This window comes from Glycine max, chromosome 14, assembly GCF_000004515.6.
Source record: "Glycine max cultivar Williams 82 chromosome 14, Glycine_max_v4.0, whole genome shotgun sequence".
Taxonomy (NCBI): domain Eukaryota; kingdom Viridiplantae; phylum Streptophyta; class Magnoliopsida; order Fabales; family Fabaceae; genus Glycine; species Glycine max.
The window spans coordinates 7,746,864-7,818,952 of NC_038250.2; the positions used below are offsets into that span (position 1 = coordinate 7,746,864).

At 31.4% G+C, this 72,089-nt stretch overlaps 5 protein-coding genes across 6 annotated transcripts in view; 2 read left to right on the plus strand and 3 right to left on the minus strand.

Moving 5' to 3' along the window:
- LOC100795389 (transcription initiation factor TFIID subunit 4b) overlaps positions 1-6,299 on the minus strand; it is a 10,124-nt gene extending 3,825 nt beyond the window's left edge. The window contains exons 1-6 of the mRNA XM_006595924.3: positions 6,193-6,299; positions 5,703-5,774; positions 5,488-5,593; positions 3,067-3,608; positions 2,795-2,896; positions 974-1,897 (exon numbers count right to left, since the gene is read on the minus strand). Coding sequence (XP_006595987.1) covers positions 974-1,897; positions 2,795-2,896; positions 3,067-3,608; positions 5,488-5,593; positions 5,703-5,741 — 1,713 coding nt within the window. The 5' untranslated portion in view covers positions 5,742-5,774; positions 6,193-6,299. The remainder of the gene's footprint in view (positions 1-973; positions 1,898-2,794; positions 2,897-3,066; positions 3,609-5,487; positions 5,594-5,702; positions 5,775-6,192) is intronic.
- Positions 6,300-17,932: 11,633 nt separating this feature from the next.
- LOC100527200 (uncharacterized) lies at positions 17,933-20,052 on the plus strand. Its single transcript, NM_001249393.2, has 3 exons — positions 17,933-18,249; positions 19,116-19,177; positions 19,419-20,052. The coding sequence occupies exons 1-3, from the start codon at positions 18,150-18,152 to the stop codon at positions 19,629-19,631; spliced, it is 375 nt and encodes a 124-aa protein (NP_001236322.2). The 5' UTR covers positions 17,933-18,149; the 3' UTR covers positions 19,632-20,052.
- A 7,459-nt stretch (positions 20,053-27,511) lies between these two features.
- LOC100795915 (QWRF motif-containing protein 2) lies at positions 27,512-33,847 on the plus strand. The gene is made up of 6 exons (XM_003545286.5): positions 27,512-29,347; positions 29,653-29,772; positions 30,366-30,482; positions 30,614-30,703; positions 33,435-33,542; positions 33,659-33,847. The coding sequence occupies exons 1-6, from the start codon at positions 27,989-27,991 to the stop codon at positions 33,710-33,712; spliced, it is 1,848 nt and encodes a 615-aa protein (XP_003545334.1). The 5' UTR covers positions 27,512-27,988; the 3' UTR covers positions 33,713-33,847.
- Positions 33,848-48,683: 14,836 nt separating this feature from the next.
- On the minus strand, positions 48,684-50,544 carry LOC100796966 (LOB domain-containing protein 39). 2 transcript variants are annotated; one of them, XM_006595926.4, is made up of 2 exons: positions 50,142-50,544; positions 48,684-49,197 (listed from the first exon to the last, which is right to left on the minus strand). In XM_006595926.4, exons 1-2 carry the CDS (start codon positions 50,323-50,325, stop codon positions 48,893-48,895), a joined length of 489 nt encoding a protein of 162 aa, XP_006595989.1. In that variant the 5' UTR covers positions 50,326-50,544; the 3' UTR covers positions 48,684-48,892. The 2 variants fall into 2 exon arrangements, with proteins under 2 accessions (XP_006595989.1, XP_003545336.1); XM_003545288.5 differs by having other exon boundaries at positions 48,684-49,224; positions 50,142-50,531.
- Positions 50,545-61,211: 10,667 nt separating this feature from the next.
- On the minus strand, positions 61,212-62,226 carry STF-3 (zinc finger protein ZAT10-like). Its single transcript, NM_001267693.2, has one exon. It carries the CDS (start codon positions 62,120-62,122, stop codon positions 61,421-61,423), a length of 702 nt encoding a protein of 233 aa, NP_001254622.1. The 5' UTR covers positions 62,123-62,226; the 3' UTR covers positions 61,212-61,420.
- Positions 62,227-72,089: the final 9,863 nt, after the last annotated feature.

Below are 72,089 nucleotides of genomic sequence, written 5' to 3' on the forward strand. Positions count from 1 at the left end.
CACCTATAGATGGAAAATTATAAAAACACACCTAGGATGGAACTAATGAAATTAACTAAGTTCCTAACAAATCTCAAAAATTAAGATCTGGTAATGATCAAAAGGAATATAAATCAGCCCCACAATTATAGTTAATTAAAACAGAGAAAACAAAAGCTAGGAAAAATTTTATCTTTGAAGTTGGCTTGCTTGGCACTTGTACATCCTGTGTCAAACTTACTATATATATATATATATATATATATATTGCATTATCTGTGAGCTAGTTACAAGTAAAATACAGAATAAAGATGATTTCGAACAGGGTTCTTTTTATATTCATTAATTGTGGTTTATGAATTGGGGATTTTCAGTTTTCCCAGTTAAGGATACTACTATCCCACCTTATTTCCAGTTTGGTTCCTGGTATTACATTTTTATGGGGATAAGTGGGGTGCATAAATTAGTGTGGAGGGATAAAATGTCTCTTTTCAGTTTTCATAACTTGGAAACTTTTTGCTTGATTATTATTGACAATCATGAATTTCAGAGTTGTTTTAATCATTTCTTGCATGCTTTGTTCTACCTAAAAGTACAGTAAATAAGCTATCCCAAATAAAAGACGGTGAGTACTATCTATGCTTACTCAAAACTTAATTACGAAAGGGTTTTCAGAACTATTAGTGAAAAAGATTCTTTGTTAAACAATTTAACAAAAAATGAAATTTCCTGAAAACATATCTGAGAGAACTAATGTTTCATATATACATTCAGCATCAAATAGTACTAAAGGATGCATTATGCCCATGAGAATAAAAACACATTTGGGCACTATCTATGCTTACTCAAAACTTAATTACAAAAGTGTTTTCAGAACTGTTAGCGAACATTATGCCCATGAGAACAAAGACACATTTAGGCACTACTTGACCTGCAAAAATTTACCATTCTCTCTTTAGACAAGATCACATACATCGGTCGGTCTCAAACTTACCGAGACACTGGGGTCTAGTTGGGTCATTACAGAAGGGGAAGCAGAACTTTGTGGCAGCAAGCCAGTAGATGTAGGAGGCATGCTTGGAGGTGCTTGACCTCTTGAAAACTCATCCTTTACAGTTCCTTGACTAGCACCACCCTGTTCAAGCTGAGCAGAATTAACAGGAGAATACCCATGCAATTTAGACAAACTATGCCTATTTTGCTGCTCAGTAGATAAGTCACTAGGTTCCTTTTTGACATAAGAAACAGATGACATTAAGCCCAGATTTTGTTCTTTGTTTGTTGATGGTTGCCAAGCATTTTTAGTTTGTTGAGACACTGTATTGTTTACAGCAGGAGACACAGATCCACCTGGCAGTCTCTTGGGATCATTAAAAGAATTCTGCTGTTCAAGTTTTGGCATACCAATTACATTCAAACCATGTGTTGACCCACTTAAGTGATGATTTGAACCAATACTTTGATGCAAAATTTGACTCATGTGTGAATCATGCGATTGTGATTTGATAGATGAAGTGGAACTACTGGTTGTCCCAGAAAAAGGGTTATAGTTAACACCACTATTTCCATATGCTGATGGGAAATGTAGATGTTGTTGCTGCTGCTTATTAAGCCCTTGTATGTGAACTGATGTTCTTTCGATTTCTTGGCCAACTGTGTTGGAACTGGAAGATGTCAATTGGCTTGGTTGCAATCCTTGAGATTCTAATTTAACATCCAGTTCCTGAGATTTTCTAGCATTGCTCTCCATAGTATGGCCAGCCGAAGAACCCATGCGAGATTGGTCAACGGCAGCATTCATACTTCTCTGGTGCATCTGTGCTAAAGCATGGGGATCATTCAATTGCCTTGCACCTGAACCAACAGTTGGCATCCTCATAGGGTGCTGCTGCCCAGCAGATGCTTGATTGGGCCTTATCTATAATAATATGAAAACATGAATCTTAGCATGACCATAACATCAGTACTACTTCGATTTCAAATATAAGCAAAAAATTCCATTGGGTGTTGGTTTTTAATATTAAGCAAATCTTAACTAATTTTACTTCATTTAACAAGACCATCTCCAAAAAAAACCCTTCATTTAACAGGGGCCTTAATTCCAATGATTCCTTATTCTTGATATCAAATTCTAATGAAGGCAGTTTAGGAAAATAACTTATTTTTTTAAGGCCAAATGACCTATTTGGTCCTTTATCTTATTTTTTTGATTCAATTTAGTCCTTTATCTTTTTAAAAGTTTATTTTGGTCATTTATCTTTTCTTTTTCTTCAGTTTAATCCTTTGATCCATTTAAGATTGACGTCATTAATCATTTAAGAATGATCTTTTTTTGTTAAAAATAAAGTGCAGGGGTAGGGGAGAAAACTGAACCAAAAAAGTTCATTTTTAAATGATTAACAGTGTCAATCTTAAATAGATTGAATGACCAAACTGAACAAATAAAATAAGATAAAAGACGAAACTAAAACAAAACAAAAAAAAAACAAGATAAAGGACCAAATAAACTTTTTAAAAAAATACAGGACTAAACTGAACCAAAAAAGTAAGATAAATGATCAAATTGAACTTTTTAAAAGATAAAGGACCAAACTGAATCAAAAAAATAAGATAAAGGACCAAACTGAATCAAAAAAATAAGATAAAGGACCAAATAGGTCATTTAGCCTTGTTTTTAATTGAGATTGGTGCAATGTTGTTAACCAACTTTCTTAGTTAGCGTGAAACAGGTTTTTTTGCTTATATTTAAATCTGGAGGGAGTATTTAAGTAGACCAATAAAAACCATCCACAACACAAATCATGTCTCTTACTACCTGTGGTTGCACTTGCACCTTTGCTAATGCTAATCTAAGCATCTGATCCCCTACGATACCTTTCATAAGCCGCACAAAACTGTCTTTCGGTATCTCCTCTTTCTAGAACAAAAAACAATAAAATAATGAAACACAAAATTAGTAGCATACTAGCATGGGATATCTGTTTATAAGCTGGTCTCCTAAACTATCATCACAAATACTAAAACTTAACACAGAAAGAGGGAGGGGGCCAAATGACCGGATAGCAAGATAGGATTTTGAAAACCCACCTTCAATTTAGCAAATAAAGTTTGAAGTTGCATGGCTCTGTCTTTGGCAAGTTGAGGAAGCAAGATGGGTAGCAACATGCCAAATGGTACTTGTTTACTAGTACTACGATTTCCTTGACTACTCGGCTGCTCAGAGACTGTAGCCTGTTGATTACTCATCTGCTGCAACTTTGCATACTGAGATTCACTGCTGGGGTTATGATTCTTTACTACCTCATTATTAAGGACTGGATCTTTTCCAGAATTCTGAATTCCGATAGCTTGAGAATTGGGGAGGGAAACTTGTACAGCTGGTGCTTGGTGGCATTCATCTTGAGATTGTTTCTGTGATAAATGAGGAGTATTTATGTCCTGAGAAGCAACATGCTGTAGTTGTTCCGCAAGAGATCCGTGCTGCTTCAGTTCCACCTCAGATGAAGGTTGCTCTTGCTGTTGTGCAGTTTTAGATTCTTGCTTTTGACAGTCAGTTTGGGTGTCATGGTTAGAAGTAGGCCACTGTGATAAAGATTGACTTGATATATTATTGCTTCCTTGAGACAACACTGCAGCAATTATAGCAGCATAAAGAATGAGCACTTGTCACTTGAGAAATCACTAAGCAAATATAAAAAATCACATGACCCAACACTGAATTAAATTTAGAACTAAAACTAATATTTTTCCTATTAAGGTTCAACTCCCACTATGCTTGTTCTTTCAAGGGATTCAAAGAAGAATTACTACTTCTTAGTCAATTATTTGGGGGAACAAAACCAGAAAGCTACATGCAGCTTTGTTTCAGAATCAGAGTGCTACAGTTATTATTCAGAAGCAAAAATGATGGTAGTAGTCGCAACTTGCAAGAAACAAAGAGGGGACTATTATTTATAATGCAATGGTCACACAATCAGCTCCTGAGGGTTGGTTGGTCTATGACTTATTATTGTTTGATCCAGGAGTTGCTAATGCCAATTCCAATAGCAAAGTGAGTTCCAAGGAATGGGACTCCTAGCCACCATATTTCTAGCAATGGGATCCAGGGGAGTTCTTTCAGAAGCTACCGGGCAATCACTCAAACCTCTAATGCCAACTCAAATAACAAAGAATTCAGAGGAATGGAACTCAGTCACCATACTCCAAGCAATGGGATCCAGGGTAGCTCTTTCAGCTACTACAGGGCAACCACTAGAACCTCCACCTTGACAAGGTGATTCTTTCAGCTACTACTGGTTATTGTTAGGCATTCCTATGCTAGACCACATGAGAAACATGAATAAGGGAAGAATAGGGATTTATTTAAGCTATTACAAACACATGACATGCCTACATGGGAACACACATGGGAACTGGGAAGCAATGAGGTGAAGTTAGAGGGTGTGTGGGATAAAAGGGAACAGGGGGAAATGAGATAGGTGGGCTATTATTTAGTGCGAATTTGTAGGTTTCAGGCCCTTCAAATGACCTGTGATAACTTTCCTTTTTCTGTTTTGTGGAATTCTAGAGACCCATCTCTACCTAAGGAGTTAGCCTCCATATTTCCATGAAGAAATTCGATATCCTATCACTGTGATTGGGGAACTATCCAGTTAGCTGTAGTCCAGCGCTTGGTCTCCTATCAATTGGTAATAGAGCTTCAGATCTAGAGAACCATCAATAACTGGTAATAGAGAATATAAGCTCTGGGCAATGAGGACAATGAAATAAAAGCACAGAGTGCATATTTGGGCTGCAACAGCTTTATGTGGTAAGGATGACGAAACACAAGGGAGGAAATGGGAAGAAAAGGGGTATTACATTGAATAAGGTATTGGTAGGGAGGGCCGGAGGAGATAGCCAAGTAGGCACCTCAACTAGCTTACAGCTCTATTTTCCTTTTCCTGTTTGAAAGAGATCTATGTTCCAGACTCACCCTGTTTATGAGGTCATTTTGTTTCAGCAACAGAGTGAATTTTAGTTCTGATTATCAGCTCTATCAACAATGCTGGCAAGAAAATTAGCAGTCCACAAAAAGCAACAAAAATCTAACCACACATATACTTTGTTGTAGTGGGGCATAATGATAATTTGATATTGAAGTAGAAATCCGTTTAGTCCATATATTAAATAGTAAAACATCTCTTGGACCTTTGTAACTAGTACTGGCCAAATTCCATTCAAAGAAACACAAGGCATAAATGGAGATATCAACTTGAGGCATAGTTAATTAACATTCATCAACAACCAAAATTCTTCAGTTTTCAAACATCGTGATCAAACATAAAGATTTTCTATATCATTTTTTATTTTTAATGTGTAAAAAGTAAACAATAAACTCAAACATGGGCTGAAGAAGCAGTGACTTTGAATAGAATAATAAAAAATAACAACAAAGAAATCAAGCATTACCAGAATGAGAGAGAGATTAATGTTGAACAGAAAATAATGAATAAAATTGAGAGATACCTGCATCTGAACCAGAAAACTGTGAAGTAGACCCAGCTCCACCTATATCTCTATTTAGGGCAGCCTGGAAAGCTTCCACATCCACCCCTGAATGCATTGTTTCATCCTGTGAACAATCAAACACAGTGGTAGGATAAGCAAAACCCCAATTCAGTAAAAGATAGGCCAAAGTTTTTCTCCTTGAAACAAAATAATGAAAGAAGAACGGAGTAAACCTCATCATCTTCTAGAAGCTTCATGATAGATGGGTCCATAGCAATTTCGCCGCACTTGTTATCTTTGTTGCTCTATTTAACCAAAATGAGATCAGAATTTTTCTTTACACCATATCAGTCTATAAGCATTTTGATCACGTGTTCTACTTCTACAGTTCTGCCTAAACATTTACAATCACATACTAATAGAATTCAATTAATTTCACTGTAAAAGGGGGGGGGGGGGGGGGGGGGGGGGGGATTTCATGGTGTCATGTTAGCTGGGATGGTGAATAGGGTTATTCACGAGCTTGCAAGCATGCTCTAAATTCTAAACATCTAAAATAAAATACACGTCAATTCATCAAACACATGGGGTGCGAGAACAAGACCTAGCAATTATGATATCCACTATGTATTCCAAAGTTACGCGCTAAAATAATATAAATTCTAATTACACAGAAAATTGAGAATAGATGTGAATGAAATAGGTTGAGTAATTGCAACTGACCCAACCAAGAGAGAGAGCAAAAGGAACCAAGACAATTGTCCTACCGAACACGATTCGCGAACAAGGGATGATCAAAGAGGGATTTTGTATTTGTAGGTTCGCTTTTACACAGGACAAACCCTTTATATATAAGTGTAAGTCTTCTATTTTTTTTTTCTTTCTTTAGCCTCTTTTTCATCATGATAAAAAAAAAAACAGATGCCAATTAATATAAAGTTCGATTGAAAAGATAAATAAAATTTAATCAAAAAAATTGAATTCAAGCACTGCAAAAATCACTTAACTTAATTTTGGCACATTAACTATTTATATACAATTATTTGCGATAATAACCAAAAAGAAAATCAATTATATGATTTACTTGTAACTAATATCAAAAAATCAATTTTCAATATATATAATTCTTCTTTAAAATTCAAATTATTTATCCTATTATGTCTTGATTCAGAATATATCTTTTTTTACACCAATTTCAGAATATATCCTATTATGCAATATCAATGACAAAATATCAAAAACTAATTTAAATATATATTTATTTTTAAAAAATTCAATTACGCTTTTAACATACATATTCTAGATTCTCTTATACTTTTAATATCAATCAATTATTAAATAATATATCAAAATATAAATTATTTAACAAAATTTAAATATAATTTATAAGTACAAAAATATTTATTTATTACAGATTTTAATTATAATATAATTTATACATTTAAAATATTTATTTATTATAAATTATAGCAGTATAAAATAAGCATTTATCATGCGTAAATGTGTAATGCATACGCTTTTTTTTTTTTCTTCTTCTTACTCTGGTGTAATGCATATCTTAGAAAAAAAAACTAGTGAAAATCAAGGCTTTTATATACGAAGCGAAGGAAGCATTGAGACTCGGACATCGCCATATCGGTTCGGCCATTTTATTGGGCTTGTTGTTTTGGTCTTCTTGGACAAAGTTCTCATTTTTAAACGGGAATTACTTTTTGTATATTTTTTCTAAGCAATTTTTTTTTTCTTCACGTCTGAAAAAATAATTTTAGAAGATCTTTAATACTCAAATTTAATTTTTGAATGGAAGATCGAAAATGATTTACTAATTTCTTTCAGTACTAAATTTGTATTTAATATATTCTAAAATTAAAATTTTTGAAGAAATTTTAAATATTTCTGAAATTAACTGAAATAAAAAAAACAACGTTTTATATGTTTAATTTTCTTAAATTAATGTAAGAAACTGTGGGGTAAACAATAAATCTCTTTCCAAACTTGTTTCAATTTTGCGCATAGTGAATTTAAGCAGTTTTATGTGAGACGAAAGGAATTGTGAAAAAGCTACACTTGGCTCCTTTCTTTGCCAATGAATCCGCAACAAAATTGTATTGTCTCAACGTATGCTTGAAGGAGAGATCCCAAGAGAATTGCATGAAGTATCGAATAGCATCCACAATGGAAGCATAAGGATAAACAACCATATATAACTCCTTTAGATATGAATTGTAGAGATATAGTTGAATCCGTCTCACAAATTACATGTATGCAATCAACTTCTTTAGCCACTTTAAGACCATATTGGATAAAGCTCTGCAATGGTGGTATTTGCTGAAAAATCACTAGTGTCCAAGTATCCTGAAATCCAATTTTCCAAAGTATCACGAAGCACGCCACCAAACCCAGATGGACTGTGATTACCAAAGGAACTTCCATCAGTTTTAATCTAAATAACTAATGACATTGAAAGGAGAGGAGGTTCCCATTTGATAAGAGCTATAGGCCTAATATGCTGCTAAACCAAATTTGCTTTATGAGATATATGCAGCAAATACCAAAACTGATTATAGACATGTACCATGAAAACCACTTGTTGTTGTTCAAAGCGATTTCATTTCGCGCTTTCCAAATCATCCACCAAGTTTTTGTGACCTCATTGTTATTTTTTAATATTGAAAAGGCAATATTTTATCACTATCTTTTTTAAAAAAAAATTAAAGAATTTTGGATCACTTTGTTTAAATTAAAAAATATTTTTTATTTAAATGTCTTTTAAAAAACGAATAGAATTTGTTTCTTAAAAAAAGTAAAAAATTATTTATTTTAAGTAAAAATAGTTTAGAGGAGCACATTAAAAAAATCATAACATTGCTTATTTTATTTATAAAAATATTTTTTTAAAAAAATAAAGCTTAAATAACTAGTCCCTTCATTTCGTTGAATTTTTATTTTTATTTGAGGTGGATATGTACACTACTAAAAAATATCATTTTAACATCAATTCTATAAAAATCAATGTTAAGAAAAACATGATGGCATAATTATAAATAATTTGAATTCATTAACATTAGTTTTTTTAAAAAATAATATTATTTATTTATATTAACATCGATTTTTATAAAAATTGTTATTTGAACAATTTATCAGGTTTTATAAAAATTGATGTTGTTTGATCAATTCTTAACATTTGTTTATATAAAAACCGATGTTAGTTCAATAACGTTGTGCTCTCTCTCTTCGCCACTCTACACTTCCCTCGCTTCTTTGTTCTCTCTTTCTCTTATCTAAGTGAAGACTTTGACCGGCAAGACCATCACCCTTGATCTGGAGAGCAACGACACCATCAACATTGTCAAGGCAAAGATCTAGGTTCTCTCTCGTGATTTGATTTGGGGCAAAATTGCGAGTTGGGGATCTTGATTTGGGAAAAAATTACAAGTTACAGATTTTGATTTGGGGGCAAAATCATTCTTGGGGTTTGATTTGGATGACTACCTCGACGTTGGGGGTTTTGATTTGCAGTGGTTCAAGGTCATGGTTCTCGAGTAGGTTTTGTAGTTGACTCCGATTCTAAATCTAGTTTCGCACCACCATGAGAATGTGTTCCTATCTGGCTTATGGTTCATTTTAAATATTTATACTAGACCTCGCCCCCTCTTATAAATAGTAATAACTTAAGGATTGAGGATTATTTGTTTGTTTCAATCTTCTTGCCATAGCTGAGGATCCTCGAACCTTCTAAACACCAATGCTCTTACTCTCAAAAAACAAATTTTTATAAGAGAAGGAAGAAAAAATTTTAGGGAGAAAGAAATCGGACTGTTGCTCTGCTTGTCTGTTTAGAGGAAGAAAGAGATATATAGGTATAGACCCCTTATACAACAACAAAAATTTGACCATTGGAATCTAACTTACACGTATCAAAATAAACGTAACAAATTGCATTAACCCATTAAAGCAAAATTTTAGAAAGATAGCAAATCTAATTTTACGTAACAGATTCTAAAATAAATATTTTATTTTATAAAATAGAATTAATATAAGTAATATATATTTATAAATTTTAAATTATAAAACAAATATTTACTAACATTCCCCCACATAATTTAAAATTTTAAAAAATATTTTTTTAAAAAAATAATTTGTATAAAAACGTAAGAGAAAGAGCATGTGATATTATATTTCGGTATAAGGAACCTTCAGGGTTTGAGTCTTATACCTAGTATTTATGAATTTCCACCTGAGAAAAATATAGTGGCTTAATTGTCTTGAACTATACATTCTTTAACCGGACTTTAGTACACAATCCCTACAATACTGGCGTTCAATTAGGTTCTAATCAGTGGTAGCGCGTTACACGACCTTGCACATGTATCTTGTTTCGTGAGTGTCACTTAAAAATTAACCCATATCTCACAGTGGCGGCCCCACCACCACACTCACAAGGTGAATCCTCAAAGAGTGGTTTGTGACCCCCCCACCCGTACAATAATTGTCATGGGATTCATTAAGAAGTATTTTTTTATACCAAAAATACACATATATAAATACCTCAACCTTAATATTGACACAATTTATAATACACCTCGTCATAAGAATGAGAAACGAAACAACTCTGCAAAATTTTTATTTTGGTGTACTTTAGCCAACAAACAATTTCGTTGTTACCCGTTGAACTCCATTCATGGGATCACCAATCACACAGAGACGGGTGTCCATTATTGTAACTAAATAATGGGCTCTAGTCCCATTCCCCTCGACGACTCAAGTACTTGTTGACGCGTCAACCCTTTTGTAAACGGATCCATAATATTATTTTCTAACCTGACAAAGTCAAGAGAAATGACACCATGAGAAATCAAATTTCTAATAGACTTATGTCTCACTCTTAAGTGTCTTCTTTTTTCATTAAATTTTTTTTGCCAATAACTTTAGATATAACAACTTGGCTATCATAATGCATTGGAATTGGAGGTATAGGCTTATTCAACAATGGTAAATCACACAACAAATTTTTAAGAAACTCAGCCTCACTAGTAGGAGTATCTAAAACAATAATTTCTACTTCCATGGTAGAACATGAAATAATAGTTTGTTTAGCAGATTTCCATGATATTGCGCCACCAGCTAAAGTAAAGACATAACCACAAATCTATAAGTAGTACTATGCAAAGAATATTCAATTTTCCTTTTCTTATTAATAGGGATGTTAACCTTTGCTAGACACCCCCACACTTTAAAATATTTTAAATTTGGTTCTCTTTTTCCCCACACTTTAAGAATATGACATGCAGAATATAAACCTTTACCCAAATATTCATTTTGTTGCTTTGTGTGTTGTATTTTCACATGTTTATTTATTTTTTTGCAAGGAACTACATATACAAAGGCAACTAGTCACCAACGTGTAACAACAAAATACTTGCAACAATGACGTTAAAAACAAAAAATAAAAATCAAACAACAAACTTCCTAATTTTAAAGACTTGTAACGTTCATAAAGGAATTTGACCAAATAAAAGATAGTTTCCTAACACAGTAATGAAAGTAGTGGGATGTTTTTAGTTTTGCATGGAAACTAATTCTAAAAGTATTTTATTTTAAAAAAACATAATTGATAAAGAAAAGATGTTTCAATTTTAAATTTCAAATTATAAGAAAATATTTTTCAACATTCTCCCACTAATTTAAAATTTAAGAAAATGAAATAATATAATAAAAACATTTTTAATGAAGCATAATGCATTGCGTTTTCACCCGTAAATTTTTCAGGCTTGCTAGAAAAGGACTTAATCATATCCATGGTGGGCATTTTGATAAAATAGAATGCTACTGCAAAAAATATCATGCAAGAAGAAAGTGAAACTTTTCTCTCTAAGACGGTTAGAAAATTAAAATAAAATAAAGAAATAAATAAAAAGAAAATGCAAAGCCTTGAATTAAATAACAAAATAACAGTAGTAAAATAACTTCATTTGGCAGAACATGAATCAACAACACACTATATCATACAATAAGCACAAAGAAAAAATAAATTAGGGGAAAAAATAATTAGCCTAGGTCGAAGTGCGCAACGCTATCCTTAAAGAGAAAATGCCCTCACTGCACTGGTAGGAAAATCTGATTGCGCTCCTGTCTCAAGATACGACAACTCGTTGGTTCTGATCATGTGCAGCGAAAGGATCCCCGAACCTTCTGAACACGAATGATCTTGCTCTCAAAAATAAGTTTTTATAAGAGAAGGAAGAGAAAATTATAGGGAGAAAGAAATCAGATTGTTGCTCTGCTTGTCTGTCTTTTATATATATATATATATATATATATATATATATATATATATATATATATATTGCTATTGTTATTATGTTAAAGTGTGGGGGTTGAGTTTATTGATTTAGATACTCCTACTAGTGAGGTTGAGTTTCTTAAAAATTTGTTATGTGATTTGCCATTGTTGAATAAGCCTATACCTCCAATTCCAATGCATTGTGATAGTCAAGTTGCTATATCTAAAGTTACTAGCAAAAATTTTAATGAAAAAAGAAGACATTTAAGAGTGAGACATAAGTCTATCAAAAATTTGATTTCTCATGGTGTCATTTCTCTTGACTTTGCCAGGTCAGAAAACAATATTACGGATCTACTTACAAAAGGTTTGACGCATCAACAAGTACTTAAGTCATCGAGGGGAATAGGACTAGAGCCCATTATTTAGTTACAACAATAGACACCCGTCTCTGTGTGGTTGGTGATCCCATGAATGAAATTCAACGGGTAACAACGAAATTATTTGTTGACTAAAGTACACCAAAATAAAATTTGGCAGAGTTGTTTTGTTTCTCATTCCTATGAGGTGTATTATAAATTGTGACAATATTAAGGTTGAGTTATTTATATATGTGTATTTTTGGTATAAAAAAATACCTCTTAATGAATCTGATGACAATTATTGTAAGGGTGGGGGTCACAAACCACTCTTTGAGGATTCACCTATTGAGTATGGTGGTGGAGCCGTCACCGTGAGATGGGCTACTCTCTAAGTGACACTCACGAAACAAGATACATGTGCAAGGTCCTGTAACGCGCTACCACTGATTAGAACCTAATTGAATGCCAATATTGTAGGGGTTGTGTACTAAAGTTCGGTTAAAAAAGGTGTAATCCAAGACAATTAAGTCACTACACTTTTCTCGGGTGGAAGTTCATAAACACTAAGGTATAAGGCTTAAACCCGGAAGGTTCCTTATATTGAAATACAATATCACATGTTCTTTTTCTTACGTTTCTATACAAATTATTTTTTTAAAAAAATATATTTTAAAATTTTAAATTATGTGGGGGAATGTTAGTAAATATTATTTTATAATTTACAATTTATAAATATATATTATTTATATTAATTTTATTTTATAAAATAAAATATTTATTTTAGAACCTGTTACATAAAATTAGATTTCTTATATTTTCTAAAATTTTGCTTTAACAAGTCAATGCAATTTGTTAGGGGTATATATATATATATATATAATTTAAGGAGAAAGAAATAAGACTGTTACTCTGCGTGCGTGTTCTCTAAAAAGGAGTGTATATATACACTCCTTTTTAGAGAACACGCACGCAGAGTAACAGTCTTATTTCTTTCTCCTTAAATTTTTTTCTTCCTTCTCTTATAAACATTTATTTTTGAGAGCAAGAATATTAGTGTTCAGAAGGTTCGGAGATCCTTTCGCTGCACACGATCTGAACTAACTGGGTGTCCTATTTTGAGAGAGGATCGCAATCAGATTTTCCTACCAGTGCATTGGGGGCGTTTTCTCTTTAAGGATAACATTTGCGCGTTTCATCTTAGGCTAATTATTTTTTCCTTGTGTTTATTGTATGATATAGTGCATTGTTGATTCACGTTCTGTCAATTAAAGTTATTTTGTTATTGTTATTTTGTTATTTAATTCAAGGCTTTACATTTTCTTCTTATTTATTTTATTTTATTTTAATTTTCTAACATGTTGTTGGCTCTGTGTTCCTTTATTCCCACCTTGATAAACAATGAAACTGGTTTTTTGAATTTGTGTTTGTTGCGTTTGTTTTTCAGGTTGTTGAGATACTAAAAGATTAACAATCGTGGTATGGTGACTGTTGATGCGTGGATGTGTTGAGTATAGTCCCCGCTGGGAATGGGGCACCATAGAGCTCCTGTACATGCAGGTATAGTGACTATTTTTTCTGCATTATGAATTGTTTTATGTTTGATACCCTAGTTGTTTTGTTGATGTGTACTTTTTTTTTATCAGACATATGCGCCCACAACTTTTGGTAGCAGCATGGGACTTCTAGACACTAAGATACACAAGTTTGGAAGATGGAAGTATTGTGGTATTGAGAAGAATTTAATCCTGTTGTGTTTTTTCTTAGCAAACAATTGTCATGGCTAAATGAAAGTTCATTTTTCATATGTTGAAAATGGTCATTTCTTGATGTGGTCTCAGTATATTCCCTCTCTTATTTTTATTAGAAAAGTAGAAAATAAATTTTTAAATATTTTAGTTTATCAACACAAGCAAGCTGCTGCCATTGGACGGGACTTAATTTCTTTTGGTTTAAGCTGCGCCTCCTTACTTTGCTTCCATTGTGAATTTTGGCTGTTTGGTTTTGGAACTGTTATGAAACATTTGAAGCTGTTGCTTATAGGGTGTGGCTTAAGAATGCGATAATAGTATATTTTGATGTGTTTTATGTCAATGTATTGGAGAATATTGAATGATTATTTCCTTTTGTGATTTTAAAATTAATTTGGCTAATTGAAATTGTCATGGTTGTAGATATGTGAGAGATCATTGACATCCTTAACTGGTGGCCCCACAGGGCCTCCTTCTACAACCTTTGTAAGAGCTGAAATGCTTCCCAGTGGTTTTCTAGTTAGACCTTGTGAGGGTGGTGGATCCATTATTCACATTATTGATCATATTGATTTAGATGTAAGTAAAATATATCCAAGTCATACCTAAAATTTTAATATCCTAGAACCTATAGTCCTCAATCAGTTGTATAATATTATTATTATTATTATTATTATTGAATGCAGGTCTGGAGTGTACCTTGTGCACCATCCCTTTTTCATGATTTTATCAACTCTTTCTTAGCTTCTTTTTCTTCTGCCTTTGATGGAACCCCTTTTGAGGATGCATTTATTCAGAGCTCAAAAAAACTAGATGATGATCATCATCATAACTTATATTTGCATGACACATTCTAAAAAACAAGTAGTAGTCCTAGTGCAGCGGAAAATATTAAAGAAGGGTTAACCAGAGATTTCTTGGGTCTTAGGACCCTCTCTCTTACTGATATTCTCTTACTAGTGCAGCTGGAAATTTTAGCTACCTCCATATATATATATATATATATGTTATCTGTCTGTGTGTGAATATTTTTATATTATTTATTAAAATATTATCATATATAGCAATATTACTATATAAAATTAATTTAAAATTAATATATATATATATATATATATATATATGTTATCTGTTTGTGTGTCTGAATATTTTTACATTATTTATTAAAATATTATCATATATAGCAATATTACTATGTAAAATTAATATATTTTTATAAATTGATTTTGGTTGATTTATTGTAACAAAAAATAATATTAGTTAATCTAAAATTGATGTAGAAAATCTCGATGTTATATATAATTTTTAACATTGATTTTTTTTTAAAATTAATGTAGAAATCATTTTAAAATACACAATTTTGACTATACTTTTACATTATTTTAAATCAAAACTAATGTAGAAAGTGATTTTCAAAACTAAAATTGAAAATTCTTATTTTTAACACGGTCATTTCAATAGAATCAATGTTGAAACTTCTCAATTGATATTAAAAGTCTTTTATGTAGTAGTTGCAATGTGATAACTGTGCAGGCAATGACATTAATATTAACAAAATTTATCAGCATGACATTAGTATTAATAACTGCAACAATTAAGGCACATGACGTTTGCTAGCTGTCCAAATACAATGCTTACAAGTAGTAGCATTTTGCAAAAAGCTTGGTCTTTCGTCTACAGAACAATCAATCAACTCTTGGACTGCAAGTTCCATCCTATCTTCTGCTCTGCTTACCCATTTGTGACCGTGAACCCAAATCAAGCAACACAATGACCACATATCACACAATATATGGTTGTGATATTACCAAGCATTGGCCCCTTTTCTCTTGAGTCAACAAGCCATAAGAGGAGGCAAATAAATAATATTAATCGTCAAATTTATGTTGTTTACCAAATACTTTCTAATTTTCATGTAATGTTTCTTCATTATATTTTTGTACTAAGTGATAGTATTTACTTAAAATATGCTAATATTTTGCACCAAACTTATATTCTAATATGAAGAAATAAAAGATTTTGATTTACATGAAATCATATGAATGTCATTCGTTCAAAAATAAAAGAACTCTAATTTAATTAAAATATGACATGATTTAGGTTAAAATATAAATTTGGTCCTTTATGTTTTAATTTTTGTTCAATTTAATTTTTTATGTTTTAGAAGTTTTATTTTAGTTTCCAACGTTTTTTAATAACTTTAAATTAGTCATTGACTCATTGTCATCAATGGTTAAATGTGACGTAATAGAAACATAGGCCCATGTTTTATAAAAAAAATCATTTTTTCGTTAATGTTTTTTTAAAAATATCCAATTGAGTCCTTTATGTTTTTAATTTTATTAATAATGAGTGATCAAATTTAACTTTTCTTTAAAAACATGTGTATTTATTTTTGTTACATCATGTTTAACAATTGACGAAAATGACTAATTATTTGAACCTATTTAAAAATCTTAGAAACTAAAATAAAAATTTTAAAACATAAATGACCAAATAGAATAAAAACTAAGACATTAAAGATCAAATATCTGTTTTAGCATCTGATTATCATTAATAATTTTTTTATAATCGATCATTTTTTGTAACTAAAGTTTATTCAAATTCATATTCCTAATTTTTTTTAAATATTTACCAATGGAAATAAAATTTTAGCTAAAACGTAAAAATAATTTAGTGTAAATTTTTACTATAAAACATTAATTAAATTATTCATAGTAAAAATTTTAATGGAAATATATATAATTTAAAACATGATTTTGTAGATTTCAATTCTTCATATTATGTAAAAAATACTAAATTTTATTTATTAAATAAAATATGTAATATTGTTCTTATATTTTTTACAACAAATGCTAACCTTTCTAGTTAAGGAGTTTAAAATAAAAAGTTTTTTTGGAATTTATGTTAAGAATGCACTATAAATTATAGTAAAAGTGTTTTAATATGATATGCAAAAATTAATACATTATCTAACATGGCATAAGCTAGGGTGGACAAATTGAAAAGTTGGTTTATGCTGCACAATTTTTTTAATGTTTTAGTTAATTTTGGTAGATTATTTTATTTTGGACTTTCAAGACCTTATCTTCCTCCCCTAATTCTCTCTCGCTCTTTCTTGTGAACCTCAACGTTGACAACTGCACACAACAACAACAACGGGAAAACGGTTGAAAACACCTTATCTTGCATTTCATTTTTTGTGTCCAGTTTTTCTTCTTGTTTTCTTCAGAATTCAGACTATTATTTCACTTCCTTGGCTCGTTTTTTATGTCATTAATATTATTTAACTAACTGAGTTAAATTTTTTTAGTTCTTTAGCATTCTCTTTTAATCTCATTGATTATAATTGATTGAAAACCATAAAATTTTATGGGTTGTATAACATTATAAGTACTTAATAATACCTATCTCTTAATTTGGTAGTTTCTCATAAACTCCAACAATAAAAGAGAATGTGTTAAGAAGATTTTAAAAAGTGCGTTCTTAGTACCCTTCTTCTTTAAATTCATGCATGCATTATGCCTCATCCTTCTCAAAATAGATATTGCATTTAAGAAAAAAAATTATTCTAAAATAAGTATCATATTTAATTTTTCAATGTAAATGTTAATTATTTTTCTTATAAGTATCACTTTTAGTTTTTTTTATAAGGAGTATTTATTTATTTTTATAGATTAATAGCAGTAGTACTGTAGTATAATTTATGATTTTGTAATTTCAATAAAATTGTGAGTAATAGTATTAATAGCATCATTGCTTGTACCGAGTAATAATGTGGTAAGTATAAATGATAAAGGGCAGCATGGAAGTTTCATTGTCATTCATTGCGGTGCCTCTGGAGATGTTTATTGCTTTTGTTGGAGCTGCAGATAGAGCAGTGGGGAATGAAGAGGCTCATGATCAGTGATGAGTCTTAAATGCATGCACTAAAGGTTGTAGTCGAACGCGAGTCCCCAAGCACGTTAATGCTGACATAACGAAAAAGCAACTTAACAAAAGTGTTTAATACAATAAAATAATGCAAAACGCATGAAAGGGTGGGTTTGATTTATGAACCTCATCTTTTTCCCACCCCTTCAAACTTATTACTATCTTTCCGCGTTTTGAGGTAGAGACTTTGGTCTCATGAACCTGCAGTGACTAGAACCTGCTTCTTTGCCTCCTTTCAAGAAGGGTTTACACTATAGTTAGTTTGTAGTGTAGTGTGTGTGATAATAGTAACTTCACTTCAAGGACATTATCCACTTGAGGTTTGTTTGTAACTGATAAGCAGTAATTGAAAACATGAAGAAGGTTTCTGGCTTCTTTGTTTTGCTCTTGGTAGTTGGAGCAACTCTGTCGTTCCTTAACTTCTTAAGTCCCACTTGTGCCTCATGGTTTTCTGGTATATATCTTCTTTCCTTTATTATCATTTGTTGTAACTCTTTATTTCATTTGAGGAAATTAGATCTCTTGCAATAATGTAAATATCTTCAAATATTTTGTTATTATCACCATGAAAAACAAGCTTATCGGTTTAAAAGGCACATGGGGTGTTTTTAATATTGTGTTCCCCTTTGAATTTTATTTGTTTTTGTTTTTTTACTTTAGATTTCTTTGAAGAGATAAGGATGCATGCATGCATTAGTGATGGCAGCTTCCAATCCACAAACTCTTGGAAAAAAATCGCATTCTTTGTTTTTTTTTCTTCCTTTTGTGTATGATTTTCTGTGGTTGACAAGTTGTTTATGTTGTTATTCTGTTGATTCTATTTCTCACAGCCAACACTACTATGTTGAGACTTGAGACAACTCAGTGATGTTCAACCGCAAACATGAGTCCTTAAATTGTACGAATAATTTAACATGTGCTATAGCACGGTGAAATGCATTTTTTTTTACTTCTCAAGTTTGCATCTATTCTAAAATTATTGCTCGGGAGAAAACGGCAACATGCTTTTAAGTTTTCAACATACACCTGATACGGTTGGAATTTTTATATCAGCCAAGTATACCATGCATCCATGTTAGCTTCTTGGAAAGTTAGTAGATTTACTCTAAAAATTAACTCGATTCTTGAATTGGAAATTAATTATCTTTCACAGTTCATACTAGTTAGTAAAAGTGACTGATGGTTGATTTCCCCTTCAGTTTTCCCATATTTGATAATGTGTACGGTATTTTTCAACCAAAATATTGCTCTATTGTTTAGATTGTTTAGAATCTGATGCCTTGATGTATTTAACCTGTCACTTTTTTAATACCATCTCAGATTTGATTGCTACCAACTGTGGTGATAAAGCTACACTGATTGCAGTAAGCAGGAAACTTAAGGTATGGACTTTAGCTCTGACCCTTTACCATGCTGGTTAAAACAATCAAAACCTAATTATGATGGGAATTTAGTTAGAATCCTCTGACAATATAAAAGTTTTTACTGTATCAACTAATTATATAAATTGTCATGTTTGTCTACTTTAGTATTTAACTACTTTAAAAGTAATTCCTAAAATGATTTCTATTTGGTTGATACTTTATCCTGACAAGCATAAAATTGTTCTCTATGAAATTTCAGGAAAGTGACAGTAGTACTATTAAAAGCAGATCTAACAATAAGGGTGATATAGGTCAGGTGACTCTGAATGATTACAATCCCATTGATCCAGTGCCAAGTTCATCAAAGGCGTCTATTAATCCAGGACCTATTGAGCATGGAACCCCTCTTAATCCATATATTATCCCAAAACCTTCACCCCCTAATCATCCTAAGCCTGGAGATTCTAACTAACTTGATGTTCAAGCTAGTGACTATGCTCAAAAGAGGAATGCTATTCATACACTCTTTTTAACATATTTCCTATTATGGGCAACAAGAAATTGTTCAAAAGTGTGTGTTGGTAGTAGTACTTTTTTTGGTAGCATTCCTCATGCTGAAAATGAAGATTGTGGACTTCAGTTTTCACACGTTGTTTAGTCAGCTTTTTTGTACATTGTTATGCTCGTATTCTGTTTGACAGACTCTAATCCTAGTTTTCTCATGTGCTAGTTGTGAAAAAGAGAAAATTGTGCCTTTTGGCATCCTATGTAGTGGCCAATGTACGTACTAAGAAGGATCATGCGGATCCCTATGTTTGTTAGTTTGTGTTTGTGCAACTTTTCAGCTAATGTTTCTTTTTTTCTTCTCTCTTGATCTTTCTTCCTTATAAGGTATGAATTTACTTTAATTGTTGATCATAGATATTACTTATTACCACTCTACTCATATATTCTCAAATTGGTTACATACTGTTTGTTTCTCATTGAAATTGAGGTAGATGGTCCAAAAAGTAATGGAAGCATACTTTAAAACTGGCGAATCTGGTACATATAGCTAGCCAGCCATGACTACTACTTTTAACTGGAATTCTGTCAACATGGGACAGCTAGTAGCTTTGGTTGCTTTGTCTTATATATTTAGTTGCACCGAAATATCAAGTTGGCAACAAGGCTTTCAGTGACTCGATCATAATCATGAGAAAGGCATTTTTAGTATAGAGCACAAAGCCCTTCCATCGACTATTTAATATATATAATTATATATTTAGGATTCAAATTTGAAATTATAGATTTAACTACAATAATTTTATGTTAGTTAATCTGCGCATTCAATGGTATGATCGAGAGACATTCAAAAAGAAGTAAAATCAGGAAGAAAAAAAAAACATAATGAAGAGTATGTTATTAGTATTTTTGTGAAATTTAATTTTTAGGAAACTTGAGGATGGTGACAATTAGCAAAAATAAAAAGGGCAGCCAAGGGCAAATTGCAAACATATGGTACACTTCAAATAGCCGCAAATAAGCCAAGTTTCTTAAGTGTAATTGTAAAGATAATAATTGCCTAATCCATTAATAGGTCTCTTAGTTATTAAATGCTTGTTGTTAGAGATAATCGCCACCAGAAGTGAAAGCATATTGGCATCCAACGAAATCCAAATTGATTAAGAATAATACCATACTTGGGCTAGACAATTTGTTGAGTTACTTATTGCTTAAGATAAAATTATTGTCGCGCTCATGTAGCTTGATCACTGAAAATTTTTCATCAGCAATTGCCACTAGGATTACTACTATTAGAAGTAAAGAGGTCCTTCAATTCACGTCCCATCAAGTGTGCCTTTTTCTTTTTCTCATTCACTTTTTCTTGACTCTCTAATAATACCTAGCAGGCCAGGTCATGGTGACTTGGTCTTCTAAAGATGTAACAGCTGTACGTAGGGATGGAACTCGTTCTTTCAAACCCAAACCGTGCCTTCTCAATTATCCAATTGATATATATTAATGGGACCAAGCAAAGCATACATCATTTCTTGAAGCCCTTGAACCCTTAACATGTTTAAAGTGCACAAATATTATTTAGTAAGGTTTATATAAAAAAAAAGTTATACTTTTAGAAACCCATTATTATTGTTTGAAGTGTTTCTCAAGTGATGATGCTTTCGGAACTCCCATCTAGTCTAATTTCTTAGTGTGGGTTTGGTTAATTTTAGCTGATAATAAAATTAATATCTCACGCTTTTTAGTGGACCTCTTAACCAACAATTCCGCATATATGACTTTTCTTGCCAATGTGACTTGATACTCCTTTTCTTACAATGTTCTCAACCTCGATCTTGGTCAAATTTGTTCTCTTAGGTAAATTCTAGTCATATTGTGCTTTCAAGTGGACAAAGTGAAGTGATCAAAATGATGCTTAAATAATAATAATAATAATAAAATATACGTTAATCGATGAGATTATGGGGGAAGAACTATATTAGAACGTGACAAAAGTGTATTATTTTTTGTTGCTTTTTAATACTGTATATTGTAAGCTTTAAGAAATTACTCAATCCGAGTTGATTAAAACATAGTCCAATATATAGCAAACTTTGGGTTCTTGTTCTGTAACTACTTGCTATATTACTAATTTATCCTCATTACAAAAGAGATTGTGTTAGTTAGAAAATAATGGCTGCATCAGTTGGCAGTACAGATATTTCCTTATCCCTTTGGTCCTACCCATTTGGCATTCTCTAGTAACTAGGTAATGTATAAGCTGAGCCGAATTTATGATTGGAACAACCACATAAAATGGGAAGTTATAAGCAAATTTAATTTTGATTTTTTTTGCCCATAATAATTGTGTTCTTCCATCAACTGTAACCCAAAACCTTTAGTTCGGAGCTATTTGCTTAGGCTGAAATCACTCAGAGGTATTAGAAAGTAGGGATACAAAATGAAACAGACCCAAAAAAGTAGCCATAATGTCTAATTCGAGTAAAAATATGAGAGAAAAAAAATGAGGAAAAAGGTGATAAATGTAATGAAAAAGGAGGAGAGAAATAGAAAGATAATAGAGTAGAAATAAGATGAAAAAAAGTGAGTGAATGATTATAATTATTCCACCAAAATATTGGAAAATGGGAAATTTTAAAAAAAGAATGCTAGAAGGTTATATTACAGTAGGAAATTTATATACTGTATGTAAATTTTAATTTTATATTATAATATAAAATTAAAAAACAAAAAATTGAAATTAAATCAGAGAATCTATATTTTAAAAGTTAGTACGGGTACGTAATTGGTATCTCATCACATAAAAAGTTCAGAAAATAAAAATAAACAAGTTTTAGAATAAAATTAGGACGACATTACAAAATATAGATGAAAAACGTGTTACATGTACGTACCAATAGTATTTTAGCGTGTGTAGTTTCTTGGTGTGAACTTGTGAATCGATTTGGTTAAGGAAATAGCTAGGGCTAGGACCTACCAGACCTCAAGCAGACAAGCACTACCAAAGCAAAGGGAAAGATATAAAGAGAAGAGAATGAACAAAGAGACACACAGTACATGCATGCAGGAGCATCCTGAATAGTGATGCCTTTTGCTTAGCTTGCAAAATCATATCAAAGAGCCAATTGTCCCTTCTTTTCTGTTGTAAAAAGCTAGCTGGGTTAGTTATTTATCTAATGACTATTGCAATTAAAGTTGAACAATGATCACACCACTCGCAATATTTGCAATAAAACAGTCATAACAACTAGCATATCATTAGCATTCTCATTAGACAAATAGCCAGCATTTCGTACGCAATTCTTTATCCATAGGGATAATGCTTACATATTATAGTACCGTTAATTGTATTTATAGAAATATGAGATGAGCTAGATCCATATGGGCACGGGGCCAAAGCTTCTCAAAGACAATATTGCCTTGTTTTATTGAAACAACATGGTAATTTTATTCGAAACTAAAGTATGATTCGTTGTTCATGCATGAGTGTATATATTTCTGGAGTGTGGACGTTGAATTCAATTAACACCTGTGATTTGAGCTATGTGGTGTCTTGGGAGAGTGAGCCATTACATGGATTGAGCCTCAAACTCCGTCCATAACAAGTAGTTTTTTTTTTTTTTTTTACAATTATATTGGTACAAAATATTTAGTGCCGGAAGGAAGTTGTAACTAATCTAGGTTGAAAATCATAAACACACCTAATGTAAATATTTCTCTTTTGATATAGTCTATTAATTTCATACATAACAGATATAAATTTTTACTACTCGTGTGAATCAGTGCCGGTGGTCATATCAGTTATCAGTACCATATCAACCACAAAAAAAAGAGGCTGGTAAAATGAATCCTTACTGACGCAGGACATTCATGAATTAGCCGGAATCGGCAATGGCTTAAGGAAAATAAAGTTACTGTTGACGAATTTTTATGGACGGTGAAACTTATTATTTGCTGATCGTTACAAGGAAAAGAAAAGAACCATAATGAAATGGAGTGCTCAAGAAGGAAGTAGTAGCTTGTAGTGGTCCTATATATACGCGTCAAAAAAAGTGAATGAATGCATGTGTACCTGTCCAAGTGTCCATACCATTTTTATTAAATTCTTGTTTTCGAATATATCTGTGAATAGTGCTTCGCATGCTTCCACACCCACATATCCAAATGCATGTTGTTCTGGTATCACAAAGGCTCATATTATTTAGAGTCAAAATAAATGATTATTTCTAAATACTATTTCTTCTCAATCAATTGAAACGTTTTTTTATTAAAGACAAAATAAAGACGGCCCACCGAGCATACGAAATACCTACCTGCAAATTTAAAGTTGGAACAAATGTTATTGCTATGGGCCTTCTATTTACCTGCTGTGAAGCATTTACTTATGACCCCGAAAGCTGCCGGTGTAACATAATATTAATACCACATAGATACCCTATTTCTTAGATTTTTGAGAGATGATGGTGGTCACGCGTTTAGGTGGAAGTAAAGTTTAGTTAAGACATTCACACAGGACAGAAGCTATTAAGAGCTAAAAGTGGCTATCCCTGGTTTTATTATGCAAACCTAGACCAAACGATACAATTAATTAGTACTACTACCAATTTTGCAGCAAGAAACAAATTGAGGTAATTATAATATGTTGATGTTTCACTTGGTACTTTGTGGTACAAAGGATATTGTCCGACCCCGACAACATCAGGTGCTTTCAGGATACATATGAAAAAATGTGTTGCAGCAACATGACAATTATTTCATATGTAGCCTAGCATGCATATCCGAGGAAGGTGTTGGAAATGAGATTCAAAATCTAATGACTTGGGACTTTTGATGTGATGCATTTTACAAATTAATTTCACCTTGAGTTTTTCTATCCGAATGAGTGATTGTGAATTTGTGATGTGCACAAGTGGATTAATTGAAAGGCCAGATCCAGACAATTTTCCAATTATAAGATCATTGATCTTATTCCTTTGACAAGTATTTGATTGAAATCATTTAGATCTCGTAGTTCCTAAGTGTTTGGCACTAGCCAACCAAGTTGAATGATTAATTGCAATTAAATTAGACCAGATTGTAAATGTGTTTACAAGAGCCATGATGCTGTACTCTAGCCATCGAAAATGTCATGATAGAATGGTAAAACATAATGATGTTAGATCTTGTATTCAATTTTCGCTGCTATGTTTATAGCTAGGTTGGCGGAAAATATTTTTTGAATATTAAAATGGGACAGCAAAAATTTGTTCTCTCTAGTTTTAGGGTATGTTTTTACAATTCTTACAAAAAAATTAAGCAAAAAGATGATAAATAATACATATAATTAAAATGTATTGAATACGTAAAAGTATTTTATAATTATGTATAATAAAATTATTGATTTTCTGTGATTAAAATCGTATCTGAATACCACACTAACATGAAAGCTATGCTATATAATATGTAGCCTATTGGAGGATATATGTTTTTTTTTTTATCTGTAAATGTGGGTCTAAAGAGTAAATACAGTAAATAGTAGCCATTTTTACTATAATTCCTTTAAAATTTATATTTAAAACAATTTCAAGTTATTAACAGTCTAAAATTCTTTATATCGTCATTATGTGAATTCTTTTTAGAAGGCGTCATTATATGAAAATTAAACATAAAAAATAATTATATACAATATTTTGCCGTTAATTTCTTGACATTCAATCATTATAAATAATGTGCTTCCTTTCACTAATTAATTACAGTTCATCTCGCAGGTTCGTACGTGGATATACATATCTCCTTTTATTTCTTTTACTAAAAAGAGAAAGAAAAAAAAGATTTACGAAGAAGGATAGTTGCCCGTAATGACTCTGAAAATCAGAAAAGCAAAACTTGCACGTAATAATAATACATAATAAAATAAGATGTATTAATGGTAATCTGTATTCATTATTTTACGTTTTTGGGTAATTTTCTCACATCTATAAAGAATAATTTATCATGAGACGATAGAAGGATGAATTTACGGCGAGAGTTTAATTTTATATATCAGTGTAAATATTTTTATCCTATCAACAAAATAAAATTATTTTAAATATGACTTTTTAAAAAAATTATTATAAAAATCAATAATTTTTTTATTGATAAGTCAATAATTTTAATTACTAATGTATATATTATGAAGGCAGGGACACATCAGCATTAAGAGGTTTGAGGTAGCTGTCACACAAGATTTTCTTCTTCTTCTTAATATATCATATATAAATTGTCTCCATAATTTAAAATGCAGTTAAGAAAATATTATAATGTCTATCAAAAACAAAAAAAAAGTTATTATGTGAATATTGTCTCCACTAATTATATATGTAAATATATTATTCTCATAACTTAATTAATTTCTGAATTCCTCACTATGAAGGAGAACTAATTAAATTCTTACTACAAAATAGAAAAAATGAAACAGATATATTAAATATTTTCTTTTTATTTAATATTTTATTTTGTTAATAATATCTAATTATTTTGCCTTACAAGATAGGAAGTAACTATATGTTTTTACTCAAGATAGTAAGTAACTATTACTAGAGTGTGTTTTTTTTCTTTTTGAGATCAACTATTAGTATGCTCTAAATCTTGCATTTTCTAATAAAAGCAATACAATGGATAACTTATCCTTTAATTTAAAGTCAATAAGACGAAATAATTGAAGCTGTAAAGTTTTTAAGACAAATAAAAAAACGATTTAATTTTAAAATTGTGCTCACCATAGCAACCAATGGACACAGAGACAAACAGGAATGAGGGGGAAGTTTTATATCAACTTTAGTAATTACCAATTTACCATTTAGATGTATTGTATTCTTATAATTATTCAAAAAAATATATGGTTATCAACTAATAATCTCCTTTGTTTTCTCTCTTAGCCTGTTAATTAGCTTTTAAGGTGTTTTTAATTTAGAGGAAGAAAATAGAAGAAAAATTTTAAATTTAAATAAAGTGTAAAAGATGTGAATTTCACTTAAAAAAATATAAAATTTCTCTCAAATATTATTTTTATTTTTTCTTTCAAACACACTTTTAGTGTGATAGTTTTTTTTTTTTGTAGTTTTTGAAAAGAGAAAACTTTAACATAATATTACTATTACTTTAAATATAAATTTCTAATTTTAATTTTATTTTAATAACGCATGTAACAAAAATTGACATTATAAGATTGGTACAAGTTATCAAAATAACGCTTTAACTTTGATTAAAAAATCATAACAAAAACACTAATAATATATAGTTTTTTAGTTGAATTTTGCCTACAGGTTCCACCAAAGGTAAAAGTTTATAAAGGTTAAAAAACCTTAAAAGTTAAAGCAACCTTCCTACTTGCAAGATCCAAAACTAATTAATTATATAGTTATCGATAAGTTGCTACTAAGTTCATCCGAACTTTTGTACCTTGGTCCATTTCGATACGCTGAAAAGGAAACGGCTAGTATTTTATAATTTTTCCCGTTAACGACCAATTATAAAATTTGAGCATTGTCGTCGCGTAACGTCTCTCCGAAGATTCATTCCCTCGTGGAAACGCAAATATCCAATTCCAACTTAAGCCTTGGGAGTACTTTTTAGTTATACACTCATTCAATTGGATTGATTTTTTTGTTTTAATTTTATTTTTATTTTTCTAAGGAATATTAATGATAAATTATTTAAAATATCAAATATTTTATTTATATATTATTATATAATTATATTTATATATCTAACTCAAATAGTTAATAAAAAATATCTTCAAATAAATATTTTTTTATATAGATATAATTTATATGATAATTTTCAATCCGGGTTATTTGTTTATTTGGTTTTTGGTTTTTACTGGAATGAGTCGGTTCAGAAACACCTCAACCTCCAGTCCCACGAAAGCACCGCAAACTGACGTAAACCATTGTACATTTACGAAACTGCCCCTAAAGTCACGGCGAGTGCATTTATTCTCCCCAACACCGCGCGTACGTGTGCCACAGTGTCAGCGTCACTCTAATGGTGGCTGAGCTTGCTCCCTCTAATTTTTCCCAATCGCGCACACACTGCTACGACAGTTACACTCCTTATACTCGGTCAAGCCCCGGCAAATCGTAACGGTCATATTTCCCCTTCCAACACCAATTTTGTTTATTCCCTCACATTGAATTCTGTTCAATACTTCATGGAACTTGTTCGTTTTTTCATGCCATTTTTAGGGTTCTGCGACTCATCGTGATTTCCAATGATGAATTTTGAGTCTCGAATTTGATTATTATGGAATAATATTAATGTTACTGCTGGTACAATTTTAGAATTGGAATTTTGGAATAAGTAAGAACAATGGTGGCTGCAATTTCTACGGCGATAAACCCCAAGCGAGCGCTGACGCCAACTCCAAGAAGAACACCTTTGTTACCTTCTGAATCGGACAATGCACTCGCTCCACCACGCAGGCCCAAAGCACGAGAAGTTACTTCTCGCTACATGTCTTCTTCTTCGTCTTCGTCTTCCTCCGTTTCGTCTCCTCCGAGACGATGCCAGTCGCCGCTGGTGGTGACGAGGACGCTGAATTCTGCAAAACCGAAGCAAACGCCGACTCCGACTCCGACTCCGACGCCGTTTGCGAAGCGGTCTCAGTCGGTGGAGCGCCGGCGACAGGCTACTCCACGACCTAACGGAACGGAAGCTCCGGCTGCTCAGAAAATGCTCTTCACTTCCACCAGGAGCTTGTCCGTCTCGTTCCAGGGCGAATCGTTCCCGATCCAGGTCAGAACGACGAAACCGCCGTCGTCGCATAGTTTACGGAAGAGCACGCCGGAGAGAAGGAAGGTTTCAACGACGCCAACGCCGGTGAGAAACGGCAATTCGGATCACACCGAGAACGCCAGGTCACTAGATCGGCACCGGTGGCCGGCAAAATCTCAACCGCCGCGAGAATGTGCTGATTCCGCTGCGAGAAAACAAACTGACGCGCCGGCGAGCGTGGCTAGGTCGTTGCAGAATGTCATGGCGGACTTTCGAGGTTCTCACGACGCGACGACGCAGAGATCGGAGAGCTACAAAACTAGCGGATCTGAGTTTCAGCACGAGGCTGATCCTGTTGCTTCTGATACCGAAAGCGTAACCTCTGGAAGTTCCTCTGGAGAAGGAATTCGAGGTTCTCGGGGACTCGTGGTGCCGGCGAGGTTCTGGCAAGAGCATCATAATAACCGTTTGCGGCGCCAAACGGAAACTCCGTCTTCTAGAAACGGCGTAATTGGAAACAAAGGAACGGTTAATACTCCTATTCCTAGTTCTAGACTTCTGGTGCAGAAGAAAACGGCGTTGGATTGTCCTGTTTCGTCGCCACGTGGAGTTCTGAATAGCCGTGCTCTTCAAGGTTCTCCGATTCGTTCCGCGGTACGTCCGGCGTCTCCAAGTAAGCTAGCGACGACGCCGTCGTCGGTGTGGTCTCCTTCGAGAGGAGTGAGTCCGTCACGAGCGCAAAACGGCGTCGTTGGTGGCGTGAGTAGTAGTAGGTTCGGTGCTAGTGAACCTTCTGTTTTGAGTTTCGCTGTTGATGTTTCGAGGGGGAAGGTAGCGGAGAACCGGATTTTTGATGCGCATTTATTGAGACTCTTCCATAACAGGCTTCTTCAGTGGCGTTTTGTTAACGCCAGAGCTGATGCTGCTCTCTCTGCGCAGACATTGAATGCGGAGGTGTTTCTCTTTCTTTTCTTTTTTTTTTATTTCAAATGTTTTTGTATTGAAATTGAATTGCACTGTTAAGAATTTACTTGCTTGTGCGTCACTCGTTGAAGATTTTGAATAGATAATTTTAGTTTGATATTAGTTCCATTTTTAGCATATGATCATGAACACCAGTGTCATTTTAACAGAGGAGAGAAAGGATATTCATATTATATTTATCAGTGTTCGGTAGTGTTTGTATTGTTTTCCACTTAGTTTTTTTTTTGTTATGTTTTATATTTTTTTTTCTTTCTAAATATTCTTAATTGTATCAGAAAAGCCTCTATGATGCATGGGTTGCTATGTCCAATCTACGAGAATCTGTTAGAGCCAAAAGAGCAGAGTTTCAGTTGCTGAAGCAACAGTTCAAGTTAATATCCATCCTGAAGGATCAAGTAAGATTTACAGCTTCTCTGTTCTTAAGTTTACTGGTGTATATTTAGATTTTGCTTCACTTGATTTGAAGTTTTATCATTTCTCCGGTAGTTTGATCCTTCAGGTTAATATCCATTCTGTTCTTCATTGTGCAACTGCCATATCATGGCATCTGGATTCATGCACTTAGTTTCATTACTGTAATGTGCATTTATTACCCGTATTAAAATTATATCACAAACTATTGTATATTATTTGTTATTTTTGGATTTAGATCCATTGATTTTGCTCATTCTTCCGATCTTTTATTTCTATTGAAGTTGATAAGAAAATCAAGGTATGAAATTGTTCCAAAACACATACATGTGTTTTCTACCACAGGACACACGCACGCCCCTAATGAGGCATAGCAAGAAAATGTTCATTTGGGAAAAAGTTAGATTGGAGTTAACTGGGAGGTGGAATTCTTCCATTGACTGACTAGAATGTAATCCAAACAGGCCAACGGAGAGATTTTTGTTTGCATGTAGATAATGTGGACATGATAGCATTGGCTTTGTGTTCAGCTTTCATAGTAAGTTGACTAAGTGTTTAATGGAAACTATTTATGTAGATGGTGTGTTTGGAAGATTGGGCTACTTTGGATCCGGTTTACTCTAGTTCACTTTCAGGAGCTACTGAAGCCCTAAGGGCTAGCACTCTTCGTCTTCCTGTAGTTGGTGGGGCCAAGGTATTTTCCTTTTAACTTCTTGTTTATTCTTTAATTATTATCTAATTATTGATAGTGTGTGACACAGCAATTCAGTTACTTCTTATTATAATATTGGGACTAATATGAAGAGCCTCTGTATTTTGCTTCAGACAGATTTGGTAAATTTGAAGGACGCAATTAGTTCAGCAATGGATGTGATGCAGGCAATGGCGTCCTCCATATGCCTATTGTCGCCAAAGGTATGTTTTTCTTTTGCCTAACCTGCTTTTACAGATGTTGAATCTCAATTATATTTGTGATGAAGTGATAGTACAAAAGTGTTGTTTTATTTTTCTAGATAACTTTTTCGTGACTTCGTATCTCCCAGCTACATTATGATTATGAAAAAAAAAACTGATTTTGTTATATAATATAAGTCTAGGCTCTCCAAGTTTAGAAGGTTTGATGTTTATACATAAGCATATAGTAATCATTGCAAGCAAGTCTTGCTTCTTAAAATTTTTGAGCTAGCTATAGCACTGATGGTTCCAAACTTAAAGTTCATTGGCTTCCTGACCTTGGTTGTTCTGTTAAACCAAAGAACTCAACTGCCCAGTGCCTATAATATATTGTGGAGAATTGTCCCAAAGAAGATTAAATTTTTACCAAATGCCACATGGTGATACCAAGATTGGTACTGCATATCATGGAACCTAAAATTTGAGCAATTGCCAATTTAAAACCTTATATTCGGAGTTTCTTGGAACCTAAAAGGTGGGCATTTGCCATTTTAAAACCTGTACTCAGAATTTCACCCTTCAAATTGACTTGTTGGTGTGAGCGTATCCATGTGATTATGCACATTTTGAATAGAAATCCATAATTTGAAAGATCCCAACTTTTCATGCGTTGGTGGGTCTTTCACTCTTTGAGATCCTTTCAATGAGACCTATGTTGTGTTCAGCAGATATCTATATGATCTGATCAATTGTGTAAATAGTGTAATAGCATTGGAAGTGGATATAGTATACTGAAAAGACAGTTCTATTTTTATTCTATTAGTATATTTTATCAATATTGAATTCAAAATTATGTAATTGGATGATAGTTTAAAAAAATTTCAATTTGTCAGTGCATTTTGAATAGAAATCCATAATTTGAAAGATCCCAACTTTTTATGCGTTGGTGGGTCTTTCACTCTTTGAGATCCTTTCAATGAGACCTATGTTGTGTTCAGCGGATATCTATATGATCCAATCAATTGTGTAAATAGTACAGTAGCATTGGAAGTGGATATAGTATACTGAAAAACATTTCTATTTTTATTCTATTAGTATATTTTATCAATATTGAATTCAGCATTACGTAATTGGATAATAGTATAAAAAAATTCAAATTGTCAATGCATTTTAATTAAATTCATATTAAAAAAATCATGTGAGATATTTGATGTGATGCAGAATGAACAATATTTTCACAATTATGTTTTTAAAGTTTCAGTTCACTAAGAATTGGTGTTTTTGTTATGTTTTTTTTTAATCATTATTCTTTGTTTTTAGCCTATATATAGAGTGTGGCTATGTTTGTTCAGTCAAGAACAAGAGTGGTCATGGATGTGATGGAGAAAGTGAGGAAACAGAGAATATCACTGTGGTTAAGTGGATGTATTTATTATATCATTTAAGTTCCATATTTGTATTTTCATCCTAGAATGTCAATGTGAATAACAAATCTTTTTAAACCCCGTGTTTTGTATATGTAATAAGCAACTGAAATAAGGTGTTTTGGATCTTATGGAAAATAAATGCGGAGTAAAAATTGTTTCTTATCCTCTTTATTGAACTATTCAACAATTCCCCTTCACGGCCTCCATTTTTTTTCTGGACATTATTCTTCAATTTGGCAAAAGGACCAATATATTTTGAAATAGTAGTTTAAAAATGCAGAGTTTACTGAATAATAGATAGGTATAAATTTGGGTGGAAAACATTATTGCATTCAGCAATCTGATGAGTTGATTATTGGCATCCATTTTTTTTTTCTCATTTCGTTCCTCAATTGTGAGAAGAGAGCAATATATCTATCATGGTAGGTTTGTGATGCAGAGTAAATTGAGTGGTATGATTGAAAAGTTGAGTCAATAGGAATCAATTTGGGAGGAAGACAACTAAAATCCAGTAATCTAATATGAGTTGATTATTGGCTTGAATCTTGGTACAAACATGGATCTAATTATATGACTATTTTTTTCTCTTGCTGTGTATGCCTCGTCAATTCATGTTAGCAAAAATGCATCGAGGAGTACACTGATAATTAATATTTAGACTAACCAAGACACTGAATACAGTAGAGGATAATTTATTTTATGTAAATCGTTTTGCTTTTGATATTAGGTTATTCAATTCATTCTCTCTGTCTCAAAAACTTGGAAAAGTAAAAGGGGATGAGGGATTGTAATTTTGTTAGGGTCTTGAAAGTTCAAAATTTTAAAATTAGGTGAGAAAACCCGAAGACAAATGGCTTTAAATTTTAAACGAGATAAATTGGCTGATTTTCTTTTATTCCTGCATGTGTTGTTTTATCTTGTTATCATTTTGCTGATGTGTGGTTTGTATTATATACGGTGCTGATGCTTTGATGGGGAAAAAGGCATAATTGATTTGTTTAGGCTACCTCGTTGAAATGCTCTTTACCCACCCGCTTTAAAAAAATTCTGCCCACATGCATTTCTTTTCGTTGTCAACTAATTATTATTTGCTTCACACCACATGTCCACTTCATTTTCTGTTAATTTATATGGAGGTGATTTTACAGAAAAGTATAATTGCGGCATTATAATTCACATGGTTTGTTTTTTTAATTTCTTTCTTTCTGTAAGGTCAGAACTTGGTACATTTATGTTTTTTTTGTATATCAAGCTAAAGTAGTTGTCATTGGTCAGAGTTATGTAGCAATTAGCAAAATATGTCTGAATTCATTTGCAATTGATAGGTTGGGCAATTAAATTCGCTGGTTGTTGAAGTTGCCAACTTAACTGCGAAGGAGCGTGTTTTGCTTGAAGAGTGCAAAGACCTTTTGTCAGTGATTACAACCATGCAGGTAAATTTCGGTATCCAGAGATGTTGAAGTTTTAAGTACTTTTGATTTTCCCTGGATTATCGTTAAATGCAGTTCTATGACTGACTATGGTTAATAAAACCTTTTTTCTTGAGCAGGTTAGAGAGTGTAGCCTGAGAACGCATGTTGCTCAACTGAAATGCCAACCGTGAAGTACTACAGTGAAAATAACAAGTAATACATTGGCTGACTAGCATACTTTCAGTGCTAACATCATAACATAGGAATGGTAATTTCGGCCTTGAATTCAATACATGAAATGAAATCATCATTATTGATTGAGTAAAGCTAGTTAGTATTTGAAAAAACAAAACAAAAAAAATCTACAGATAGCACGAATATCCTGGTCAAACAGGATTTCATCATATTGTACAAAGAAATTCGTAAAAAGTAGTTGCTCTCTGATTGGTTACACGCTAAGAGTGAGGGTTGAAACTTGTCGTTCGGGAGTTTCTATACAATTTTTTCTTTAAAAAAAAAATCCTTGCCCATTTGTCTTTTTTGTTAAAGGATGTACATAAACTGTGTATCATTTTTTTTTGTTTGTATTTGTGTGTATTAGCTTATGGAAAAAAATATGTAGTCAAAATGTGGATACGATTTGCTCTATATAAACCTTTTTCTACGACTTGCCCTTAGAAAATTACGCTTGTTTTGAGTTCTCTCACTCACATCCTCGTCATTTAAAATTAGGCAACAAATTTAACCGTTATTATACTATATAAAGTAGTAGTGTAAATTACTTTTGTATTTTTCTGAGCTTTTATAGTCCCTGATAAATTTAACCTATATTGTTGTATAGTTCATTAATTACGTAAAGATTAACACTAAGAATTTTCAATGAAAATTTCTTAAGTAAACTTTTAAATTATTTTTTGTGGTCTTTATTGTATTTTTATTTTTATGGTTTCCATGGTATTATGTCATTATAAGAAATTCATACATAAATTTGTTTCAATGATAAGAAACTTTAAGAAATTTATATCTGTTAGATAAATATTATTTTTTTATTTGTAAGAAATAATTTCTTATACAAGATACAGATTTTTTTTTTTTGTCATATAAATTTGTTCTAATGAGAATGAGAAAGAAACTGTTGGAAACAATTTCTTTACTTATGAAATCACATTGGAGATGCCTAATGTTTTCAAGACGTTATTTGCTCAAATTATAGGTTGTGTGATTAATCAGTGGTCGAACAACCTGGATTAGAGTGTTGCTAGGTGCACCCAGTGCTTTATGTGAAATGTCAGTTATGTCCTTGGGTTAATTTTAAAAAAAAAACGTCTGACTCTCTCTCTCCCGCTACTCTCTCTCTCCTCCTCGCACACCCAGCACTCTTCTTCTTCCCCGCGTTCGTCTTCTTCCTTCCTTGTAGCCTCTTCTTCCTTGCATTCTTCTTCTTTCCCCCCACAAAGTCATTCTTCTTCGTCGCATTCTTCTTCTTCTTCGTCGCATTCTTCTTGCAGCCAGCCATTGTTCTTCCTCGCGCGCTACCATCTTCGTCTTCTTCCTCGGCCACGAACCACGAACCACCGTGAAGGGAGCGGTGTTGCCGTCAAGAGGAGCCACGAGCCACGAACCAGCGTCCACCGTCTAGCATCGTCAGCGTCGATCGTCGAGGTAGGCATTTCAATCGTTTTCCGCCATTGATGTCGGAGCAGGGAAGCTTGGAGTTGTTTACGGATCAAGTGATCCGTAAGCATTTTCCTCTTACGGATCAAGTTGATCCGGAAAATGCTTACGGATCAGGTGATCCGTAAACAGCCACAGCTTCATTTTATCCTCTTTTCAGAATGAATTAGATTGATTAGCATGATTATGATTATATATAGATGTATCCTCTTTCAGGGAATTATTGAAATAATATATATTGATTAGCATGAATTATGATTATATTGATTAGATTGATTATCATGAATTATGATTATATATTGATTATCGAAATAGTATCCTCTTCTTCATTTAAAAAATTCCAAAAGATACCTAGTATGTGATGATTATACTAATCTTTAGGAACCACACATGGGGTAAAGAATTATGTATAGGCTTAAGTTATGGCAGAAAAAAGGGAGTGAGAGACTTAATATACAAACTTTATAAATATCAGAATATTGTGGTGAAATTAGTGGAAATATAACAAAATATAAAAGCTTAGGAATGAATGTGTTAAGACAAAAACTCAGAGTACCACTTATTGATGAAAGATGATCTGATACTAATATGCTGGATACCTACTAAACAATGTAAGAATCTGTTACATTGGTCCTATATAAAGACTACATTGGTCCTATATAGCATAGACAAATGAAGACTACCCAAGCCATATAAAGACTACATTGGTCCTATATAGCATAGAGCATAGACAAATGGGAGGTGGACCAATAACAACACCTTCACACTTGAGAATAAACATTTATAGCATAGAGCATAGACAAATACAAGTAGCCCAATAACGAATCTAGCATAGACTTTGATACTATCTTAGAATTTGGACTTATGGCTGAACTCAATTCCACAAAACCAGCTTTTAAGGTGATGATTGCCCCAACCTTTATAAGGAGTGGACCTTTGGAGCATGGACAAAGGTGAGTATCCTCTGATGTTTGGGTTTCATAATTTTTTATTCTGCAAGCTCCTGAGCTCTGCTTCTGTCATGACATCTAGTATCATAATGCGCTGACTGATATCTACATTAGGTGAATACAAAAGGTTGTTTAGTGACTCAAGTGATTCAAATGGGCAGGTGACTACTAAGGCAACTAATGATCTTTGTCTTTTGTCTTCAGTTGATTCTTCTGCACCTTCTAAAGCTATATCAGAGCACCGAACCTGAACAAGAGTTCTGGTCATATCCCTTGCTGCATGTTTTAGTTCATCCGGGGATGCTCTTATGAGCTTTTCAGCTACATTAATAGCCCTTTCCACCTGCAGAAATTTCAGCAAAATAGCAAATATGAAAACGTTTTAAGTGATATTTTAAACTATTGATTGTTAAACTGAAAAGGTTGAATCATATAGGAAAACAATCCTGGCAAGTGAATACATTTGTTAAATTCTTATTGGAATTTATTCATGCGTACTAGACTACTAGTACCACTTGAATACAGGAGAAAAATCCTTAATTTCTTAAACAGCAAAAAATTGCTAATTGGGTGGTAGCAGGGAAATGAAGGTTTGGGAATGCTGACATATAAACCCTACAATCATTCTAGATCATAGGTGAGTAGCCAATAACAACACCCCCTGATGCCTAGAAATAAACATCTAGAGTGGATACAAATATGGGTGATCCAATAACACCCTTCTATGTCTAAGAAAATACATCTAGAGTGTAGATAAGTATGGTTGGCCTAAGAGTGAATCTAGGATAGACTCTGATACTATTTTAGAATTTGAGTATAGGTCTAATATAACCTCCAAAAGCTACCTCCTTTTCTGCTTCCAAGTCATTTACGCAAAACCAAAGAGACAACCATGAGTCACATTGGCTTGTCCTTCCTCTTCCTCATTTCTTTAGCACTTCTCTCTATTGCCAGAGGCCAAGAAAGGGCACCTCATGCTTGATGTGCTTTCTTTAATCACATCAAAATCTCAGCTTAGAACAAAGCATAAATACTCTTTCACTTTGCCCAAATTTCTTAGCACAAGTGTGTGCATATTTATTTAGTCAATGATTTCAATGCAGATCATAGTGAGGACCAGAGGATTAGGTCGTGCCTTAGGTCAGGTCACTCGCAGAGGTGTGGGCAGAGGAGATCATAATGATTCCGATGATGCTCCATAGCGTCGACGACCTACTGCATCCGCACGGAGGCAGCAAGTCGCTGTGACTGCGGATCACGTCGATGAGTCAGTCATCCCTGACCCAGACGTTCAGGATGACCCGATGGAGGCACCAGTTGCTGTGGAGGACATTCCTGCGGACGCAGGCGCAGAGGCGGCTGAGGATCAGCCTCAGGGATTTCCGGGTGGTCCGAGCGACCCATCTGTGCTGACAGCGTATGCGGATCACGTTGCTTGCAGTGTATGGACGGGAGGGGTATTTATACTATTTATTTTTAGTTACTTGTAAATTATACTATTAGTTTTCCTTTAAATGATAATTTTAACGAATTTTGCGTTCCTTTTATACTTCAATTCAGGAGTGTACTGAATTGAAGTTATCCTCGCATGGGAGGAAGTTTAGGCAGGCTTGTCCCTGCCATTGAGGGACTTATCGCTGGTACAGGACTAAGTCCTCTGATTGCGTGTTCGGTAAACACCGGCGATCGGGGACTTTTGTCCGCGTTTGTGGAGCGGTGGCACCAGGGGACGTCTAGTTTCCATCTCCCGGTGGGTGAGCTCACCATCACATTGGACAACGTCTCCTCTCTTCTCCATCTTCCCGTTATAGGCGACTTTCACGCATTTGAGCCCTTGCATGTGGATGATGCGGTTCAGATGCTGGTGGACTTGCTGATGGTGTCTCCAGAGTCTGTTAGGGCTGAGACAGTCCAGTGTCACGGACCGTACGTACGCCTGCAATGGGTACGTGATGTATATCAGCGCCGATGTCAGGCAGGTCATTGGACAACTGCGGCTCGTGCATATCTTCTTCACCTACTGGGTTGCACTCTGTTTGCTAACAAGAGTGCAACCAATGTCCATGTTGTCTACTTAGAGGCCCTTCGGGACCTCAGTATGACAGATAGGTACGTTTGGGGAGTGGCTGCTTTGGTTCATATGTACGACCAGCTGAACGATGCATCCATGAGCCACAGTTGACAGCTTGGCGGTTACATCACACTGCTGCAGGTAACAAATATGTTTTTCATTCATTCAGGCTAAACAATGTTTAACTTTAAATTTTGTTACACTTTCATTATTAATGTTTATAATTTGAATGTTACATCTGTAATGCTGGATTTACGAGGCTTCTCCGCGTGCGTGCAGGTGGATTGCGACGAAGAAGACCGTGAAGAGCATACGCATGCCGTCGTATAGGGAGCGCCTGGACCGACTCCGGATTCCGGATGTCTGTTGGATCCCATATGGGGAGCATCGGGAGGTCCAGGACTTCCACGTCAGATCATGCTACTCCGGTCTCTTGTGCTGGGGGCCTGTTGTTGTGTATTACCGATCGGAGAGGGTCGTGCGACAGTTTGGTTACACGCAGACCATTCCTGCTTCAACTGTCGATTCATGGGTCTCGTATGATGATATACACGACAGGTGGATGCACTACGAGGATCATATCGTACCTGCAGGTGAGGTGTGCGTGGTGCCAGGGGCGTGTTCCAGTGACTACATCGACTGGTTCTTTCGCACCTCTCATCCTTTCATGACACCAGGCCACGCAGTAGATCCTCTACCTCATGGTCACGCTCGCACCTCTCATCCTTTCATGACACCAGGCCACGCAGTAGATCCTCTACCTCATGGTCGACGCAGGCGGCGCACTAATCAGGCTTAGTTTTATATACATATTTTACATTGATATTCCTAACATCGTCGACATCTACGGAGGAGCCCAGACATGCAGTGGTAAGTAATACTAATAATTTACGTCATTTACCTCAATATTTGCATAATAATTTGTGTAATTAGTTTGTTTTGTATGTAACAGGAAGTTTGTGATGACATTGCTAAGCGGTTGGAGCGTCATCTGAGTCTAGGGGTGGTCACACCTGGCTCATCGACACATGAGATGATCGAAGAATGCCTCAAATTGGCCAGGAGTGTCACACAGGACCATCTAGTATACGTTAGGTGTAGACGCAGGCGGCGCACTGATCAGGCTTAGTTTTATATACATATTTTACATTGATATTCCTTGTATATACAGATATTGTACATGAACTCATTTCATGCAGTGGTAAGTAATACTAATAATTTACGTCATTTACCTCAATATTTGCATAATAATTTGTGTAATTAGTTTGTTTTATATACATGCGTGTTATAACTTTAAATATAATTAAAATAAAGAAGTTGAAAAGGGTGTAAAAAAAATAATTAACCAAAAAATGGACATCATTCGTTATCTAAGATCGTATATAACGTACTAATATTTTTAAATTATCTTATAATTACAATTTTCCCACTTATACTAATGATCATATAAAAAAATGTATTGTAAAGTAGTTAGTATTTTAATTTTTTATATAATACTAATTATTTTTTTATATTCTTTATAATATTAATAATGATATGATTAATTCTTTATAATATTATCCTTTATGTATTTATTGATTTTTATTAATATGTATAAAATAACCTTAAACAATAATTATAATGGGACTGAGTAAGTATTTTAATATCATCTTCTAAACAAATTTATTCTAAAAAAATATATTAAAAAATTAATTATTTATAATAAATCAATATTTATAAATATATTATATTTAATAAAATAAAAAATAGATTTAATTATATTATAAATAAATATGTTGTATTTAAAAGTATATTATAATTTTTTTTCCTCTTACAGATCAAGTTAACCCGGAAGAAACTTACAGATCAAGCTGATCCGGAAGTGGAAAACTAAGCAAGGGTAATTTTGGCATTTTTGAAAAATGCTGGGTGCACCAGCAATAATGCTGGGTGCACCTAGCAACACTCCCTGGATTAATACTGATGTGGTCCATAACTGTCTGTTCATAATGAACTGAACCGGTTTGTCCATCATTTAAATGAGCCTGGACTTGCTTCACGTATGTTCGTAGGTTATCGAATTGATCCGTCATTTTGTCATTATTTTGGGCCCTTACTTAAAGGCTATTTAGTGGCGGAGCTTAAAATAAAAAGAAAATTGTTTTGGACACCCTGCATTTTTGCTAGGACACCAGTATAACATATGAAATTTTGATTTTTTTTCCTTTGTAAAATTGATACGGATTGACAATTCGTAAGTCTTAGATCTTTTTTTTTTCAAAAATATATTTTACGAATTATTTTAAAATTAATGATCCAAACATGAATCAAACATATGACTTTCACATTATTAACACAATGTTCTAACCAATTGGTCTAATAGATCAATTATGTTATAAAATAATTAATATCACTATATATAACATTAAAAAAAATTATGTATATTTAATGCACATGTAAATTTACATAATAATTTTTGTGATAATTAATTTTTATCTAATAATTAACTCGTTTACATATATAAATTGTAAATAAAAATCATGTTTAATAAAAATTTACATATGTAAAAAAAATACATTATTAACATAAATCTACTAATGTATTTTTTGACCTTATTACAATTAATTCTAATAATGTATTTTTCTTTTTACATAAATAAGCATCTAAATACATCATTCAATTAAATACCAAATTTATTTAATTTTCAATCACAATAATAAACATCTAAATACATCATTCAATTAAATACCAAATTTTTTTAATTATCAATTGTCGTAATAAACATCTAAATACATTATTCAATTAAATATCATATTTGTTTAATTTTTAATCACTGTAATAAACATCCAAATACATCATTCAATTAAATACCATATTTGTTTAATTTTCAATCATTGTAATAAACATTCAAATACATCATTCAATAAAATACCAATTTTTTTAATTATAATTACTATAATAAACATCTATATACAACATTTGGTTAAATATTAAATTTGTTTAATTATCAAATTTTGTAAATAAATTAAATGTATAAAAAACTTCTAAATAAATTATAATTTTCAAAACATACGGATTGACAATCCATATGGTTCATACGAATTGTCAATCCCTATTCTTAAAAAAAATACACATCTCTTCTTCTCCGGCGACGAAAAACCACCGAACTTTACTGTATATTCGTACGCACGTATATCACCGACGACAATAAATACTCACAAAAGGACGCTAACAAAATCAAGTTACACTAAGGAAGTACGACTTTATGCAAAAAGTTAAAAAGTTAATTTGTTATTTATAACCGAAAATATCTATAAGGGCATTTTTGATATAAAACCATTGAGTCTACCAGCAAAAATGTTAGGTGCCCAAGCAGTTTTCAACTAAAAATATGGGGGAGCCCAAATAAACTTTAATGCATAAATAAAAAATGTAATATTATATATCTAAAATTAATTTAAGTTGTAGCATAAATACAAAGTTGATGAAAAAATAAGGATAAATAATGTTTTAGGTTCCTCTAAAATTACTAATGTTTAAATTTGGTCCTTTTAAATTTTTGTAGTTATTTTGGCATTTCTAGTTTTGATATTATTTTTTTTGTTTTAAACGCTATTTAAAGCATTTCAAGGATCAAAAGTGATATCTTTAAAATTTAGAAGGAAAAGAAAGATACATTGCAAAATTAGAGGAATAAAAAATAATATACAAAATAGAGGGACCAAATTCAAACATTTAATAATTTTGGAGGGCCATAGAACATAATTTATCCAAAAATAATATCAAGGTAAATGATAAAAAATAATAAATTATATTCCACAATAAATTATTCATCATGGATTAATGTTAATAATATTATGTATATATATGTAATTTTTGTTTTAAAATAAACGAACCAAAGCTTTTATCGGGAAACAAAAACTTTTATCAAGAAACAAAAACAAGGATAGAGAGTGGAGTTTTATCAGCAAATGTAAATAAAATATACTCAATCCAACACCTTCTCATAAAATAAAAAAATAGCCACCACATATCAATATTAATTTGTTAACTGTGAATATAAAATATAGATAATTTAAAAAATATGTGTAAATAAATGCATCTCCTAATTAGGTGGTTGGATTGAAGTTGAATTCACAAGAACATTGAAAAGTAAAGACCGAAGTTTTGAATAAAAGCAACCAAATAGGTGAACAACAATATGGGTGTTTATGAGAATGGGTCATCTGCAAATTCGAATTGATTTAAATTGATTTAAATAGTTTGGGTTGAGTAATTTATATATTTGGGTTAAAATTAAACCGAACTGATCAAAATTATTCATGTACGGATTCAGTCACAAGTTTAGATTTATAAATCCGATAATAACCGATAAAAATTTCATATTTTTTTGATGTTTATAATATTAATAGATCATATTTTTTCATTTGTTTTAGCAAATTTGGCGACAACAAATCTGGTTATAACAAATTTGGTTACAACAAAACTTATTGTAAGAAATAGTTGCGATTCAGAATATTATAGTAAATTTTGTTAAAGATTTTTTTTTTAATTTATATTAGTTTATTTTAGAATATTATGTTAATAGTATTAAATGAATCAATTTTACTACTTTCACACATTTTATAATATTGTGTTAATTGTATTAGATATTTGGATGAATCATAATATAAAATAGTAGTTCTAAGAAGAAAAAAAGATCAAATTTAAATAGATAACTCGTGGTCCGAACCGAACCAAACCATTTAAGAATGAGTTGCATTGGGTTTCAAGAAAAAATTGTGAAAACTAATTAGAACTAAATCGATCAAATTTGATTGAATTGGATCATGAATTTGACAAAAACTGATCCGAACCGATTAACGAACACCCTTAAACAACAACAATGATATATCCTTTATATTTTATTATATAATATATGTTCATATAAAAAGTTTTTACTTTAAAAACCTATAAGATTATCTAATATATTATATTTCAACACATGTAAGAATAAGAATATACAAGATTCTGTAAAATAATAAAAACATTATATAAGATATTTATATTATAAAAGTTTTAACAGATCAATGTTTATTTATGGGTTGTAGGGAACTTTTTTAGATTTTAATTTAGTTTATCATTTTTGAATAATTTTTTAGTCTTTCATTAATTTTTAGTTGCCACTTTAGTCTTTTATTAAAAAAATATCCATTTTTACTTCTTTATTTATTTTTTATAACTCAAAATTAGTCCAAAATATAAAATAAACTTAAGATTAAAAATAGGTAAAATCAAAGACTATTTCTTAGCAATAAAATAAAGAAGGGATCAAAATGTGAAATAATTTTTTTTTTGTGGAATCAGGATTTTAGAATTGCAAAACTATACAAGAGCAAAAGTAAATTTAAGTCTAATTAAAATAAGTTTTATAAAACTAATTTTATTACCAATAAAAGTTGAGTCTAGGGAAAGGAGTTAATCTTTTATAATGTAATAGATAAGATTCAAATTCTAAAAGAAATATAAAAACAAAAAAAAAACTTTAAAAAATCAATTTTATAACTTAAATACAAAAATTTGGGGTCCCACTTATTTGAATGTATATATAGAGTGCTTATAACTCGCCAAAAAATATACAGAGTGCATATTGGCGTGGAAGGAGAAGTCCCATGCCCTACGGAAGAAGCTGACGTGCACCGCACCATTTTTACTTTCTGTGGCTTTCCTTTGCAAAATTCTATCATTTTATGGGCAAAAGCCCAGTTCCCATCATTCATCACCTCCTTTCCTATGTATTCTTCTTATTCCCCTCAAACAACATTGATACGTAACGTTATATGATTGGGTCACACTATTGTTTACAGAGAAGCTATCGAATTACTCTGAGATTCGTAATGTTACTTTTATCACATTAATCAACTTATTCTATATTTTTTTCTCTTGTTATTTTTCTTTTTCCTATAAAACTTACACTGCCCAATTATATAATTGCAATGTTCTGTATAATTCACCCAAGACTCGTAAACTCATGCCCTTTATATTCAGTGACGTATATGTGTATATAAAATAAATTGAGGTGATGAAATTATATAAATAAGAGTTTAATAGTATATACTATAAATAACTAAAGTATTGGATAATTAAAAATATTTTTATTTAATTTTTACTTTTTTAATATAATTAATATAAAAATTAACAAATTTATTATAAATATTTGATATTTGTTCTATGTGAATATATATTATTTGTAATAAGTAATATAAAATCGTTAAGTAATGTGTTCTTTAATTTCTTAATAAAGGGACATTTTTATCATTTTACAAGATATCATTATCCAAATGATTTTTTTTTGTTTTTTTTTATCTTGTTTTATTAATTTAGTTTAATCTTTCATCATTTAAAAAATTTATTTCAGATGCTTTATTTGTTTAAATTGAATGATCATTTTGTCCATCTAAATCAACATCGGTTCATATCTCATCCAAATCCACCACAAAATCGGTTCATTTTCAAGTTGAACATACAAAATACAAATAAAAACACATAAGACATTCATAACAGATCCAAATCTTGTCGGCGTGGGAGTTGCCAGGAATTGTGGATCTAGATTTTTGCCATCTTCCCCTTTGCATCCTTAGCAGTCGCACAAATTCGTGGACCTGAATTGGGATTTGGATCTTCAATGCGCTTTAAGGTTATGGTTGGGTTTGGGATCGCGAAATTGGGGGTGGATGTGAGAGGAGCACCAACTTCCGCGTCTCGCCTCCGCCACCGTGCTCTCTGGTGAACAAGAGGTAAGGCTTTCTCCTTTTTCTGTGGAACACAACTTTCAAATCACGTCCTCATTATTCAAACAAGACTTCTTCACCACCAATTTGAAAGAACCCTTGCTTTCAACCCGTGTCTCATTCATCCAATGTCGGAAAATTCAACATATACAATGAATTACCTCTATAATTTATCAGAAAGCATGTCGTCTTGAACATCATACTACCATTAACCTAAGATTTAGACCAATAAAATGGCAGTTTGGGTGAGAAAAATCTTTAAAATAGAAAACAGTATTTGACGCTAAAATTTTACTTACAACTTCTCAAAAGTTTAAGAAAGTACTGAGATTTTTTAATTTTGCAACTACCACTGTCTCAAATCAGGTCTCATTTTATAGCCAAAGAAAACAAACCGCAGAATTTTATTTCTTTTCTATACTCATCAATTTCATAATTCTTTTCGACATCATTCCATTTTGGGTATTCATAGAAAATTCCTCGAATGGTACCACAATTCATTCCATGTACAACAATGTGTTGAACCACTTCAACAAGTCTGCGTGTATGATATTCAGTGTATCTGATGTTCGTATTAATTCTTTAAAAATACAAATTCATTGATTCCAAATTTTATAGGATCTTTTGTCAAGTCTATTTCTCTCTAAAAATACATAAAAAGTATTAGTTCATGTAAAAAGTGCAGTTTATTGTTTTTAACCCGTAGCTATACAGTATCAATCATAATCAATAGGACATGTTGTAGTGTAAAAATCGCTAAAAATCACACTAAATTTGAAATGACATGAGAGCAAAGGCATTGCGGAGAGGACAAAAGGAAATTGGAGAAGAAAAAACAGAGAGACGGGTAAAGAAAGGACCTCTTGCTTGCCCTTGGTGAGGGAGGGGCATGACGACGAAGTTTCTGTACTAGTTCTCTTTCTTAGGTTAACGATGATTGGCACTGGTTCTTAGTGAGTATACTCTTTGCATTTTTTACTAGCTTTCTTTGTTGGCATTTTAACTACTAAGTAGAAGTAAAATCTTCCTAAATTTGAAATTTACTTTGAGTTGGAGTGTTAATACGTAGTTGCATTAGAAATTTTTTTGTTACTAATAAGAAAAATGATTCATCCTGAATTTAGAAAGATTTCTGTAAATGATACACGTAGTTTTTATCTTACTTTAACAAAAATTTACTCCACAGAGCAGAAATTCTAGCAAATAAATGCATTTGTTGCACAAAATATTTGGATGAAAGAAAATTTGTTTCTAACAAATTGTTCGTTTGCAGTCACAAAAGTTTATACAAACAAGTTTTAGTTAGTGTTTCAATTGTTTGGAAGGAAAGTAACTTATTAAGGATAATCTTTCATTTTTTAAAACTTTGTTGCTACATATATTATGTGTATTCTTATAACTAACACGTGTTCTTTTATTAAGGATAATCTTTCACATACTAAAGCACTAATCAGATAAATTAATCAAAGTAGCTTATAAATAACTTATACACTAATCAAAGTTACCTATAAACTACTAAAATGTCTTGCATACATACTACACAACTTATTTCTCACATTAATAAAATCAACATAATGTTACAATTTGTGTATCTCATTAATAAAATTAATTCACCGTTTTGACATTTTTAGTTATTATAAAATTTAGTCAAAGAGCATTGATTTTGGTGATAAGGGTAATTATTAAAAAAAAAAACAGTTTCTTTATATTTTGTTTTTCTTTATCATCATATCTCTCACTTTCTCTCTTTCTTTCATTATTTTTCTTTTTATATCTTTCTTTCATACATTTATCCACTCTAAATTGAGAAAGAAGCTTAAAATTTTCCTAATAATTTATAGGAATTCATACACTTCTCAATTCTCTCCAATTCCTTTAACTCAAATGCACTTACTTTTTGTGTTTCATTTCTTTTTGATTGTATATTTTCTCTCTTCATCACATCATTTGTAATATATATTGTTTTCTCCTTTTTCTTTTTAATTCTCTTCTTTTCACCATATAAACCACAAAAAATAGGATGTACGTTCATCACTAACCTTATGGAAAGCAATCTTAAAAGGTACGGATAAAGCACAACAGCAATTTAGACACAGAATATAAAGTCCCAAATGCTATTCCAAATGCTAAATGGGTGTACGTGATTTATACTTTTACTTTGATTTGACGAGCCCAATTCATTGGAAAATTCTCGGGCCCTATTGTGCAAGCACGCTCGTGCATGTAGTATACAGTCACTGGATTGTGTAGATTGACGTGAACAAAATGGCCATAGAGCATCACACAAACCGACAAACACCTCATTAACATCAAATCCACTAAACTTTTTTGTTTTTTCATTCTATTTATCTTTTTCTCTTCTTGTTCCATTTTTCAATTCTAGTGGGGGGAGTTCTCAAAGGAAAGAGACGGATTTAGACATGTAATAATGATAATAAATCACTCTCATTATGAACATCATCATTCAAACAGGGCCAAAATTTCCAATGGATTTGATCATTAGGATACATCAATTCACCCAATAACAGACGGAAAACGCAGAGAACGTACGAATTGAAATTACTTGAAGCAACTTTTCAAATCGAGCTGAGGTTACTAAGAACATTTTTTATATATACAATAAATTAAACTTCGGTATTTTGTATTACATTTCTCAAGTACAAATAAAAGGAAAATATTTCGTGAACATTAAATTAAATAATAATAAAATGATTTTTTTAAATTAGAAATTATTTTCAAAATATATTTGCATAAAAATAAAAAATGATAATAATTATACATAATATCATTTTAGTGTTCATATTTAATATTTCAATAATGAAAGTACAAATAATTTTTTTAACAGCTATTTTTCAAAAAAGTGGTTTTTGTATAATATTTTATTTTTCTGGTTTATTCTAAACTATGACACTAAATAAAGAATTATTTTTAAATGTTGAAGACTCAGAGTTAATGTATAGTAGTAGGTAACAATAAAAATAACAAGTAGTAATTTGTTTCAATATATTGTTTTGTTTTATTATATTGCAGGACAAAAATATAAAAAAAAATAGGTATAATGCTGGTAATGAAAGAAATTTGAAATTAGAACTACATGCAAACTATGCAAATATAAAATATACTTTTTATGAAAACAATTGATCGTCATATTACATTCTTTAATTAAGGGTATTTATGTCATTTTACATCTATGAATATTGTTTTTCTTCACAATGTATGTAACTAAATAAGAAATAAAAAGTTTTTACCTTATTTTTTATTTATTTTTTCTTGTACCAAACAACCTAAAAAATAATTTTACATACTTCTCATTTTTTTTCTTCCTATTTCTTTCATTTTCAACTCCTTTTGGTTAGAAGAGCATGATAGAGATAGTGTACATAAAGGAGCAATGGAAAAGTCTAAAGAATCACAAACATATATATTTTCTATACAATCAAATAAGAAGAGTTTTTTTTTAAAAAAACTTTTCTTCATTTTAATTTTTACCTATCAAATAACTTATAAAATCGTTTTATCTTTTTACCTCTTTTCTTTTAACTTTCTTTCATTTTATTTTTTTTCCTACCAAACAACTTAATCGTTTAACTTTTTACCTATTTTCTTCCCTTAAAGCAAACTTACCGTAAGCAAATGCCCTCAATGATTTCCTTGCATTATTAGCCTTTACCTTCCTTTTTTCCCCTTCTAGACATTGTTTGGACGAGGTGAAATAAAGTAGCGGAGAAAAAAAAAATCAATTTTATGTTATTTAATTGGAAAGAAAGAAAGTAGAGGGGAACAAAGGAAAAAAAAAACAAAAAACTACAATTTCGTAGCAAATGTGTTGATTCCTTTGCACAATCCACCTTCACCTCGCCAAGTCTATTTATCATGTCATATTTTTAATATATAGTAACATGTCATAATATAACGCATAATATGGTCTTACATGAACAAATTTAAAATCTGATTTTTCTTGTGGCCGTCGTAACTTGCCATCTCCGATTCTTGTGGTCTATTGACTCTATTCATCAAACTTGAGTTGTCATTCATCTCTCTCACGTCATGCATGAGTGTTAATGGCCGTAAATGATAGCGCGTGTCATCGGAATCTCCGGTGAATGTCTCCGCCAACGGGCGAAGAACGCCTCCGGAGAGCACCGTCTGGACAGCGGCCTGGCACACGTGCCAGTTTCCGCTCCACAGAAGTCCCACGGCTCCGTTCACCGGATTTACCGTTCGCCCGCACCCTTCAAATAGCAGAGACTGAAACAATGCTGATAATAAAGAATATAAAAAGAGAGAATAAAAAGAATAAATATCTAATTTACTGTTTCAAGCAAATACAAGATATACTTTGATTCCTAAATAACGAAAAATTAATCATTTAAAGTATCTATGATTTTTAATTTAAATATATTTTTTTCAAAATATAACTAAACACGATTGATCATAGGCAACAGCTTTGGTATAGTAGATGGTGCAAAGACAGGAAATAAAGTGTGAAAAAACTAAAGGAAAAATTGAACAACATGAAAAGAGAAGAAGGCTGATGAAAAAAAAAAAAATCATCTAACCGTTTCTGTTTTTAAAATACTTGTTTTATAAATAGTTTTTAAAAATTAATAATTTGGATGAGAATTGATTATTGCATAGTAAAAATTGTTTTAGAAAATAATTTTTAAAATTGAAAAGGGAAAAGTGAATCACACAAACCTCTTACTTTCTCTCTCTCTCTCTCTTTTTTTCAGAATCTCTTAAACTATAGATATATTTACTCAAATACAAAATAATGTTGATTACAAATATCTAAAAACTTATCTATAGAGAAGTCATAAGATTGATTTGATGATTAAGAGAGAAAAAAAAAGATTATAAATTCAAATTCTTCTGACTAATAAAAACATAACAAATTAATAAATAACATTTAGCTTATAAAAGAACCGATCTATACATCTAATTAATTTAAAGACTACACTCTATTTCTTTCCTATGCATAAAAAGAAAAGAGGCTACACTCTAAAGGATTTATAATCATTGATTCAAATCAAATGAACAATTATAAATATAATTCATCTTATAAAATATGAATACACTTTATATTTTAAGACGTAGGCAGCTATATAGCATGAAATCTAAGCACACGTAAAAGCATGAATTATGAGTGAGTACAAGGTAGAGTGTTGGACAGTACCAGGCCTTTTGGTTTCGGGGACGGAGGAAATGAAGGACATTAGGTCGCTACGGCCAAAGAACTTAGCGAGGAAGAGAGTGGCGTGTCGTTGTGACTCCGAAGATTCGATCCACTGCAGGCACGACCTCAGAGGGCATGTGTCGCTGCACCCCTTCCGGAGCACACGGCAACCGTTGCAGCTCATATTAATTTCCTGGTTTTGAGTTTTACTACGTTGTTGTGATTGGTTTTCGTTTTGTTCCAAGTTTGAGGAGAAGAATCGTGTTTTGTGTCAGTACTTTATTTGTAGGAGTGAGGAGGGCAAAGGAAAAAAGGTGGTAGAGTTAAGTTAAGGAATAACTTGGGTTGAGTTTGAGTTTGAGTTTGACGGTGGCTTTTTTCTCTCTCTATAATAATACAACAATCGTCTTTTATTTTGAGAAAAATGTTATTTGTTCACACAACCCACTATTTGTATCAAATTTTGTCTTTGTTGTTTTAAATATTTTTAATAAGGATTTACTTTTAAAAAAATCCCAACCGTTTATTACATTTTTCGTGTAATTAATTAGTGTGTTTAGTTTTCTTAACAAATAGCTCAGTTTTTATTTTAAAAATCTTCTTAATATTTTTTATTTTTTTTATATTTTCATATCATATCATATTTTTTTAATTCTCTTTAAGGGTTGGATAATATTTAGATTATTATATATATATATATATATATATATATATATATATATATATATATATGTATGTATATTTGTTGTTGTGTGTGTGGGGTGGGTCCTTTGCTTTGTGCTGTTTGGGGTTGTGATGGGAATATATTTTTAGCATCCATCTCAGACTCGGTTATAAGAAGAACGGCTCCGTGTTTCTGCACCGCTTTGTCAGACTCCACACATGCCTCCCTTGTTTTTTGATTCCTAATCTAATCTAATGCGATTGAAATCACTTTTCTTTTCTCTTCCCATCCTCTTTTTTCTCATTTTCTAATTAAAATAAAAGGTGATCATGCATTATTCATTTGTGTCTTTTGATTCTTAATAGAAGAGATAAAGAAAACAAGTATTTTACCTATTTAAAAGTCATCTATTAGATTAATCATTGAAAACTTGTTGAAAGAGAAAAAAAAAATCACATTTAAGATGTAATAGTGTGTTTGGAAACTTATTTAGAAAGGAAGAATCATGTTTGATATACGAAAACTATAATTATTAACTTTTTGAAAATCGCATTCAAAATGTGCAAAATTTTATTGAAAAATGGAACCAAACATGCTATATAATTTTTAGTTTCTGAAAATCATAATAAAACATGAAAAATCACATCTAAAATATGAAGTCAAAGATGCTAAAAATCGTCATATAATATTTGGAATTGTATAATAGTTATATTTCTCCTCTGAAACTGAAACCAGTGGATTTGCTTCTTGAATTTGTTTCAATAGTAAAAAAGAAACCTAAACAAGAGACTACTTGTGGAATAATAGAGAAAATTGGAAGTCTCCGCCATAAACCAATCCTCCATCTTATAATCATCAATCCATCATTACAAAATCCTTTTAAATTTGGTTTTTTAAAATATATTAAATTAAACAATATTACACCGTTAGTAATTTAGTAACAGTAATGTCTTAAATTTTCACGCAACTGATGACTAACGTATCTAGAAACGAAATAGACTCCTAAGGAATGAAGTATTCAAGCAATATAACTTTTCAATTAACTAGTCTGACGAGCATTCTCCTTGAGTTACAAGTTCACACTTCAGGTTGTATCCATCATAGCCAATAACTTGCTTTTAGGAAATAAAATAATCTTAACCATATTAAATTTTTCTTCAAAAATAAACATATGAAAATTTAAAATCAATTTTATCTATTCTATATATAGACTATAAAAAAATGTATAATTATGTAGTTAAAATTCACCCCAATCACCACTTACACTTTCATTAGTATGTGTCATACCCCTCCTCGATTATATTAATTTTAGTGAATTTACCATTGTGATTTCAGTTATATGAAGTTAGCTTCCTGTTTAAGAAAATTAAACTCTAATATCTCTTCTAACTTTAAAATTCACCACAATCACCACTTACACAGAATCATTTCTCTGAATCCAATCATGGGTAGAATTAATTTTGTTGATAATAAAATGGTGTTTAACCACGTGTTTGGAACCACTTAACCACTTCATGCTAATGCAAAAGCTACATATGGTAATGCATGATTTCTTTTATTTTTTTATCAGCCAAAGAGAAACATTTTATTACTACAGTTTTTGGTATAAGACATACCTCCCCTGAGATTAAGTTTAACGAATTGCAAAAAGAAAACCCATCATCTATGAGAGACCCAACCCAACAAATAAAGTGTCCCAAAGACCCCTCTCTATCATGAAAAGGTACCAAATAATAATGTATCATGAACGTGCGTTTTTCATGTCTAAACGCAACTTCAAGCACTCACCAAATAATCTTGATCTCGCTATAGCAATAATTCATGTCAGTGCAACGAAGCCATTTGTAAACTAAACAATCATCACAGTCCGAATTCATAGTTTGTCAAACTGTCTGGTTTATTCTTTTTATTCTCGTGGCAATTTCACATAGCTGAGTTAGTATATTTTTTGACGGTGAACACTTCTTTAATTTCTTTGCCGTAATAACGTGGATGTGTTATATATATTCACGAATATGTATAGTTACTTATATTCTAAATTTTGGACAATGGATTACATGTAAATTTTATCATTATTAAAAATGATATATTTTAAATTTCAGTATTATGATTCATTACAGAAAACAAAAATCATTATTAATTTATTATCATTAGCAAGCACCAACCAACCAACCCGCTGGGTCCTTTTCCTCGCTTTGTTTGGGTCGTTAAGATACGCATTACCGGTTGGGTCCTTATAGTTGTTCAAGAAATAAGCCCGATTCAATTTTCATATAAGAACCATGATTTTAACACCTCCTTTTATTATCTTCTCACCCCTCAATATTTTTTAATTCTTTGTAAGATTCCTATGTTACCCCTTCCCTCACTCCCTCCTCTCACTCTCGATACACCACCCCCAGAACTTGACCTCATCTTCAAACATCTTTTCACTTTCTCTTTTACAAGCATTGCTCTTCCAGTCATCCATTATATTCTTAATGTGACTTTTTGCACCTTCATCGTTTCTTTCCTGATAATGTTTTGTTTGTTAATTTTTTTGCATGCTGTCGATTTGACTGAAACTGGTTTATGTTATGGCAAGATATAAAGCAAAAACTTGTTTTTGTCAATGGTATTTTTATAAACTAAAAAAAATAAGCAGAGGTAGAAAGATCAAACAAGGGTTCTGAATATAACGTGCCTACTTATAAATGCCCTCAACAATGGTCTACTAGATGGGTTTCATCTTTTGCCTTCAAATCACGCATAATGAACCAAAATTAAAGAAAATAAAATAAAAAATTCACGAGTACTGATCACAAAACTAAGACTTGGCCCAGATAATGGTAAGTATTTTTCTTTTCTCATTCCCCTTCAATTTACATATTTAAGGACATAAAATAGCAAAACATTAAAAGAAGGAAAATGAAAGTTCATGAGTTATATTAGGTGAGGTAGCAGATGAGGAAAGGTGTGTGTGTGGATGTGAAGACAAGAGAAATGAAAATATGGCATGGACGGCATCGCCATTTGGAGACACTCTGACACTCAGAGAACGTGTGATGTGAGGTCCAAACAAAGGAAGAAGTGCATGCCTTGTGTGATTAATTAGTGATGGATGTGGATGTAGAAGCCAGCCACATGTAATGTAACGGAAGGCAAAATGAGTAGATGCCAACTTAAAAATAACTAGGATTCAATGTCACAGCATCCATACAAATCAATTAGTTTATTCACAACACCAAGAAAAAGAAAGTAAAGGAAAGATTCGAAATACATGGGCAGATTGGATTGGAGATGTGGATGTTGATGAAAGTTTAATTTTTAACTTCAGGTATTTCCTGCTATAAAACTTTCAAAGGAAGACTATACTTTCACTAACTGATAATCATTTTACTATACCTTGGATCTTTAATTTTATACTTTTTTATCCTGTTTTTATTGATATATATCACAAAACAAACCGAAAAGACAATTTTTTGTTTGTACAAACCGACAAGATTATATAACTCAAAATCTGCAACAAAATGACATCCATCATAGAATATTATATCATTTTTATGTGAAAAATTAATATCTCACGATATTGTATAATTTGGAAACACTGAAGTCCGATACTCCTCTTGATAAGTTTATATATACATATAAGTTTTGAATTTGATCTTAGAAATATATATTTAAAAAAATCTAAATTAGTGAGTTCATTTTACTTCAATAGCAAATGTTGTATTTTTGCCTACGCTCCAAAATAAAAATCTAGTCTCAATCTTTTTTTTTTTTAAATGATTCATAGATTACAGTACTGATTCCCAGTGGGCTGAATCAAGGCCTTCTAAACTGGTTTGAGTTAATTAGGACGGAAGAAGCTCATTTATGTCACATGCGTGAAAGGAATGATATTTTGGAAGAAAATTGACTAGCTCATTAAAATATGTTTAGACCTGCCTCTTTAACTAAACTACTAAAGGGATCTGTATCTGGTTTGAAGTGACCGAGAGTAGCTTTGCAATTTTTTTTAATTTTTTTTTTGTATTTAAATTTTGATATGAGAATAACAAAACTTAAAAATATGCATCCAAACACTATGAAAGATTCTCTCCAGCGTCTTTGTTCCAAGGTTTATCAAGTGATTGTAAGTATTTGATTGGAGATTTTATTTTATTTTTTAGACTATGTCTATTGGATCACCTTTATAGGTGGTTCATGGTGCACAATTTTTTCAAACTATTAGATCGATCATGTGCTACCTTATTACAATACACCATTAATATCATATAATTTTTCAACCCTCATTTTTCCCTCTCCCATCCACACTTTCACTGCCACTGAAAACACATCACTATCACTGCCAAACTCCTCACTCTCTCTAGCAACCCCACCCCGTCAAGTCACCGCATCATGACCTTAGACGTGATAGTTAACCTTTGCCTCAACTTTGATATGGTGTTTGCCCCATTGCCAAGAAAATCGTCGCCCCTGCTCTCAAGCAGCCATTTGCCTCTCCTGCATCTCCTCTTCCTCCACTACTTGCCACCGTTGATCAGGTCTTTTCACACGTCAATCGCACCACGCTATGTGTTACTCACCTTTTAATCAAAAAGAATTTGATGAAGGAACCTACCATTTGATGAAGTAATAAAGCCTACTTGACGTGAGTAAATTGATCAAGTTATTCACACAATCAAGATTATATTTATTTGATGCACTATTGTCAATATTAGTATTGAAAAATGACATCTCTCTGGCATTAATTTTATATAATTAAGAATGATTTAAAGGAATTAATTGATATTATCTATATCAATAAGATGTATCTACTTTTTGATAATTTATCACTTAAAAACTCAAAGTTAATTGTGTTTGGGTTAAAGTAGTTATGGGATGAGTGATCTTTTGAGAAATTTCCTAAAAAGCGTGTGAGTGAGAACAAAGCACACTGAAAAGTCTTGTGTTGATTTGTAAGATAATCATTGATTCTAAAAGCAGTCGAAACAGATTGTTGACATCTTGGAAAGGGCTATCTGCAAAGGGTTTTGATTGGTGGAGAATTCTGACCAACGAGGATATTGAATGAAGTGCCATCACGTGAAGTGACATAGTGTGAGAGTTGTTGAGAAGTCGAAAACCATGAATGTTATAGACTTCGCTATCGAATGCGACTTCTCATGTTCTAGCTCGTCAATGTTGCGTAGATCTAGATCAAACCCACACCTGTGAATGCACATTTGCGTTGTCATCATTCTACTTGTTATTATCATCCCCTTTGCACTTCTCATCTAGTCTTTCTTGTTATGTATGCTTTCACTCGCTAGGTTTTGTGTGAATGTAATTGTGTCCAAATTGATTGGGATTACTCTTTTTGATGCAACTTATAATTTATGTCTTTGTTGCAATTGCAAGGTTTAGATTGTTGGTGAATTTTGAGGTGCTAGATTTCATGTGTGATATTGTTGGAATCATGATTCTAAATTGCTTGTGTGATAAAGTGTTGTTGACGACGGGTTTATTAATAGCAGGTTCAGCAACGATGGTGGCGTATTCTTAGTAGTAACTATAATTATATGGTACCGATGGTGTTGATGGTGACGTGTTCTTGGCGGTAACTATAATTATATGGGACATGTAAGTGAAATAAGATGATTGAGAAATTATATGGTGCTGATGGTATACTATAATAATGTAGGCACGAGATTGATCTAATGGCTTAAAAAATGGTATATGATGCTTCATAGGTGGTCTACTCTATGTCGTCATTTTTTTAATTATAAAAATATTATTTTGTGATCTACTTTAAAAAAATGATATATAACAATGAAAAAAGTAAAATAACATGTTCACCATTTTTATACATTTTTTAAAATAAAAATCAAAGTGATATTTTTACAATAAAAAAACACTTTTTCTTAAATTGAAAAATATAAATAATATTTCTTAAATAAAAATATTATTTATATGTACATATTTTATTTCCTTTAAGCATCTTAACATTGGATTAGAGAAATAAAAATTAAAGAAAAAGAAACTTAAAGTATTTATTTTTTTCTCCAATTTTTAATTAAATGAAATAAAATTTAAAAAATATTTCCTTCTCCTTCACTTTTTTCTAAAGTCAAGCACAGTAAGCGTGTAAGTATTAAAATACAATGATATAATTATTCAACAATTGCATAAATAAAAATATATACTCTATGAAAAAAATCAATAAGGGTTTATATAAATATACACTTTTCTATTTTATTTTGTCATCTTTCTTTCTCACATCATTTATTTATTATCCATATTACTCTTTGTTTTCCTTTCCTTTTTATTTCTTTTACTTCTTTCTTTGTTTTTCTTTCACTTCATACACCATAAAAAATATGGTTTACAATTTTGATTTTCCATTTAATAAAATCCGCGGGCATAGATATGTTCTCCAAATATTTAATTGCCAACCAAAGCAGAACGCCGCCTTAAGCAATTAGAAGCAAATAGCGAGAAAGATTCTACGAACTTGGACACCACCAAGATTCCACCAACGTCGTTCGTGGCAGTTGGAACTTGGAAGGTAGGTGTCTGGTTATAACTTTGAGACCCACACTAGTCTCTTTATGTACTGCTAAAAACAATGTTTTTTTTATTTCCTTTTAAAATATATATAATTTACTTCTTAATACTTATATTCTCAATTAGATCACTGCTAATTCTTTACATATTTGTATCAAAAGTAATTACATTTACTTTTATGGACATATTATATTTTATTGAAATAAATTTTAAGTAATTATTAATAGTAAAACTTAGTCATTATTTTTTTTCTTATCATGTAATAAATTTTCGTCTCCCTATTATTTTTTTCTGGTTATGTAAGGGTGGAATACATGTATAATTGCAATTATTTTTTTTAATCAATTATTTAGTTCCCTACGACACCTTGCAGGACAAGTAAACTAACAAAATTACATAGTCACATTAATTTGATCTTAACTAATTTGAATCATGCAAACAACGTACTATCTTAATTTTATTCACGAGACTCGAAGTGAATATATATGTAGATTAAAAGGAATTTAATTATCTATTAATTATTTCTATTATTTTACTTGATGAAAATATTAATCGAAAAATATAAAATTTAAAAAATAAAAATAATATCTTCACAATGTTTTAAGTTTTTTTTTTTAGTTTTTGAAAATGATAAATAATAAGTTAAAGCAAGTAAATCTGCGAAAGGACAATATAATAAGATGGAAAGAGAAATATTCTCATACTGGATTATCATTTGCATACTTAGAAATTTTACCGACTGTTATGTTAACTATTATACGAATTTTCCAACAAAAGATGGTCGTGATTAATGATGCACACATACCTAAAAAATATACAATAGCATATAAAGAAACTTTAATTAATACATAATACTTAACACACGAGGACTTGAGTTTCAATCCCGCTGTCAATTTGAGAATTTTATTACTGAACAATTTGTAAAAATATTTCTATAAATGAACCTTAAGACATGCTCTAGCTGTAATGAGTAATGGGTCTTTTTCACCCTCAAGGTAATGTTCTTCCTCAAGCTAAAGTCATCTCTATCCAAGAGTATTAGTTGCACCGTTGATGAACCTTAAAGCTTAACCAATTCCATCCAAACAATCAGGATATTTGCATGCCTATTAGGCACTTGCATTAGGCATACAATGAACTTATTTTATTGTTGTTAGCTCAGAGGTTGAATCATCAATTCTGATATTACTTGTTAAAAATATAAGAAAAATTTAAACACCAAAAAGATTTTATTAGATTTGTAGGCTTTTTCACTTATATATGTAGCTTAACTTATTCATTCTTATTTTTATTTTCACACTCCAACATTAACTATCTATTATCTAATTAGGAACGGTAAAGAGATTAGCTACAATATATCATTTTTATGTTCATATTGTGCTCGAGCTCTAAGAAACTTTCTTAATAATACAAGACTTTTGAGTTGGCCTCTTAAATAGCATTCACAGCCTAGTTTAAGTCGAGTCTGGAACAATTATATGATACAATTTGCTCACTTTCAACTTTTTCTTAAATATCTTCCGGATCTATAAATTTTTATCCTCACGGAAGAATAAACGCATCCTGAATTGTTAATAAAATAAATAAGAGGTTATGCTATCATGTGATTTATTCCTAAGCTTATTCATGAAGTGGAAAGTTTTTGACGTGTAAACTAAATTAGAAAACGTGTGCATCTGAGAAGGTGCATGAAGGTCCAAGCGTTCAGCACAATTTAGTGATCAGAATCACTGATTGAATAATGTGAAAAAACATCCTAGTAAGACCACTAAAGGGACGTCCTCATTTACTTACTTTGCCCTATTACATGCAAAGTGAGTTTGGCCTAAAATATGAGTAGCTGATCAATTTGCTAACAATAATAAGAGATGGTTTCTCTTGGTCCTTCTTATTTTAATGCATGTGACTGCAACAACAAAGTAAATTCCACGATGGAGAGGTAAAGATTGAATATAATTATACCGTAGCAGTTATCTGGACTAGGTAATTGACACGTACGAATTAACACGGCAAAGGAATTTATATTTTTTTACTTCTACATCATTCACCCACATGTAAAACGAAATTTCAGTGCCATTCCTTACCTAATACGCACACATGTAAAACGAATCAAATTAAACCATATACCATTGTTAATGACACTTTGGCGTCTAGTAATCTTATTAGGAGTTTTAGGACCATTTGCATTCAATAACGCGGCACAAGTATATGCGAGAGAAAATTAACAGGGTCGACGTTCATGTTTATTAATTGCATATTTGCATACAATAAAATATGTAAAAAATGTATAAGTAATTCGAAGACAAGTAATGGCACGTGTCGTTCACATCAACTCCGTTTGATTGCAATATGTAAAATGCTAAACCTCGTTCTTATCTGAACCATAGTTTATAGTTTTATGCACGAAATTAAACATCCTCATCCCCTCTGCATTAGTACTCCACTCAGTGTCGTCTACCTCCTTCCTTTCCAAATCACTACTATTTTGCCATATATATATTTTAAGGGAAAACTACACTGATTCTTTTTCTGAAACTCAGATTATACTTAATATATATATATTCACTTTGTTTATCGGAGTAATTTTAACTATTTTTTTAGATTTAACCTTTCTTTATCCGCGGGTAAAAGAAAAAAAAAGAAGAAAAAAAAGCACCTTTTGTTTTTTAATGAAACAGTTTCTTGTTTAGGAGTAAAAAAGGGGGTGAGACATGCACTTACATGCGTGAAGGGCAATAGGATTTCAGTAACAGGCAATAATATAGGCACTCGTGTTTGATTCCGCGTTTCCGTGCACATTTGATGTGAAAATTCAAAGCCATAAATACTTGTTTGGCCTTAAACGTGAAATTGACGTGATTTTCTCAGCAATTGGATGTAAAACCAAACAGGCTGTAAGTCCCTAACATAATTTAATACCTCCAGTGGTTCACTAGCTGAACTTCAAATTAGATATTGAAAGTCGATATCGACACCTAACATAAGTATTAATAAAAAATTAGAGGGTACAAGTATAAAAAGTAAATAAATTTAATTCTTTTTTACTAAAAATTAAATAAATTAAATTCTATTTAAACACTAAAAATGTTTAAATATAAAGTGAAGTGAGCATATAAAAAAGTACTCATTACTATGGGCAACACAAAAAAAGGGACTAAACCAACAGTAAAAACCGTGAACTTTTACTCTGTTCTCAGTTCACACGTTAAGCGCTTTAGTGCTTCGGTTAAGAATTAGGTTGCTGAAAAAACTGCCTGTATGCAATTTGAACTAAATAAGGATAAAAGATTTACTTCTCAAAATAAATAAAAATGTTAATTTTATTATTTTTAAACAGAAAACGCACTAAAATAATTGTTTATTTTATTAAAATAAGCGTTTTTAATGAAATAAGTTAAATAATTTCATCTTATAACTACTTTCATTGCTTTCATTGGGAGTTTAGTTACTGAAAAACATTACTTGTAAGCTGAATTTAAGTGCAACGTAGATACTGATAGGTGGTGAAAGGAAAAATTGAAAAGAAGTGTGGATAGAATAATAAAGCACCGTAAACGTGAACACTTAAAAAAGGGGATGAAGATAATGTTGAGTTCCACTTTTCAGTAATACAGAGTCAGAAAGATGCGCAAGTGGTTTAATTTAAACGGAAAATACTAAAACAGAAACACTGCCACCACCGTTTCATCATGCCAAATTTCCACGGGCATCACTCATAAGGCAAAGAAAAATGTTTATTGCATGATTTTAATTTGTCTAAAAATTGAAAAAAAAGATAAATAATTGATTTAACTGATAATATAATGTGACAAGAACTGAGGAAAAAAATTAATAATTAGGTGTTTAAAATTTTTTATTTTTAATGAAAAAAACCAAATTAGATCAAATAATTTTATAAATTAAATAAAGAAATTGAATTGAATTGCAAATCTGTCACTGTGAAAGTACAACCTAAATCAGAGAACTGGGTCCGGTACGTACGGTTCAACAAAACTTCCAGGTAGGACTATGTACAAAATCAAATTATAGTAAATCTCAAAATTCTCCAAAATAATCGAAAAAAATAAAAATAAAAAATTCATAGAGTTCATTGATATTGAGGGATTTCGATCTTGGGAATGACGAAGGGGCGAGGCTTCTTCATGACAGGGTGAGGGCTCTCAACCTCGTCTTCTCCGACCTTGGTCGAAAAATCCGGAAAAGCCGGGATGTTGAGATCGAAGTCTCGGTGGTGGCCGTGACTCACGGTGTGGGTGGACCCCACGCCTTCCGAGGCGGCGGTGACAGAGCTGTTACTGTTGTTGTTATTTCCATTACTGTTACCTTCGTAGTGACAACGTTTGTGTCCGCCGAGGGCCTGTCCGGTGGGGAAGGACTTGTGGCAGATGGAGCACTCGTGGGTCCTACCTCCGGAGGCGGTGTTGGCGGAGCTGGCGGCGGAGGAGGTGGTGGTGGGTTGGTCTTCGCCGCCGGAGGCAGCGAGTTTCCGGTGACTGGCCTTGTGTCCACCGAGCGCTTGGTAAGAGGGGAAGCTTTTGTTGCAAACGGAGCATTTGTAACTGAGCTTGGTGGAAGGATCTGGAGTCGGTTGCGGCGGTGGAGTGCTGACGCGGCGGGTGGTGCCGCCGCGAGCGAGCATGATGAGGCAGAGAGCGAGGTACTCTTCCTCCGAAGGGTGGTCGCGTGAACAACGCTTTGAACGTTTTCTTTTGGCCCATGGAATAGTTGGGTCGTCGAAGGGGAAAGATGGGGCGGTTGTTGTTGGTGAGTTGAGAGTTTCCAAAGCCATTTTTTTGGTAGAGAGAGAGAGAGAGAGAGAGAGAGAAAGAGATTGAAGTTGTGAGAGTGAGAATTTAGCTTGAGTTTTGGGTTGGGTTGGGTTGATTTGAGTTTGGAGTGAGAGTGGGTGAAGGGGGTTTATAAGGACGTGAGGAAACGAGGGAAGTTGCGTGACAAGTGGTGAGCAAGTAAGCGCGGTGCGCAAGCTAACATAAAAATATAAAATTTAAAAAATATTTATTTTCTTAAGAGAAAAAAAGAAACAGATAGAATACAGGTGGAGTATAGTGGAGCACGTTTTTTGGTACATATTGTGGGGGGAATGAATTTCTTGGTAGCCAAGAGTGACACTAATAACATTATGTTTTAGGTCGGTGAAAGAATGAAGTGTCAATGTGGGGACTGAGTAGGGTAATTTTCATTCTTTTCTTTATTTTTGTTTGAGAGGAGTGGAGAAGGGACTGAGAACCAGCAAACACCCAGTGAAGTCTGTCTGGAAAGGAGACTGGTTCCAAATTCAAAGATGGTAAGTCAAAATCCACAATAAAGTACAAAAGAGAAAGAAAGGTTCTTCTCTTGTTGTGTGTGTTTGATCTTAGGTGGGGAGTGAACGCGGTCCAAATTACAAGAGTTCGTCTACAGCAGCCGGCAACGTCAGGGGTTCTCAACCCAATGACTTTTCCTTGTCTTGCAACTTTGAATGTGATCATGACCATGGATTCTTCCTTGTTCCTCCTTTCATTGAAGCACCCCATTTCAAATTTACAAGAGAATCAAGAGATTAATATTTTTTCTTATAATGAATTTCCTGAAATTTCAACTCATCACTTTATCCATATATTATTTCAACTTTTATCATTAGGTCGACGCTAGTAATTGTCAGAAGAAACTAAAGTCTGAAAGTTAATCCTTATTATTAGTCTGACCCTAGAGATTATTAGAACAGATTAATGTAAACTTTATGCGAGAATAGATATATAAATTTTGTTGTCCATGATAGTCGGATGATGTTGAAGTCACGAGAAAATCAAATGATTTATATTACATCAAGTCAGATCACATGTTATATATATATATATATATATATATATATATATATATATATATATATATATATATATATATATATATATATATTCTTTAGAAAAGATTAAACTGCTTTATGTGAAACTTGTAACCTTTTAAAATACTAAAAAACCACAACATATTCTCATTGTTCTAAGAAACTTTCCGGAGGTTCTATAGTTTAATAGCCTTTTCGTATATAAGTCTTTCTTTTACCCAAATTCTAGATGGTAACACAATCCTTGGATCTCAAATCCAAGGACAAATGAGGTTAAGATATATTGGAACCTATAGATAGGCTAAGAACTTAAGAGAGTACATTTATTTATTTGCATAGTTTTTATATAATGTACAAGAAAACATTAAAAAGGTTAAATGTGAGGTGCTTGCTGCCAATTACATCACGCATTAAAAAACAGGCACCGCCATGAGGCTATGCTTTGGGTTGTTCCAAGATAGGGAAGGGAGTGATTGGAAAAGGAGGAACGAACCATCCAGATCACATGGGAGAGTTTTATTATTGTGGGGTAGAATATGTGTCAGCAAAAACAAGTGGAGTAGAGTTGTAGTGGGCTATTACCACTAATTTTAATTATACTTTGGGCATTCATCAAAGTGGAGCGCGTTATAGCTGTTTACTAATGCAGCAGGATTCGCGTTATTGTGTGTGCCAATACAAAGAAAAGGAAAAATAAACAAATTCTACATTTTTAAAAATTAAAATGTTTTGCTTGACTGGTTACTAATTCGAAGAATTTGAAGATTTGCTTTGCATTTTTCCTTTTTTCTTTTTAACCTTTCCCTTCATCAGAACAACGTACGAGATAAAACTTACTACTTGTTTTAGTTGAAATTTTTTAAACTTTATAATTGCATTTACATAAAATAAAATTTAAGATATTTATTCCTATCAAATACACATTTTAACAACTCAAATAATTTACTTAGGCTTCGTTCGAGGTGTTTTTCGTTTTCAGTTATGCAATATTTAAAAATCAAATCCAGTTTCAGTTTTTAATTTGTAGTTTTAATTTTCTTTTGTTTCCAATTTTAAAACACTGTTGTGAAGCAAAGGGTGGGTGGAGGGTGACTCCGTGAACGACAAACCCTTCGACACCTTTGGGATTTCTCTAAAAATAAGACTACTATTTCATAATGTTTTGAATGAGTGTTTGAGACCTAATAAAAATGTATAATATAAAATATGTATTTTATTTCGAAGTCGCACCTATTTGTCTATGTATAGCTCCACCATATATAATTAAATTTACATGAAAATCCTTTTTTATTCTTCCTCAAACAATAAACTAATATGTTGTTTTTCTAAAAAAAAAACTAACGTGTTAATAATTTTTGTTGTAGCTGGGCATGATAACAAATCTAATGCTTTTTTTGCAGCGATTTTTAATCTTTGTCGATTATTTTCTTTCCACTTCACAATAACCTTAAAACTCAAGAGCAGTAACCAATTAAGCTACAATATAGTACTAAATCGAAACATATAACAGGTAATTAATTTAATTAGACACCCAAAAACTAGCATGTATACAGTATATTTGTTTTAAGATATATCCGAAAAGTAAAATAACAATTCAGATAAAATAAATATAACTGTTATTTAAGTCTTAAGAAAAGAAAAGGATAAATTAAAAGATACAAAGTAACTATTTGATAATCCACCATTAAGCATTGAAAGAAAAAAAAAAAGGTGCATCATTCCTTCTCTCCCATTAATTAACCTGAAAAAAAAGGAGAAAGGAAAAAGTGAAAGAAATGACCCTATCATATAACCATGAATTCATTATTCTAGTATATAACATCAATATTATATTATTCTTTCTTTTTACTTAAAAATACTATAAGCTTTTAACACTAACTATATAAAATACAAAAAAATATAAAATAAATTTAAAGAATTAAATTTTATATATAATACAATATATTATTATCATATTTTTTATTATGTATTGATGTGTATGTTGATTTATCGAATAATAATTTATTTTGTACTTGATGAATCTTTATCTATAAGTTTGTTTTCTATGTGTTATTTTTAGTTTATTAAGTTATATTTTTCTCAATATATGTCTATCTGAATACATTTTTTTGTTTGTTTGGGTAAGAGTTAAATTTGATATTTTACAATAATTTTTTTTATATATATTAAACTATATATTGACATATGTTAGTTATAGTTTAAAAACTAAGAAGATGCAAAGAAAAAAAATGATAAAGATGCTCACACATAATCAATGTAAAATAAAAAAAAATATTTTTGTGCTAAACTTGGAACTAATAATGAGAATTCACTTGTCTTCATCATTTTTGTGAATGAGTTTCCATGTGTGTTGGTGATATTTCCATGGGAGAAATGAAAAGTTAGAATAAGAAAAAAAATAATAAAAAAAGTTAATTTAAAATTGAAAATTAATAAAAAAGAACAATAAGAAAAAAAACAACTCTATATACTTGTTTATATTACATCAGAGATCAGACTCAATCTAGCATAAACAAATAACAATAAAATAACAACAAAAGGTAAATTTCATCAGTCACTCTACGACAATTAATTGCTTCCTTCTATTCGCACAGAGAAAAAATTGACGAAAATTTAGAGTTGACAATTACACATCAAGTTAAAGTTCCAAAGAAAGAAGGAATCAAGCCAGGAATTAAAAAGAAGGGGATGCATGCGATGGATGGAAACTGAAACCTTTAAAATGATGTGAGAAAGAGGGAAAGAGAATGGAATGAACTCGGTGAATCTATGGCCTCTCAGATGTTTCCCTTAACATCGGACCAATAAATAAGGAGGCACTGTATTCGGAGAATCTGGGTTTTGGAACGGTGAATTTCATTTTTACAATTTGTCGTATGCGGAGATAGAAGAATGGAAGAGAAGAGAAAGAGAGAACATGAAAGTGGGAGAGTGAGAGCAGTTTAGAAACAGTTGAATTCGTATTTTAAAAAAACCTTTCTCACACCACAATTAACCGTACAACAATTAAAAATGATATATAATCATCCATAAAAATATTATTAAAGTGGGAGATTATGTAATTAACAAAGCACAAAATGAGATTAATAAAAATAGAGACTAAAGTGATTACAAAAATAATATCCCTTTTATCTATTATTATAAATACATTATTCCTTTCTCATAAGGATAAGAAAAGTAAAAATAATCAACAAAGTAAACGAATAAAACTTCATCTTATGACAAAAATAAATAAAAGAGTTTATGTAAAATTTAAAATAACATAATTAATTTTAACTTATAAGAAAATGTCATACTTTGTTATTACAACCACCCAGTTTGTTTCTTCAAGAATCTCGAAATAACATCCAAACCACTATAGAGAGAAACTGTATCCAGGAACATCAGAAGTATACTATAGGACACGGAGGGGGAATAAAATCCGATTAACCAAATGGAAAACATATTACACACTTGAATGTTTTGATTAAATTTTGGTTAGATCGTGTCAAACCTATACCAAAACACTTGAGAAATTAATTTTTTTATACATATTTTGACACAAATTTCAACATCAAGGTGGTTAATCATATGAAATTTTTTCACTAGTATCAGAAATTTTCACTTGTTGTAAATTTATTTCTTTACAATGAATAAATATATTAAAAAATAGAATTTATCTATCATGAGTTAAAAATTAATTAAAAATATAAAATCACATATTTATTATCTGACTTTATGTATCTACTCATTCTAATTTTCCTTTATGAACAGACGGGAAAAGGCAGGGCACAAGCACAGCAGGTACCGAATTCTTCGCTGGAAAATTCCATCTTTTAGATTATAGTATCTAGAAAGTAGAAACTACAAACCATATCATTTGCAGTAAAGAAACAAAAGAAACCATATCATTTTAGAAAGTTACGAGAAGCGTCCAGTAGTGTTCATTTACGAATTTTTTACCCCAATAATACAAATAAAATATATATTTACTCAAATCATACAAATCAATTATTATTTATATTTATAATATAAATTATTGTTCATAACCGATTTCTCATCTCTCTTTTATTATTTTTCTTTTTTACCGGTTCCTAAGAAATTAATTTCACTCTATGTTATTTTTTTATTTACCATTGATCAAAATAATACTAAATACATATTTAATGACTAAATTCATAAGCATAACAGATGATATTTAATATCAAAATAATATCCTGCACCAAAAATTTTAATGTCCACTTAATCGACACAAAATACCTATATTAGATTATAAAAAAATAAAAAATTATTTATTTTATTTAAAATATACTTTTGAAAACATAAGTACTTTTTTCATTCATATATACTTTATTAATCTTTATTTAAGTTTTTTTGTTGAGATTATAAAATATAAGTACAAAAATAAAAAAAAAATATTATAATTATAAAGTACAAGAGATTAAGTGTCAGCTACACTTAACAAATGCTAAATTGAATAGAAATAAGCTTGAAAATCTAGTCATTAAATATATATTTAATATTAGTTTGATGGACGTTAAATAAAAAATAATACGTTGTGAAATTGACATAAATTGAAAAAAATAAAATAAAAGAAAGGTGAGAAATTGATTTCTCACCTATTAACATTAATTTATCATTAATTTGTATCCTAAATTAATTTATCATTAATTTGTATCCTAAATGTAAATAATAGTTGACTTGTATTATTTGGGTAAATATATATTTTATTTGTATTATTGGAGTAAAAAATTCGTTCATTTACACGTGCTCTTTCTGCCTTCGACTAGTGCTAACAATTAATCAATGACGGCATGTATATGAAACTTATGGTGAACATTAATGCTGTGTGTATATTATCATAAATAATTTTTAAACTGTATCAAAAAGAAAATCATAACATATGAAATGAGAAAACATAATATAAATAAGAAAGATATACGATATATAAAAAACTACAAACACTTTTAATAAAAATGGAATAAATTAATTACTTAATTTTTTTAAAAAAATTAAGTAGCATTAACTATATTATTTTTAAACTATACCATTAAAAATGGAAAAATAACAATATATGAAATGTAAAAAAATAACAAACGAGAAAGATAAATTATGTTAAAAATTATATATAAATAGCTATTAAAAAAAACTTTCCTTTGTCTATCTGTTATAACAATAAACAATAAAAAAGGAGTTGTCCTTATAGTTGTAGAATGTTTACTATTTTAATGATTATGAAATTTTTATTGGATAAACTAATTAGTGTGTATTTAAATTCATATAGTTTTGTGGAGGAAATTTTATACTCAGTATTTTGAAGATATATTTGTTTAAAAATGTTAATCATATCTTTATGATCTCATAATGTAATTATATTTTAAGAAAATTGATTTTGTACACGAGTTTTCACTACAGTTAATATAGAAAATAACTTTCCATATAAATTAATATAGGAAATTTTATCCAAGAATCAGTGCTTCGCCCTAGTAAATACTACTTTCAAGAGGCTGGAGAGGGATGGATACCATATTAAGGAGGATCATGTTTTTAGAGAGCAAAATTGCATGGCTGATAAGTTAGCCAACTCGGGTTTAGGACAACATTTAGGAATGATTGTTTTTTATACACCTCCTGCTTTTCTTTCTCTTCATCTTCTAGCAGACAGCTCTAATGTTGTTTTTATTTTGCTACATAGTTTCTTTTGGAAAATGGATGACCTGCATTCATATTCATGCAGGTCGTGAATGTCAACTGTCTAATTTTATCATATGATTAGTATTTTTAAGTTAAATTTATTAAAATAATTTATCAACCGTTTGATTTTCATTAGAAGATTCTAACTCATCATTTGTTGTTCACGCACCAAATCTAATAAATATTGGGCATGAAGGGGATGGATGGGAAAATACTCAAATCTCATATCGGTTGTCTCAATTTTTTAGGTGCAGTTTATATCTGTTGGACAACTTAATTGATTTTAAAATGTTATTAAGTGTTCGGCATAGGCCCCTCTTTCCAAGCTTTTTTTTATCGATGTTTATTTCTTTCTTGTCTTTTCTCTTTCTTTGCTTAATAGAGTTACATCTCATCATCCATTTTCCCATTCCCCCACCCGCTAACGAAAAAGGGGGAAACCATTAAAAATCTAAATATCATCCATTTTCGCTTGACAAAGGGGGAAAAAAAGTAGAAGTGGCTTAATACTACTATTGAAAGAAAACATATACAACATTAAAATTGTACTTACAGTAATGTATAAATAAACAAACCGTTTTAAATACTTCATAAAAGGTATAACTTTCCAATAAAAATGTAACATAACTAATATAAACACAATATTTATTTATAATTATTAATTTTTGAAAAGAATTTAAAAACTGTAAAATGTATTTATTTTTCATAATTAAAATTATATATATATATATATATATTATATTTCGTTTTCATTCTTAAAAACCTGAAAAAGCTCCTCAAGTCACTGCTTACCTAGTGTGTAGTGTGTAGTGTGTTTCTGGTCAATTTATCTATGTTTAGGGACCGCAGCCAAACGGCCCAAACCCAATCATATATATATATATATATATATATATATATATATATTGCGTGAAATTTAAAAATAACAATTTAATCAGCTATAGTTAATGAAAACCGTTTGATTCTCTTTGTAGAGACTTTCAGGTTGACAACGGACGATACAATTTAGTTTAAAAAAGGCAAAACACGTTTAAAATTGTGATATTTTCAATTAGAAAAAGACGAGGAAACCTACCTCTCTGTCCATTTCAAAAATTTAAACCAAGGAGTATTTAAATTCAAATCAATCTAAAATAAAAATTAAAAATTATTAAAAAAAATGAAAATCAAACTAAACTAAACTAATTTTTTTAAGATTTATTTGACTGATTTTTTTTCTTTCAAAACATCGGTTTGATTTAGTTTGTGGTTTATATTTTTGAAATCAAACCACACGACTTATTTTAACATTCATGTTATTTTAGTATTATGAGTTTTATGTATATATCATTTAAGTTTTATAATATTTTGTAGTGTTATATATACAAAATTTATGTAATGTATATCATTTATTTTCAGGCAACTTTCTTAAGATATATTTAATTTAAAATAGATGAAAAATTGACAAATTTTTATTGTAGAAGATTTAGTATATTAATAAGTTTTACAAATTGTTATTACCAATTTTTTTTAAAAGATAAAAAATAGTATATAAATTTTAATAAAATGATATTTTAGTAAAAGTTAAAAAAAATAAACCAAATCAAATCGTAAAATATTGGCTTAATTTGTTTCAAATTTTATTCTAAATGAAAACTAAATCGTATATATTTTTTAAATTTGATTCAGATAATTTTTTGATGAAAAATTAAACTAAACCAAAAATACCCCTAGTATAAACTAATATTTGAAAATCATGTTCCTGCTTCTATTTATCACTCGGAACAAGAAAACATAAAAAGAGGTGATCTCATAAATTTAGTGGCACATATATGTTACAAATAATTCATTTTTGTTATTTAGTGACAATAGGCAATTGCAAATTGCATCTCGGAGGAAGGGATCACCAACTGGGCTGGTATTGGAGAAAGACCGTAATGAACGGGCTAAAAGTGGCCATGACGCAGTCACATAATGGGTAGGGAGTTGCTACGTGCACCCAGTATTATTGTTGGGGCACCCAGCATTATTGTTGGGGCACCCAGCAAACAGTGAAGTGGCAAAACTGCCCTTCAGCAATTATTCTTCCGGAAGAAGGTTCTTCCGGAAAAGTTCCGGAAATAATTTTTCCGGAAAGTTTCCGGAAGAATCTTCTTCCGGAAGAATAATTTGTGTCTTCCGGAAGTACTCACAGACAACTTCCGGAAGAACGTCATCCGGAATGTTTCCGGAAGAAGCTTCTTCCGGAAGTTAGTTTTTTTTTTTAACAAATATTTTATTTTGTAATAATTTACTTTTAATTGCATAAACTAATTTATAAAATAATTAATACTATTATGCATAAATAATAAAATAATAAAATAATTAATATTATTATGTATAAATAATTAAATAATTAGTGAACGTAATTATGACTAATATTTATAATTTGTTTTTTACGCGCATGTCAAATATTAATTTAAACCATAAAAATTAATTAATTCCTAAACGTGATTATTGTTTTATAACAAAATGAAGAAAAAAGAATTTTTATTTTATAATAATAAGTAAAAATAAAATAATATTTAATGCGTATGTAATGACGATTTTGCCCTTGTGTAAATTTCTTTAAATTAACGTCTTCAGGCTGTGTTTTACTGCGCTTTCTTTGTTTCTTCTTCTGTTTGCTTTGTTTCTTCTTCCGTTTGCTTTGTTTGTTTCTTCCGTTTGCTGTTGTTTCGGTGGTCGTCCCTTCAGCAGTCTGTTGGTGGTCCCGTGAAGTGAAGTATTTGAAGATTTGGTGGTCCCGTGTTCCGTATTTGAAGTTTTATTAGTGGCTGTTGTTCCTATTTTGTCGGAGGTACGCGTTTATTTTGTTTTCCGGTTAGTTTTTAGAGAAGAAAAACAGTAAAAAGTGTATCCGGAAGAAATTTTAGGCACAGAAGGAGGAAGGTCCGGAATGACCACTTCCGGAAGACCGTCTTCCGGAAGTGGTGAAGGCCAATTCCGGAAGAAGTTCTTCCGGAAACTACTTCTGGAAGACCTTCTTCCGGAATGTTAAATTATTAGTAATTTTTTTTAATTTCTGTTTTATAATTTATATATATATATATATATATATATTTATATATATATTTCTGTTAGTTAATAATGAATTATTGGTTTAATTAGGTATAATGATATATATTGTGGATTATAATTTTTTTTGTTTTATAATGGTATATATATATATTTCTGTTTTATAATTTTTTTTTATTTCTGTTTTATATATGTTGTGGATTAT

Excerpts from the sequence above, each read along its gene's own strand:
- STF-3 (NM_001267693.2), bottom strand. The coding sequence starts at position 62,122 with ATGGCTTTGGAAACTCTCAACTCACCAACAACAACCGCCCCATCTTTC.
- LOC100527200 (NM_001249393.2), top strand. The coding sequence starts at position 18,150 with ATGAAGAAGGTTTCTGGCTTCTTTGTTTTGCTCTTGGTAGTTGGAGCA. Across the intron at positions 18,250-19,115 it reads TTGTGCCTCATGGTTTTCTG|ATTTGATTGCTACCAACTGT; the intron begins GTATATATCTTC and ends ATACCATCTCAG. Across the intron at positions 19,178-19,418 it reads CAGTAAGCAGGAAACTTAAG|GAAAGTGACAGTAGTACTAT; the intron begins GTATGGACTTTA and ends ATGAAATTTCAG.
- LOC100795915 (XM_003545286.5), top strand. The coding sequence starts at position 27,989 with ATGGTGGCTGCAATTTCTACGGCGATAAACCCCAAGCGAGCGCTGACG. Across the intron at positions 30,704-33,434 it reads TATGCCTATTGTCGCCAAAG|GTTGGGCAATTAAATTCGCT; the intron begins GTATGTTTTTCT and ends TGCAATTGATAG. Across the intron at positions 33,543-33,658 it reads CAGTGATTACAACCATGCAG|GTTAGAGAGTGTAGCCTGAG; the intron begins GTAAATTTCGGT and ends TTTCTTGAGCAG.
- LOC100796966 (XM_003545288.5), bottom strand. The coding sequence starts at position 50,325 with ATGAGCTGCAACGGTTGCCGTGTGCTCCGGAAGGGGTGCAGCGACACA. Across the intron at positions 49,225-50,141 it reads CCCCGAAACCAAAAGGCCTG|CATTGTTTCAGTCTCTGCTA; the intron begins GTACTGTCCAAC and ends CTTTATTATCAG.